General features: G+C 34.2%; 9 protein-coding genes, 1 non-coding gene and 1 pseudogene across 12 annotated transcripts; 8 read left to right on the plus strand and 3 right to left on the minus strand.

The window, feature by feature from the left end:
* Positions 1-2245: 2245 nt before the first annotated feature.
* Positions 2246-3353, minus strand: LOC122313039 (germin-like protein subfamily 1 member 13). The gene is made up of 2 exons (XM_043127743.1): positions 3151-3353; positions 2246-2928 (listed from the first exon to the last, which is right to left on the minus strand). Exons 1-2 carry the CDS (start codon positions 3281-3283, stop codon positions 2375-2377), a joined length of 687 nt encoding a protein of 228 aa, XP_042983677.1. The 5' UTR covers positions 3284-3353; the 3' UTR covers positions 2246-2374.
* Positions 3354-11471: 8118 nt separating this feature from the next.
* On the plus strand, positions 11472-12866 carry LOC122312794 (annotated as a pseudogene).
* Positions 12867-18873: 6007 nt separating this feature from the next.
* Positions 18874-20500, plus strand: LOC122312371 (protein DMR6-LIKE OXYGENASE 2-like). Its single transcript, XM_043126954.1, has 3 exons — positions 18874-19470; positions 19558-19885; positions 20023-20500. The coding sequence occupies exons 1-3, from the start codon at positions 19004-19006 to the stop codon at positions 20284-20286; spliced, it is 1059 nt and encodes a 352-aa protein (XP_042982888.1). The 5' UTR covers positions 18874-19003; the 3' UTR covers positions 20287-20500.
* A 152-nt stretch (positions 20501-20652) lies between these two features.
* On the plus strand, positions 20653-22717 carry LOC122312372 (salicylic acid-binding protein 2-like). The gene is made up of 3 exons (XM_043126955.1): positions 20653-21933; positions 22094-22225; positions 22339-22717. The coding sequence occupies exons 1-3, from the start codon at positions 21475-21477 to the stop codon at positions 22621-22623; spliced, it is 876 nt and encodes a 291-aa protein (XP_042982889.1). The 5' UTR covers positions 20653-21474; the 3' UTR covers positions 22624-22717.
* Positions 22718-25352: 2635 nt separating this feature from the next.
* LOC122313444 (serine/threonine-protein kinase SRK2E-like) lies at positions 25353-31123 on the minus strand. The gene is made up of 9 exons (XM_043128458.1): positions 30491-31123; positions 29000-29074; positions 28816-28917; positions 28682-28735; positions 28502-28594; positions 28090-28182; positions 26869-26973; positions 26689-26787; positions 25353-25963 (listed from the first exon to the last, which is right to left on the minus strand). Exons 1-9 carry the CDS (start codon positions 30665-30667, stop codon positions 25670-25672), a joined length of 1092 nt encoding a protein of 363 aa, XP_042984392.1. The 5' UTR covers positions 30668-31123; the 3' UTR covers positions 25353-25669.
* Positions 31124-32538: 1415 nt separating this feature from the next.
* Positions 32539-36402, minus strand: LOC122312462. The gene is made up of 2 exons (XM_043127071.1): positions 36213-36402; positions 32539-33050 (listed from the first exon to the last, which is right to left on the minus strand). The coding sequence occupies exons 1-2, from the start codon at positions 36391-36393 to the stop codon at positions 32833-32835; spliced, it is 399 nt and encodes a 132-aa protein (XP_042983005.1). The 5' UTR covers positions 36394-36402; the 3' UTR covers positions 32539-32832.
* A 4632-nt stretch (positions 36403-41034) lies between these two features.
* LOC122314356 (transcription factor HHO6-like) lies at positions 41035-43938 on the plus strand. Its single transcript, XM_043129878.1, has 5 exons — positions 41035-41527; positions 41861-42090; positions 42237-42603; positions 43098-43174; positions 43354-43938. Exons 1-5 carry the CDS (start codon positions 41314-41316, stop codon positions 43639-43641), a joined length of 1176 nt encoding a protein of 391 aa, XP_042985812.1. The 5' UTR covers positions 41035-41313; the 3' UTR covers positions 43642-43938.
* A 4175-nt stretch (positions 43939-48113) lies between these two features.
* LOC122314151 (la-related protein 6C-like) lies at positions 48114-55816 on the plus strand. 3 transcript variants are annotated; one of them, XM_043129564.1, is made up of 10 exons: positions 48114-48601; positions 53880-53961; positions 54059-54153; positions 54282-54353; positions 54457-54536; positions 54625-54694; positions 54801-54845; positions 54944-55012; positions 55127-55252; positions 55349-55816. In XM_043129564.1, the coding sequence occupies exons 1-10, from the start codon at positions 48293-48295 to the stop codon at positions 55460-55462; spliced, it is 1062 nt and encodes a 353-aa protein (XP_042985498.1). In that variant the 5' UTR covers positions 48114-48292; the 3' UTR covers positions 55463-55816. The 3 variants fall into 3 exon arrangements, 1 of the variants encoding a protein (XP_042985498.1); XR_006243619.1 differs by lacking the exons at positions 48114-48601; positions 53880-53961; positions 54059-54153; positions 54282-54353; positions 54801-54845 and having other exon boundaries at positions 54482-54694; positions 55122-55816; XR_006243620.1 differs by lacking the exons at positions 48114-48601; positions 53880-53961; positions 54059-54153; positions 54282-54353; positions 54801-54845 and having other exon boundaries at positions 54482-54694; positions 55127-55816.
* Positions 55817-56294: 478 nt separating this feature from the next.
* Positions 56295-56368, plus strand: TRNAI-AAU. Its single transcript has one exon. It is a non-coding gene; the product is annotated as a tRNA-Ile (tRNA).
* Positions 56369-57944: 1576 nt separating this feature from the next.
* Positions 57945-59815, plus strand: LOC122313885 (peroxidase 10-like). Its single transcript, XM_043129181.1, has 4 exons — positions 57945-58255; positions 58448-58639; positions 58740-58905; positions 59286-59815. Exons 1-4 carry the CDS (start codon positions 58022-58024, stop codon positions 59690-59692), a joined length of 999 nt encoding a protein of 332 aa, XP_042985115.1. The 5' UTR covers positions 57945-58021; the 3' UTR covers positions 59693-59815.
* Positions 59816-63490: 3675 nt separating this feature from the next.
* Positions 63491-63889, plus strand: LOC122312795. Its single transcript, XM_043127445.1, has one exon. It carries the CDS (start codon positions 63491-63493, stop codon positions 63887-63889), a length of 399 nt encoding a protein of 132 aa, XP_042983379.1.
* The last annotated feature ends 6566 nt before the right edge of the window (positions 63890-70455 follow it).

The raw sequence follows: 70455 nt of genomic DNA on the forward strand, positions 1-70455 counted from the left end.
TTTGACCATGTAATTAGTTGACCGTGTCTTTTTCTCAGGCATGAAATTCTATGATCATTTTGAGCATTCTAGGAAAATCTAATGTACTTGAAAATCTAGATATATTAACTTTGCTTCACACATATCTGGCCCCTAAATCCAATTATTATATTATTTGTTCTTATCTCATAGAGCTAGCCAGTTTTTTTATTTATTTTTATTTTATTTTTTTATCGTGCTAGCTGATCAAGTGTTTGTTCATCTCATGTATAGAATATTTTTACATAGTAGTAGTTTGAATTCATGATTTCCCAGAACTAGCAACTACGTACCAATTACTAAATATGCCAAGGCATTTGATATATTCTTGTTCGACATATATATGACTTATTCTAACTTTTCTTGATACCTGCCCTCACTTGCTCGCTTCCAGAAAAATCATGAATATATTACCAATTACTAAATAATTAATAAGTAAATGTTCATAATTAAGAAGAAAGGCAAGGTGGCCGGGTTTAAAATGGCGTACGCTAGTTGCAAAAGTCCAGCATCAGTAATGATGATAATCTATATTTTCTTTTCAGAAGTGGCATCTAGTCTCATGTTGATCCATATTCTTCCCTTTACGGCCTATGATCTGCAACATCAAAGATTGAAAATGGTTGTTAGGGTCAAACTGCCTTAGCTTGATTTAAGGCAAAAGCGGTACATGCGCGTTGTGCGAGGTACATATATTATTTGAAAAATGTTAGAGATATTAGTAGAGTTTAATTTGCAACTGCCAAACATACACTGCATTATAATTGAAAAAATAAATAGATAAATATGAAATTCACATAAAAAATTATTTCTTTAACGATTTACTCTATTATTTTTTAAAATGAGTACGTGGCGTTTGCACACTTTATGAGTACATATTACATCTAATATTACTCTTATTATTTTACTCTAGTCAATTAATTAACCCTCTTCTTCCTTCTTGATGCAGGTTTCTTTTTATATAAAAAAATCGTTGCTTTGAACTTCTTATTTCTTACCATAAAGTTGAAAAGAAATAATATTTACAATTATAAAGTCTGTAAGCGTCGAATACTCTTTTTAAAAAAAGTTAGTAAATATAGGATTCATATGATCAAAAAATTAATTTTTAATAATAAACCCTATTCTTTTCAATAAAAGTGATTGACATTTACATAATTCATGACTATATCTAACATTACTCGATCATTTGTTCTACTGGGAATGTGTAAAGTAACCGCATATTATATTGTAGCTTTTGCTTACTCGAGCCATTCCCGTTTTGACAGGGATTTTGTATTGTTTCAGCGGTTGCTCAAAGTTTTGGTCGATAGTTGCACCTAAAAAAATCATGAAAATTATATGCTGAATTTAAAGGAATAGTACTGATTGTGATACTCTGTATATTGGTTGCGAAAGACTAAAAAGATGTTTAATGCACTGAATTCATCGTATTTTAGTTAAAAGAATTAAAAAAGTAGCATTATCAGTCGATTAAGCCAAAGTAACCCTTTAGAGATGGGGCTTGGGACTCGGGAGTACGAGGTTATCCATACATACTAAACGTAAACGTGATAATAGCTGGATCCTGGAGACCTTTGACTAATCCATATATTTTTAAACTCTGATTTAAACGCTTTGATAGAGCCAGAAAATCACTCAGAATGACTGTGCAAGCAAAGTTAAAGAAGTGATTGCCTAATGCCTCTAGCCTGATTGTTATAACCTCCAGCTTCCAAAATAGAAGTCGGGACTTTGAAACTCCCTTCCTCAAATATATCAAAATAGAAAAAAAGTTGAAGAAGCGATGGCCAAAAAAAAAAAAAAACTATACAAGTAAAACAACCCAAAATGCATGTGGGTTTCTCATGGAGTACTACTACTGCTGGTTCCACTACTCCGGTCTCCGGAGTACGACGGCCAAGTAGTTTAGCTAACTCGACGGTGATGACAATATTAATTTTTGTGCACATATATAGGGATATGCGGTCTCAAGGAACATATATGGACGTGTTCAATCCATTCTTTAACCAGTCTTCGAGCTTATAATAATATTCTATTTGAACATATTTTTCTTTGTATATAATTCCTTGAGAAGAATATCGCTATATATATAAGAAGTAAGCATATGGAATCGAGGGATCTGAAAGCGATAATTAAGCAAAATAATCTATATACAGTTTTCGTATGTATATATATATTTATATTTATATGCACTGTTATGAGAGAGAGAGAGAGAGAGAGATGATAGTGCATATATAAGATACTATCTTATTTCATCATAATTTTAATTTTACGACGTTACAACAATCGAAACATAGGAAATCTTAATTTATTCGAACCATGCAGGATCGTCATGGCTTTTACAAACATTTCTCTAATTGTTGTTCCACCAGAACTGCTTCTGAAGGTACTCCACCAACTTCTTGTCCACCTGGAAGGCCTTGGTGAGAACATCGGGATTTATTTTTGGGTCAGATCCAAAGACTACATTTGCAATGGTGATGACCCCTGGATTTTGGCTGCTCAAACCAGCAAAGGCAACTGCGTTGGTCTTTCCCACATTCAACTGGAAGTGAATAAGACCAATTGGGAATACAAAGACATCTCCTGGGTATAGCATTTTGGTGAAGAGGCGGTTACCATCTCCGTTGGACGTGACAAATCCAACGTACAAAGTACCCTCTAAGACGATGATAAATTCAGTGCCACGTGGGTGGGTATGGGGAGGATTCAAACCATATGGAGCAAAGTCAATGCGAGCCAAGGATATGCCTAGGGTGTTGAGTCCTGCTAGATTGTCCACATTCACAGCAGTAACGTTCGACCCAAGAGGATTTGAGGTGTCTCTGGGAACGTTTAGTCCTGGGAAGAAAAAGTCATTGGCTGAGGCAAGTTTTGGGTCCTTGCAGAACTTTCCATTTACAAATACTGTAGAAAAAGAAAAGTAGTATGTCATCATCACAAATGGGACGTACAGACAGTACTTCCCATAACAATGGGAAATAACATAAACATACATATAATGCAAAAATTGGAAGTATAGTTAATTACATTAATCTATGGATTCATAACATGAGATAAACAATCGAAAGGATTCCTATGCAGAACGTAATGATAATAATAGTAGTACTGATCATAATGTTTACATACAAGCAGGAGCGGGATCCTTGACCGCAACACAAAAGTCTTGCAGAGGACTAGGGTCATAGGCAGAGGCAAGGGAGCAAGCCAAAGCCAAAAGGGCCACAGCTGCTACGAGGTACTTAGCTTTCATGATCTGCATGTTTGAGGATGTCTCTAGCACTTGCTTTTGGGTTGTGTATTCTTGCTTGGGTGAGAGGTGAGATGTGTTGCATGGAAACATGTCTATTTATAGACCGACCGAGGGGGAGTCTGCAGTACCGAACCGTTCTATATGTGCATGTTTTTTTCTTGGCACAGATAAGATCAACGAGACTTGGCAAGTCTATTTAATTAACACATTAAATAATGCTGGCAGATATTGAACACGCAACCAAATCGACCAAATCAGTTAGCTAGTGGAATGATTAATTCATTTGATTTAATATTGATTTGGTCCAATCACAAATAAACACTAATTACTTATTCATGGATGTTTAGGATCGATGTTTGAAATTGAAAATATGCAGGCTGATCAGGAAATGAACGCTTGACCGTCATGCATGTCTTTTTCTCGGGCATGAATAATAACTTCTTTGACGATTTTGAGCATTCTAGGAAAATTTTAATTAATTAATGTACTTCAAAATCTAGAAATATATATTAATGTCACACATGATATCCTCCAAATCCAATTAATATTTCATATTCTTACTCATAGAGCTGATATTTTTGTGTATACTATTATATATACACTACAACAAAAGCAGCTTTTTGCCATGGTTGAGAGTTGTTGGAAAAGGTCACCTTTAAGTCGCAATAACATTTATCCCATCAAATTACATTCGTGGGAGGTTGGTGGCATATAATAAGTGGGGAATACTATTTTCTCATGGTAAAAAATTTTCGTGGAAAAAGATTGATATTTCCCACGAAAACATCTAGTGGAAAAATTATTATGGTGTGGTGGCAAACGCTATTTGGATTTATTTACATGTGGTAAGTTAAATTATTTTTCCCACACGTAATGTTGGTCGGGATATGTATGTTCCCCACGAGACCATCCATAGAAAAATATGGTGGCAAAAAGATATATGTAATTATATCTTGTGGTTACAGTTACACATTTGCCACCAACTCCGTTTTGCCTATTATATCACGGATTGGGTTGTAGTTGTGAAATTGCACCTTTTCCCATCACATTGTATGATGGGTAATAGATGTTTAGTGTCGAAACAAGTAGTCCGAAAAAGGTTTTTGCTATGTTTACACAGATCATAATAACCATAACTTATTATGAAAACCCCATTCACAAAATCCTGTTATCCAAGTATATACAAAATCCAAGTATATAAAAAATCCTGTTACCCCATTCATCATATCCCAGTAATATATTTTTCCCATCAAAGAACCACATACAAATGATACACTTATCATTGACTTCCATAATAACCTGTCATGACATTATATATTGCCACTTTTACAAGATATACAAGAAATGCATATCTTGTATAGACACAAGTCAGGCATGCAATCTCCCAACTGAATTGTCATTACCAACTGCATTCATACCTGAAACCTTAATGTTAATTCATCACATATAAAATCAATGCCATGGACAATACAGTTTTCTTTACAATTGATATTCCAAGTACATGAGGGAATTATATCTACTGGCAATAAAATGACTCTTTGAAGGATGGGATGAAGGACATATACACGGATTACAAAGCATTAATGTGATCTGGGTTTCAATTTGTCGTGGAACCAACATGAGTGTTACTGCCTGTTGCTCCATTTAGCTCGGTTTAGGAAGTTTCCTGAAAATGAAATAGATATGCTTTCTACTGTCAAACACTATTATATTGAATGCATTCATATATCATGACATATTTTACACGTTCTACATAAACAAAAGAATCAGTTTCCCATATACATGTTCTTTAGCCTGCATCAATTACTTCGTCTCCCCATTCATACACAGATTATTTTTGTGGATCATCTACCTATAATTAATCATGAATGGTTTGCCAATATTATTAAGTTGATATTCCCATACAACTGCCCACTATATTAGCATTATAATTATGCTAATACTTAATATACTTCAGTTGAATATTTTGCATTCTGTTATGCAACTGCTATAGCTGAAACCATACCAATCTGAAATAGTATGTATATCAGTCATCAGTTTAAAACAACCATTACAAGGCACAGTTTATGAATTAGAGTTATGTACTATGTGCATAAACTGGTCTATAATACCAACACATCTATAGGTATTCCCATCTACCATCTCTCAGATATTAGGATATGCAAGTATATTCTTATTTGTTTTGCTGATCAAACACAATATTATTTGGTCATCCCTAGGTTGCATGAATTTCTCTATCCTCTTCACGGAATTATTGAGTACACTATTTCCCCACAACCCAACTCTGAAATGTAGTGATTTCTCCTCACCCATAGGTTTTGTTCCCAATATGATAATATAAAATGTTGTAAAAAGGATTGAACATGTATCATTACTCTTGATACAAACGTTCAAGAGTCCCGACAACCAAGTAAAATGGTATTCGGATTAGAAACCTTCTCTTCTTGTGTCATTTTCTTTTCCTTCTCAATGAAACTACGTGAATACAAAGCACAATTATTCAGAAATCAAGCAATGAGATCCAAGCTTTAAAGAAAGTCAAGGGCATGATATGAAGAGATGCATGCCTTGGTGCCAATACATCCAAGTGTCAATGGCAACAGTGATAAAAGATGAACATAGTTCCAAATGGACCTCGAGTAAGTCACTAAGAGGTTAGAAAGTGAGTTGAGTTGAAATCATGAGATGATAAAAGAATTAAAAATTGAATAAAATAATATTAAAATATTATTTTTTAATATTATTTTTATTTTGAGATTTATAAAAATCGAATTGTTTATTATATTTTATTTAAAATTTAAAAAAAATTGTAAAAATAGATAAAATGACGAGACATAAATCAATTAATAAAGATAAATAAGAGATTACTATAAAAGAAGGTTGCAACATTATATTGTAGAGACTAGAGAGAGAAATACAGATGAGAATTAAATGTTTTCACGATGGATTTCTGTCTCATTTACTTTTTCTTATTATATATGTCATGGCTACACATTTTCACCAACTGCATCATCTGCAGGACATAGATATATCTAACCATTTATTAACATCAATGGGAAGGATTTAAGTCTTGTGCTTATGTTTGGATTCAAACTTATTACCAGACCCATATATTGTTCCCACATTCCCTACATTATGAGTGGAAGTGGCCCTCCATTTTCCTTTTCCCAACTTAAGGATGAAGCTTGACAATGGGGTCACCTGCCTGTTGCCAATTAAAGTCATTGGCCGATGAAGCTTGACAATGGGGCATATATACAAGCATTTAGAAGGGCTTTTTGCTTAATCAAAGTAGCTACTTTGATTAAGCAAAAAGCCCTACACTCAAGGATAAAGGACATGTTTTTTTTTTTAACGCTAATCAATTTACCCACCAGTAGCTGATTATTTGCAATATATGCATCCTAGTAATTTATCATGTTGGAATTTATAAACACTATCATTCTTCCATCACAGGACAAATTACATTACACAGATTTAAAGCAAATATAAAAATTTACAAAATGCAAGAAACGGTAAGCATGCATATATATATATATAATTTATTTTACACAATCATACCACTTCATAGAGAAAGAAAACGAAGGGAGACTGGAAAAGGCTTACCGTGGCTTTCTTTGGCTCCGTGAGACGCACACACTGCGGCCTGATGAACTGGGTTCTGGAGCCTAGGGCAAACCGTGGGAGAATTTTGTGGAAATGGTTGAGTCAGTGAGCTTTAGGGTGGTTGGGGCTTCCGGGGATCCAATGAGCGGCGAAGAGGGTGAGCTACGACGGTCACGAAAGGAGGCCAAATCGTCTCACATTTGCTTATCGCGAGTTTGGGGGACGGGGGTGGGAAAGGGGGTAAACGGCTGGGTAAGAAATGAAAAAAGTCTGCAAAATAAAACAGAGAGGATCAGAATCGCGCGTGGTTTTATTAATTACTTTTTGCAGCAACATCAACTCGTGGGAAAAGCCTAACACAACTCATGGCAAATAACATGTACTCACGGATTCATGTGCCTATCATCACGTGCAAAATAGCGATGATGTTTATCTAGTGGAAAAACACTAAATTCTAACGTTAAAAGTTTTAAGCCATGAAGAATATTAATTATTAGATTCTTTTTCCCGTTACAAGAAAATGGTGGCATTAAATGATGAAATTCGTGGAAAAAAATATTATTGCCAGTAAAGTATTTGTCACCACTGTGATCTCATGGTAAATGACATGTTTCGCTTCCACGGATTACTCTGGTGACAAAATCACCACTGATTGCCACAATATTGTGTCGTGGAACAAGAACTCGTGGCAATAAGCTGCTTTTCTTGTTGAGTGCCTTCTGTTGACAAAATGACGTACGCTAGTTGCAAGAGTCCATGAACGTACATTATAGTAATCATAATCTATATTTATGTTTTTCTAAAAGTGCATACCATATATGTTGATCATGTTGATCCTAATTTCTTCCCTTTACCTATCTGCAACCTCAGATTCAAAATGGGTTGTTAGGGTCGAAATTAACTATTCAAAAACCAGGCAATGAGTTTAGATGCATTGTATTTACCATTTTTCTTTCCTAGGTGCTGCAGCCCATTTAATTAGATAAATAATATTTATAATCATAAAGTATGTAAGTGCCCGTGCAATTCTATTAAAAAAAGTGAGTAAATATGTTACTTAAAAAAAATTAATAATAAACTCCACTCTTTTTTAAAATGATTGCGCAATGCTAACTTTACAAATTCTACAATTATATCTAGCATTACTCAATTTATTAGCTTTCTTTATCAGTTTACGCTAGACGTACGGGCAATATACTAGCTTGCATGCTCTTGTCACCATGTTCTCTTACACTTCTTTTCTTCAACAAAATATGGATAAGGGAGAGGTTATTTTTCAGAGAAATGTCGGGCGTTTATAGATTGTGTATGATTTGTACATTATGACTTTAAAGAAAGAGATCAAAGACGTACTGAAAGGGGGAGAATGATTGAGGAAGCCCTCTTTTCTTCTCTCCTTTTTTTTTTTTTTTTTCCTCAAAACATGTGATTATATATATATGATATAGATTTTTTTTTTTTTTAATCTCAATAGCAACTATTTATCAGACAGAAAACGTTGCATCTTATGATCATAAAGTAGACTAAAGGTCGCTCCCATGAGATGTTTTCAAAACAGATCGAGAAAAAACCAAATACATGATCCAATCGAAGATCGAGCTTGGGATTTGGGTAGCTCTAACTGCAGCCCCCTAAAAGGAAATTCCAAGCCCCGCCACAGAATTCTTAAATCAGTTCTTACCAAACCTTTACCTGCTTGATTGGGAAGCCTCAACCATCTAGATTCTACTAAACGTCACGACATGACACTTGTTGCATTAATAGGAGTACTCGGTCTAATTAATAGAGATAAGAACGGTCACGCGTTGCCTCTCTTTTTTTTTTTTTTTTACACCATTTGAATATATAAAAAATGCTCTTTAGTTTATTAAATATTACAGTTCAAAATTACCTCTAGAATATTTTAATTTTTTAATTTTTTTAATTTATTCAATGATTAAGTAAGTAATTATTAATAAAAATTATATTTTTTTAATAATTAAATATGTTTAAAAATTTTGCAAAAACATAATTAGAAATACTGCTGGGTGGTCGGCTGGCACCACACTTGAATATATATGTTTTATGAGTAATATTGAATACAAGTTTCAAATAGATAAATTTTATGTAGATTGTTTGTAAAAATATATATATATATATTTCAAAAAAATCGATCCAATTAAAAAAGAATAATTTTTTTACATTTTTGAAAGTGATTCTAGTACTTTTATATAAAAGCTTGTATTAGATAATTTATCTATTTAGAAGTTGTATGTAAAAGTAATTTCTCAATCTTTTTAAATATAATAGGATGTCAGCTTGTCAATTAGTTGCTAACAAGAATCATATATCCACCTCCAAAAGTGAAGTTAGTACGATGAAGATAACTTTGTCTAGACGAGTTAATCCACCACGTACTCTTTCTTCATCACATACATATATTATATAGCATGATTCGTTGAAAGGGTAGAATACCTAATTTAAGTCGGTAAGAACTAACTAGAAGGTCTTGACCAATAATATTCCATAGTACCTCCTCTAAGCCATAAAATCCCACGAAATATAAATAAATAAATTATAAAAAATGAAGTATATACCCTCCAAGGCAGGCATGCATAAACAGATCAGCAGACTTTATCTAGCAAATTAAAATAATAGAATATTTAGTTTAATGACAAAAGATCAGATCGACCATTTGAACATGCATGCCCGGCGGGCCGGCCTCTTGACTCAGGAGGACAGGACGGGGTCAATTGTTTTTCAGGGAAAGGAAAATAGAAACGATTGGGTCAGATTACATGGCCAGAGTTCACACCTATTTCAAGATACTAATTTAGGTAACAATGTGGACTTTATGCGTTTTCTGGATTAATGCATAATGTCTAGATCAGCTAAATCAGAACTGCATGCACCAATCCATAATTATTTGAAGTGGTTGGAGATCAATGGTTGCCTTTTCAAATTCTGATTAGGTAGTGGTTAATTAATAGAAGGAATGGGCCGGGTCTTCCATTATATTAAAACAAAAATAGATAAATAGATGAAAACTTGACGAGTCTTACGTCATACCTTCCATGTATAAAGAAAAGGAAAATAATTTAATTATAAAGAGGTTATATAAAAGTAAATTTATAAATTGATATAACTTTATGTAGTGGTATATCGTATTGTAAAGTAGATCTAACAAGTGTTATGAAATTACATTAATTTGTAAGTTTATTTTGTATATTAATCTATTTGTGAATGTAGTTATTCTCTAAAAAAAAATTTAGACAGACAGCAGTTCAGTGATAATATTTATAAGTAATTTTTTTTAATCTTAAATTTCATCATTAGTAATTATATATTCAATGTAGCATATTTTAAGTTCTTTTTATTGGTTAAATATTAAAATAATAAAATTCATGATAAAAAACAATATTTTTCTAGCTATAGAAGGCAATTAAGATATCTTCAAGTACTATATATAACGGAAGGAGTTCCTAATTCTAGTATGGAGATAGAATATTCGAAGAGAGGGGCTTTTGCTTTCTTGTGAAGCTCAATTGTATAATCATGTTTTATGACATGATGGCCACCAAGCCATACTGCAATACAATATAGTAAAGGCCATTTGTTTAGTGAACTACGCTAACTCATTCCCATCAATTATATAATATCTGAAGTGGTCGACTTTGCTTGCATTTTCAATAATAGTACTGCATGATATATGGTTAAAGAATGGTTCACATACACATTTAAAAGAAGATCTTTAAGAGATCAAATCGTTCAATCTAGAGCATTTGCGTGTGAACTTGCATGCATATTGCGCTCGTACTCATGCCGATGTAGTTACAGTTGAAGGGGTCGCATTTGGTTTTCATTTTCAGTATGTATACATATAGACGAGCAGAAGTGATTAAAGAATGGTTCACATGACCCATTAAAACAATATCTAATAATGTGACACGCGGACAGGAGGAAGAGGAACTCGGGAAGATGAAGACCTAGAGGGATGTCGGCAACTAAAGTCTAACCTAGTTCGACTGAAGTCTAATGGGCTAGATGGGCCTCACCAGTGGTGGGCTGTGAAGAGGCTGGGTTTGAGGCCTGGTTCGAGTACAAGGCAGTAGACCTTTCTGTTGGGCCGGTTGGGCCATTTCTATTATTAGAAGTAGTATTTGTAAGCAACACTAGTTTATCTGTACGAGTCCATGGGCTTAAGGGGTAATTTCGTAGTTTCCCTATTATAGTACAAATAGTTGCCTCAGGGAAGTCGAGAAGCATATAGAACCTTTTGATTGTTACTGTTTCATTAAAATTTGGAGGTTCTCGCCTTGAAGAGAGCTTTTCTTACTTGAATCAATATACATTCCATTACATATTCATATTATTTCCTACTTTCATCATCTGTATACGTTACAAATAATCACTAATTATGACTTAATTGATACGTACCAAATCTTGCTTTATCAGTATAAGGAATAACATTAAAACTATTCAAAACTGATTCCACGACCCTCGATATATGGACATGTATTTCCATGCAACATTTCCCATCCCTAGATCTCCCAAGAGGAACAAAAATACATACAGATCGAATAGTACTACTTGCTAAAGCTAAAAATCAAATATGGCCTCAAATATGATGCAAGTTGTTGCTTCTAATTATCTTGCAACAATGCTTCTGCTGGCTTTGGCATGCTGCAGCCATCTCGCCTCTATCCCTACCTCTAATCCTGGTCCTTTGCAAGACTTTTGCGTTGCAATCAACACTTCTAGTACTTCTACTAGTATGTACAATATTATTACTATAATTATGTTCATTTTTTCTTGTGCACACCTTTTCATTTTCTGCATCATAAGTTATCTATGTACGTACCAATATAATAGAATTACTATTCCTTAATTTGTAAAAATAAGGAAACTCATTTGTTTCTACTATATTTGTAAATGGAAAGTTTTGTATGAACTCAAAGTTTGTTCCAGCCAACGATTTCTTTTTCTCAAAATTACATATTTTCAAAGACACCTCAAATCCACTCAGCTCGAATATCACTGTTGTGAATATAGACCAAATACTGGGCCTCAAAACACTTGGCATATCTTTGGCTCGCATTAACTTCGCTCCATATGGCCTAAATCATCTTTACATCTACCCTCGTGGCACTGAATTTTCGGTAGTTTTAGAGAGTACTTTGAAGTTGGTTTTGTCACTTCCAACGAAAACAATAATCGTCTCATCACCAAAGTTCTAAATAAGGGAGATGTCTTTGTTTTTCCGGTTGGTCTCATTCACTTCTAATTAAATGTGGTAAAGGCCAATGTCATTGCTTTTGCTAGTCTCAACAGCTAAAATCTTGGGATTATCACCATTGCAAAGGCTGTCTTTGAATCTAATCCTCTCATCAATGCCTTTTTAAGTGGATAAGAATGTGATTACTGTTAGTTTTGGTGGGACAACAATTAGAGAAATATGTGTAAAAGTCACCATGAATCATTAGATATTGTTTCGGACAAATTAACTATATATAATTGAATAAAAAAAGATTACTTTTTGCAACTAGCCACGTTGCTAGTTGCAAAAAGTTCGACAGTACCTTATCTTTATTTCCTTCCGGTGCCTGCAACTTGATGCGTTGGTCCTTTCTTTTGATCTTGATCCCTGCAACGTACCGCGTACATGTATTATTGAGAAAAGTAAGATAAGTACTTTAATGAGAAAAGTAATTTTGATCTCCGAAGGAGCCGGCCAACGATGTAGCTAGTTAGAATTTTTTTTTTTTCTTATCACTTTTCTATTTATTTTAATTCACCATTCCTTAGCAAATACACCAACTTTTAACTTAAAACCAATTAAGTAGACCTTTGATATATAATTATCTGGTAGTCCCAACGAGTTCTTTCTCTTTCTCCCGTTCTCTCACTCTAGAGGCATTTTTCCTCTCTGCCAAAAAACCCATGCATCTCTTCGTCTCAACCCAGAGGAGGTGGTGTGACGCCCCCAAATTCCGTTTGGGATCGGACGGACATTTGAAGCGTCGAGACATGCAACACAAGGTTACCTGCCCCCGTTCATGACATATAAGATGCAATAATCCTAACATGCATCTAACATTATGCAATATTCGCAGCGGATAATTTTTTTCTTTAGCAATACTATGCACCAAACTGAAAATATCCCAATACTTAAAGCATACTTCATACATAAAGATCCATTGAATAACTAAGATCACAGCACTATTTCAAAATAGTTATGATCCAATAGTACTGGAGATGCAATTCCATCGTACAAGTAGTAATTTAACTACTATATTAACATTAACGACGCACCGTCGTTCAATCGACTGTATCTAGTTGGTCAGCTCCTGATCCTCCTTCAGGTCCTGTAACAAGATCTACCATTCGGGGGGAATGGTAGTTGGGACTACCACAGTGAGATTTGATTACAAATCTCAGCAAGTTAACAAAAAACTTCCACACGGACTAATGATGCATGGATGACAGTAAAAGCATAAATGCATAATCAAATTCATAAGTAATTAAAGAATAACTTAGCGTACAATATAGCATAATTGTCATAACTTAAATTGAAACATGAACTGGACTTGACTTAGCATGAACTTGCTCTGAAACTTGAATTAACATGAAAAATACATACTCCACAGTTGTTGTGGCCCCATGTATTCTACGTGTAAATACATACTCCACAGTTGTTGTGGCCCCATGTATTCTACACAAACTTGACTTAACATTAAAAATACATACTCCACAGTTGTTGTGGCCCCATGTATTCTACACAAACTTGACTTAACATGAAAAATACATACTCCACAGTTGTTGTGGCCCCATGTATTTTACGCATCACAATTGTAGTTAAATACATACTCCACAGTTGTTGTGGCCCCATGTATTCTATACAAACTTGACTTAACATTAAAAATACATACTCCACAGTTGTTGTGGCCCCATGTATTCTACGTGTAAATACATACTCCACAGTTGTTGTGGCCCCATGTATTCTACACAAACTTGACTTAACATTAAAAATACATACTCCACAGTTGTTGTGGCCCCATGTATTCTACACAAACTTGACTTAACATTAAAAATACATACTCCACAGTTGTTGTGGCCCCATGTATTCTACACAAACTTGACTTAACATGAAAAATACATACTCCACAGTTGTTGTGGCCCCATGTATTTTACGCATCACAATTGTAGTTAAATACATACTCCACAGTTGTTGTGGCCCCATGTATTCTACACAAACTGAATATACTCAAGATGAAACGTGACTGGAATATGAAAGGACTGAAGTCCTGACGTAACATAACGTGACTTGAACATAACTTAGAATACATGCCCAACTTGAGATAGAAACATTTCGTAACATGGCATAACATATAATAGACAACATATTTAACATGACATACTTGTAATGTACAGTAATACATGACAGAATATATTATGTAACAGATAAAAATTGATGACAGAATAAATTCTGTACAATAGACAATTACGTGATAACTTGGCATGACATGACATATATGATAACATACATACATACATTGTAGTTCCTTTACTTAGCACACATACACAGTAGACTGTTAGTAAGTTAAAAGCTAACTTACCTCGATCTCCGCGTTTCTTATAAAACTTCAAGTGCGATCACGAGGAACTGTAATTAGTGATTCTAAAAGTTAGAACTAAATCACTAATAATTTGAAATATGGAAAATACTAACTTAAAGAGTAAAATTTTCATTTTACTCTCTACATGTGGGAAAATGACCGTTTTACCCATAACTTAAGGATTTTGCATACTAACTCCAAAAGTTTCCAAAATTTACATTCCTCATGTAAATCTTGTCCTAAATTTAAATATCAACTCAGAAAAATTTAAAACAAAACACAACTATGAAGAACACACTATGGTCGAAACATCCATAGGTCATTTCCCTTTATTTTTGTTGCAATTCCTTCTAACTTCAAAACTCATGCTTAAACCAAAATTTTGCAACAAACATTTTCCAATCCTAAGTTCAAAACCATACTTAAAACATCCATTTAGAAAAAGCTAATAATCAACACCAAACTTTTTTGTAAAAAGATCCAAGCACTTGAATCACAAGTTTTGACCTTAAATCAAAACATCTTCAAGAATTTCAAAAATCAAATCTTACTTCTAACATATTCATAATATCATCCTAACATCAACCATGCTTTAAATCATCAAACTAAAGTCACCAAAATCACAAAATAATATTTGGAGTTTTTAGTTTTACAATTAGTCCAAAAACATAAACTTTTCCCTCAACTAGTTTTGATAAATCTCTTGATCTATGACTTATAAATATATGATCTTCAAACCAAACCATCACATGGTTTAAAAAGATGTCCTAAAACATATATAAGCTTCTAATTCAAGATCATATGGTTAGAAATTAACCAAAACATAAATTTAGCCAAAAATATCCACACTTTGACTTATTTGAATATCTCTTTGCATAAAATTTCATATCTTTGAAACTAACATCAAATATCTTCAAAATAATAATATAACATGTATATAAGATGTTTAGGATCCTCCAATAAAATTATCAAAGTCATTAGAATAGGTTTAGACCACCAAAGAGTTAAACTTTCTCAAAACAGAAACTGTTTTTCCTCTTCCAGTTTCTAAGTTTCTAAATCTAAGAAAATCTTTCATCAAAACCTTTAATCATGCAAAAATCCTCAACCAATAGTCACATATACATGTTAACAATACTCCATAAAAATTTCGGACCAATATCTATCCATTAGCTTGGTCAAAAACTCCAAATTATAACATATTCTCCAGTTTATCTCCCAGAATGACCTTTTTATAGTTTACACAATATTTGACTGACCAAATGATTTTCAAATGGGGCAAATAAGATATCCATGTAAACTAGACTCAAAAAGGAACAACTTACATGAAAGAGACTTTATGATAAAACACTTACAAGAGCTTCGAAATGGGCATGCAAAAGATCTCCTACAATCTGTCCGAGAGAGAGTGTTTGATAATCTTTCAATGGAAAGCATAAATGAAGTAATTTCGTGGGGAGGGATGGCTGGAGATATTTGTGGATAAGATATGGAAGAGATGAGGCTGGAGTGAGAGTTAAGTGTAGGACTCTCTTACCGGAGTGAGAGTGGAGTGTAGGACTCTCTTACCTAATAATATCTACAAAAATCAACTCAAGATATTTTTACCCAATAATATCCACGAAATTAGTTCAAAATATTTTCTAAATGTGGAGTAGACTTGGAAGAGTAAGGTGGTTAAAATCTTTCCATGTGTATTTTAAATCTATGTTCTTAAGATATTTTCCAAATGTGTATTTTGCTTAGGTGTCATGATCTCACACTTTGATTTCCTTCACAATTCCATCTAATGGTTTCTCTTTGTGCTAAGTATCTAATACTATTCATTATGTGTGGTTAAGATCTTGCCAAGTATCCAAATAAAATTTCGCTAACCTAATTTGGACATTTCACACTGTGATTTTGAAAACACTGCATTTAGTACGTTTACCGAGATTACTATTCACTCCAAAAATAAACGTAATAAACTTAGTACTAAAAAATCCTAAATATTCAATTAAGCCTAGTGGTATAGACTATAATGTATTCTGACACTTCTAACTATCTCAAATAATTAAAATCGCATTTTTGGCACCATAGTGAGTGATAACACTAACTATGTTGACAGGCTAAAACCTATGCGATTAGTCGATTCGTGTAAACTTACGGAATTTTCACGAGGTTCTTAAGGTCAAAAGAAATTCCACAATTGAATTTCTAGCGGGCTGTTACAGGTGGCCTCCTCCCTTCTAGCTTGCCCAAAATTTGTTTTTGTTTTATATTGGTCTTTTTATAGTTTTCAATCAATAGCAAAAAGAAATGTCGATCTACTGCCTTCCGACCCTCAATGACCATCACACACCCAACCATAAGTCTCCCTAGCCGCCGATCTTTCATATAGAAGAAAAAGAATGCCAAACGGAAAGGCACATGAGCTACACAAGTGGCTTAAACCACACAAGAGATCCACATGCCGCCGCACCAAGGGGTGTCTGTTACACCAAGCTCGGCATTTTTAGGACTAACAACCTCAAATCCTTTAGAACTGACCATCATCCACTCTCCTAGTATGGCATGTGGCTCCCACAAGCCACCACTGTCTCAAGCAGTCATATGCTGGTGATTCAGTACATCTCCAATTTACTATCTTTTACTTCTCCTAACCAATGATCGTGGAAAAGAGGTAATAAAAATCTTCGACAATCAGTCCAAACCACCAAAATATAGCACATAATCACTTCATTGCAACTTCTAGTCGCAGTCTTACAATCCATTTTCAACCTGTATCAAAGCCGCTTCAAGCAGCTTCCCTTTGTGGAAAATGGGTGGAGATCAAGTTGTTGGTTCTAGATCTCTCTTTTTTTCTTCTTTTTTTCTTATTTTATATTTGTTGATTTGGGATGAAAGATGTGTAAAACACATCATTTACATCACTTAAATAAACAGTTTTGATTTGTAATATTCAAGTTTTAAAATTTATCTTTCAAATCAAATTATGTCGTCTAAATAGTACTTTAATAAGTATACTCTACACATCAGCTTGAAAACATAATTTTCCTTTCTTAAGAGAAAACCTATTTATAAGTCATACTTTTACACACTCAACACATTGTTGATGTGCTATATATGCTAAAAATCTATTGGTATTTTAGTTTTTTTAAGTTATAATGAATTTCACTATATGTGGCCATGTTAACACACTAACTTATATATAGCAAAACTCAAGAAGTGGATAAATTTGAAATTTACATGAAAAAAAAAAACTAATTTTTAATGATAGATCTCGCTAATGTTAAAAGATAATGCATAAGATTTATACGCTCTAAGATTACATCTAATATTATTCTTCTAAGGAAAGAAAATTGTGCAGTATTTCTAATAGAGCTTTAAGCTCGTTTATTTGCGTAGATTTGGTTCAAGTCATATGACGAATAATTCAGTTGTAGTATGTTGAAGAAGAAAATGACTGCTAATGAGTCCTAACGAGCCGGGATGTGCACCAACCACAATTCTTAACGATCGTGTTGAATCTCTTTAAAGATGGTGGCACTTTTGGACTTTCGTTTCTTTTGTGTTATAATTTTATTTTAATTACTATGAATTCTAACATCACATAATATTGATAAAATTCTTAACCATCATTAAATTTATAATTTTTTGATGTAATATTAAATTATTAAAAAAAGAAAAATAATTTGCTTTTTAGTTCTTAGATAGCATGGCGAAAGAAGGATGATAATAAGATGAAGACCAGCGAACTATCATCTGGCACATAAAACCCCGTGGAAAATTTGTTAGAATGATCTAGATCTATAAAAAGAATCTAAATCATAAAATTAGAGTAATGATTTCTACATGCATGCTTCGAATTTATTAATTTCATGCAGGACCTTTGTAATCTTATGAAAAACAAAATTTAAAAAAAAAAAAAAATACATGATTGCCTATGCAAATAAGTAAAAATGATTGTACCTAACATTTTTGTTTATGTTTTGAGAAATGCTGCTGTGCCGTCTCATGTATACCGCTACAGTATACTGCTGTCTTTTTTTTTTACTTAGAAATTAGGAAAATAATTTTAAATATATTAATGTATTTTTTTATTTAATAATTAAAAAAATGATTAAATTAATATTAAGAAAAAAAAAACATTAAATAGTATGCCAGCGGTACGGTGGAGGCGGCATAGTAGCCGTTCTCTTATGTTTTTACTTTTCTATAATAGTTCGTGCAAGATCCAGATCTGTACGTGCAAGACTTGTACACCTGAAAGTTCTCTGTCAGAATCCTGAAACAAAAAAAAAAAAAAAAGCATTGCAAAATTCATGGCTGTTTAATTTCTTGCGCTCATCTGTTAAATTTGTCAGGAGACCCAAAACACAGGCAGGTTCAATGAATGTAAAATCCGAAAGAACAAAAAGCCAAGTAAACCACGGACGTATCTGCCGTCACATATATAACATCGTTGACTCTAGCATTTTTTTCATAACATATCCTTTTTCTACATTTTCTCACCCTCTTCTTCGAATCTCAGCTGCCAGTACCAGCCATGGGAGAGGTAGACCCTGCGTTCGTCCAAGCCATCGAGCACAGGCCCAGGCTCAAACCCATCGAGGTGGCTGACGATATCCCAGTTATCGATCTCTCCAGCGTCCTCAACCCTCCAGATCACAACACCACCCAACAAATATTCACTCGCATCGGCGCTGCATGCGAGACATGGGGGTTCTTTCAAGTCGTGAACCACGGAGTCCCAGCAGAGCTGCGTAGAAAAGTTGAGGCCGTGGCTAAGAAGTTCTTCGACGGGTCGTCCGAGGAGAAGAGGAAGGTGAAGCGGGACGAGGTGAACCCTATGGGGTACTATGAAAGTGAGCACACTAAAAATGTGAGGGACTGGAAAGAGGTGTTTGATTTTGTGGTTCACGATCCGTCACAGATTCCGGCCTCCCATGAACCTGATGACAAGGAACTGAGGATTTTGACCAATCAGTGGCCCCAATTTCCGGCCGAGTTCCGGTAATTTTTAGTGTTAATTGTACTGATCAAACTCTTGCCTTGGAACTGAATTTGTATTTACGGCGAAACCAAACTCGATTTTTATAGGGAAGCATGTGAGGATTATGCACGTGAAGTGGAGAAACTGGCGTACAAGTTGTTGGAACTTATTTCTATGAGTTTAGGCTTATCTGCTAATCTCCTGAATGGTTATTTCAAAGACCAGACGAGCTTTATCCGGCTCAATCACTATCCTCCGTGCCCTTTCCCCCACCTGGCTCTTGGTGTCGGCCATCACAAGGATGCTGGTGGCTTGACTGTCCTTGCCCAAGATGATGTTGGAGGATTGGAAGTGAGGCGAAAATCAGACAGGGAGTGGATTCCTGTTAAGCCTACCCCGGATGCCTATATCATTAATGTTGGTGATATTATTCAGGTACCATTAATTTCTGAACATTTTGCACGATGTTGTCATCATTTAAAATTGTGTTTATCTCTCTCGGTATTGGACAATCTATTTCATTCAATCCGGGAATTAGAAAGAATATCAATCGGGTATATATATTTATACAGGTTTGGAGCAATGAAAAGTATGAGAGTGTGGAGCACAGGGTGGTGGTGAATTCTACTAAGGAAAGGTTCTCTATTCCATTCTTCTTCAACCCAGCCAACTACACCATGGTGAAACCTCTGGACGAACTGGTAAATGAGAAGAACCCTGCAAAATACAGGGAATACAACTGGGGAAAGTTTCTGGCCACGAGAAGCCGCAGTGATTTCAAGAAGCGGGATGTCGAAAACATCCAAATTTATCATTTTAGAGTATCGGCTAATTGAAATAGGGCGGTAGTTAATGTGTGGAATACACATGATCTAGTAGCAAAGAAGAAACAGCTAGGCTTTTGGAAACATTAGTTGCAGTACTAGATCCTTCTTCATACTGTAATTTCTTGAAGTGCATGCATTTGGATTACTAGCAGTAATAATATTGGAACAAGTACTATTCTTGAAGTACATTATATATATCTATGAACAAATTTCTTTCCTGTTACTCTTGATCCTGTCCAGTAACTCACGTAGCTAGATCCCATATGCATGACTCTAGACAAATCCCAGGAAAACAAAAGTTGGCCAACCCACTATGAACGCATTGTTCGAGAAGATCACCTATTTCTTGAGTGGCTGCTTTCAAAATTAAAGGCGTAAAAGCATAAAATATGGTAAGATCCATGTTCATATTTAGCTGGAGTACTTATATGGGCCAAATTAAATTGGGTCCTACCGCAAAAGCGGTTAATTTCAACCGAGAGAGAGAGAGAGAGAGAGAGAGACCTTTGTGATATACAATATTCAGATAAGTGATCTTGGTATATATTGTTTGGAAATGTAAAGTTATTATTCTTCGTAAAAATTTTAATTAGACTCCAATTATATCATTTAAGTAATCGTTTGGAATTATAGGTCATGAGATAAGTGATGAGGGTAGGTGGCACAAAAGAAGTGATAAGAATAGATAGTGTACTTATGTGATCTCATTGTTTGGGATGAAAAATTCTTACCCTTTATAATGTTTCAATAGGTATAGTTTATGAAAAATGATATTTATAATTGTAAAGCATTCAAACACTACATAATCACTCTTTTTCGAAATGATTACGCGGTACGGTATTTGTGCACTCCAAACTGTAAATAGTATTAAATGTTCAAGTTTTTTATTTTTTTATTTTTAAAAAAAGGCTAGTTAAACTCAATTTGAAGTCTTCCCAAAACCTAAATAAATAAAGGATGGTTCAGTCGCCGCCCTAACCTAAAATACACTCATAATCCCGTGAGCACTTCAACCTGTTTGATACTTGTCACAAGAACAATTTCCAAGTCTCATCTAAAACCTGAAGCTAAATAAAAAATAAAACCGCTGGCCCATTAGAAAAAGAGTCAATCTTCAAAACCTACCACTTACAGGCCATTTATAATAATAAGCCATTGATAATTTGCTTGGTCCACAGGAAGAAGTTGGAACATAATATGGTGCAAATCAGAAAGACTCAAATCAAGTCCCTTATTGTCTTCCTTATCTTCCTCTCATCCACTGCGATTGGTGCAGCTATGGAGCCACCACGACCTAGCATCAGCAAGCACTTTGTGCTGGTTCATGGATCATGCCTTGGAGCCTGGTCCTGGTACAAGCTCCTGCCTCTGCTCAAATCTTCCGGCCACAAAGTCACAGCACTAGACTTAGCCGCTTCTGGTGTCAACCCTGTGCAGCCGAGCGATCTCCGATCCATTTCTGACTTCTTTAGACCCTTGAGGAAGTTCATGGAAACTCTTCCTCCTCATGAAAGAGTCATCCTTGTCGGTCATAGCCTTGATGGGTTGGCAATTTCTCAAGCAATGGAGTCTTTTCCGAGTAAGATTTCTGTTGCTGTTTTTCTCACTGCCTTGATGCCAGGCCCGACACTCAACATTTCCACACTCAATCAAGAGGTACTACAGATTAAATTAAAAGATGGGATCTTTTCAATTTCTCTCAATCAAAATTAATCATGGTCCTTAGGGACACGGCCTCTGACCAGGGTAATGCAAGAACAAGTCTACTATTTGAATTATGAATTCATGTCACTTTTTTCTCCTGCATTTACTACAGTCGTTTAGCAGACAAGATACTCTATTGGACAGTCGTTTTTCGTATGACAAAGGCCCAGACAAGCCTCCAACAAGTTTCATTTTCGGTCCCTTGTACTTAGCATCCAATGTGTTCCAGCTCAGCCCAACTGAGGTAAGAAAAACATATATGTATGGATGTTTTGTTGAAAGTGAGATATCAACCGCCTGATCATCATCAAACTGTTGCTTTTATAACAGTGTGCGTGTATGATAAAATTGCTTTAGGATTTGGCACTGGCTACAATGCTGTTGAGACCATTACCTCTGTTTAGTGATGAAGACCTTTCAATGGAGCTGATGCTTTCCACTGGAAAGTACGGGTCGGTTAATCGGGTTTACATCATGTCCGAAAAAGATAAGGTTGGGAAGAGGGATTTTCAATGGTGGATGATCGAGAGAAATCCACCCAACTCTCTGATGGAGATCACAGGATCCGATCACATGGTCATGATGTCCAAGCCTAAACAGCTTTGGGCTCGTCTCCAAGAAATTGCTGAAAAATATTCCTAAATCGGTTTTTCATGCATGGGACTGTTTACTGTTAACATATTACTGTCAAAAGGTGTATAGTTATCATGTATTATTTGAAACTTTTTCCTCTAAATTTCTTAAATTGTCTGATAATTCTCTAATCATTTTAGAAACAATACATGATAATTCAAACCATTGGTAGATAAATTAAAAATAAATAAATAATTTTCTAAACACTTATTTTTTTAATAGTGAAAAAACAATGAATTTTGTTTCTCTTACCCACTAAGGCTTGGTTTTGTTACAAAACAAAATATCTAATTTCATCTAATCATTACCACTTTCTAAATTTCTAAACAAAATATAATAAATAATTTAACTTTCATTTCATCTCATCTTATCTCATATCTGTATAACCAAACGAGGCCGACATATGTACCAATCCCAAGTTATCCAAAACCGAAACCAACATGCTAAAATGGAAAATATGTGGTCGACATAATCCTTCCTATGCTTAGCTATTGCTAGCAAAGAATGTGCACAGAACAACGAGCAAAACTGCCCATAACTTAACGCCCCCCCCCCCCCCCCCCCCCCCCCCCCCCCCCCCCCCCAAAAAAAAAAAAAATCTTGGTCCCTCACTAATGTACCTAATTTTGTTGTTTTATACGACATGCTCTCCCAGGCATTTTTGTCTAATTGATCAAGAAAGAGACAAACATTGACAAGACAAAACCTTTTGAAAACCAATCACAATACGCCAAGAAAAAGATGAGTGCTCTTCTCCTACATTATTAGCTTGATATGTACAAAGTATCTATCTTTTATGGATATTTTCAACAGAATTATTCTATTTCTAATTGTTTCCCCTGAAATTTGACCTTAAAATCATGTCATTTTAAGGTCATACCATGATATTTTGAAAGAGGAATTAAGCTAACCGGTTTAGATTTTAGACCATCCAAGATTCGAAAAAGGGTTGCGTTGACAGAATTAAGTTGGAATTTTAGAGATCAAATTGACGAGATTCTTCTGAGGATATCAACACATCTCCAGCCACATCGAAAGATATCAAAACGAAAATCAAGCCGCATCGAAGCAATCTAAAGAGCACCAAACTGGTAGTCGACCGCAAGAGAGAATCCATATATATTAGAGGTTACTCACATCAACCAAATCCTCAAAAATGGTTCTCTCTCTGAAACATCAAATTCAGCATGTAACTACACATTTGAAGAAGAAGAAGAAGAAGAAGAAGAAGTGGGAAATAGAACTAATTAAGGAAGAAAGGCAACATAAGGAATATTGGGAGTTCCAAAACCAGTGTAAGTAAGCTGTGGAGCAGAGTTCTGGTGGAGGACGATGCCAACAGCTTCGGCTACAAACATGACGAACTCTATGGCGAATCTTACTAGTTCTATACACATCCCCAGCCTCTGAATCACCATAACTTCAAATTGAAGAAAAGACCCTTTTTGTATGATTGAAGATCTTCTGTCTCTTCTTTGCGTCACTCTTCTTTATCCAAGTTTATTGCCTATATTTACAGCACACTCGTCGGTAACTCTGAAATAGAACTTGTAAAAAGAAGTGGGGTTAGCTTCTCTTATGAGATTTCTCATAAGATGAAAGGGGTTTCGGGTAACAAACACGTGTAGTGTTAATGACTTTTACTTTAAATGATCTATGTATTTGTGTATGCATATATAATCCAACTTTGAAGAAGGAATATGCATAGGGCAATACGGTTGGAGCAAGAGATATTCTTCACGACAGGGGATGGCCATGACTTGTGATAATTAATCAGCAAACAAAACTTAGCCTCATTTATGGGGAAAAGGCAAATATAATTATGCATATGGGGTCCAAAGCCAGCCTACAGCCTCATCAAGACGGTACACCAACGAATATAACTACCAATATGATGGATCAGACTCGTCTCAAAAAAAAAAAAAAAAAAGCGTCTAAAAAAAAAAAATATGATGGATCAGACTCTTAGCCTACATATAAAAAAAGTAAGTATATAAGCTTACGTGGCTACAAGTAATGTATTAAATCTACTTTATATTAAAAATAACTTTACAATCTGACGTACTATATTAAATCACATCAAACTTATAGATTTATTTTTATATAATCATTTTGTAACTAAAGTATTTCTCATATAAATATATATATATAATATTATATATATACTTGCTTAGACATGACTTGACATCAATAAAACTCATATGATAATTTAACATGTCCTACTCATTTTCAGGTTGATTTGCTACCAGCAATCTTCCGTCAAGCTCTTTTTTTTTTTTCCCCAATGCAACAATTTTCAGGAGGAAGAACTCTCTCTCTCTCTCTCTCTCTCTCTCTCTCTGAAGAACTCTCTCTCTCTCTGAAGAACTCTCTCTCTCTCTCTCTCTCTCTCTCTCTCTCTCTCTCTCTCTCTCTCTCTCTCTCTCTCTCTATATATGTTGTTTTTCTAATGCAACAATTGGGTGCCCTTAGCATCAGTTTGTTCTAATGGAAAAAGTTGTGATAATGGCTTTCAACCCTTTGGTCGGACTTTTGACGTTGGGTTTATAGGAAATACGAGAATTGAACCCTCTTCTTGATCCTTTTTTTTTTCTCTGCAGATGAACCAAAACAAACGTAGTGTTAAGAGTTCTGACCAGCAGGTAAAATATAATAAACTAATCTCCCAAACAGAGGATGATAAAAAGCATTTCTCAATAAGAACGGGCATGAGTTGACTCACTGTTACACCTGTCACCAAAAACGAAAAACATGCAATTTGTTATATAACAGTGCTACAAATACATAATTCCACTTGGAAAGTGGCAAAGCGTAAAAATACAGATCAACAGAAGCACAATACCGAAATAGATTATACATAGAGCAACAACAGGAGCGGTATGAACAGATACTCATGGACATGTACAAACTTCACTCCACAGAATCCCACCATTGCAGAAAAAGGGCAAGATCTTCCACAGTTCCAACAAACAAGACCCAGGAGATGATTTTTAAATTCTTTAAAGACATGGGTCCAAGCAAATCCCACACCACGCCTTGCAGGCAATGATCACCATTACATTGCATATACTATCTCTCCGCTGCTATCAATGTCAAGGTCAGGATCAGTTTCCAGGTCCTCATCCATGTCATCGTCAATGTCCAAGCTGCCAGTCAGATACTGGTTCAGACTGTGGCTCCCTGCCGCAGGAATGGTAGCCTCTGAGATTATCCGCATGATATCATCATCGCTTTGCATGGGTTGATCAGGCTCTTCAAACTGAGTGTTATTTGTATTTTCATCCATGAGATCTGCAGGGAGGTTCTTTAGGAACCAATCGTGGTTCCTAATCTCAGGAATCGTTATTCTCTGTTTCCAAGTGAATTAATTGGAACATAAATTAGAAAGTCAATATTTCTTCCCTTAAGCCTCTAACAGAGTAGGGAAATAAAGGTACAGGACAGAAAGCACCAAGAGGAAGTAAGCAGTTAGAAATATCCCCACCATTGTTTGAAACAATTGACCTCAAATTTCCAGTCCTAAAAACAATAATAAGTTGTTTTCTTGAATCATAACCGAGTTTTTCTATAAAACCAAAAACATAGCCAAGTCTATAAATGAAAATATGAGACTATTGGAGTAAAGGCATAAAGGGGAAGGGTCAAAAGTTTAGAGTAGAACTTGACTTCTAAAATACTTAACATGGGAATAACGTTTTCTTTTTTTCTTTTTTTTTTTTTTTTTTTTTTTTTTTTTGGCCTATGGGCTACGCAATTGGAGGTAGCCACTTGCATCTCTTAAATTCTTCAGAGTAAAGGAAGGATCAGATATGAGTTATTGCATTTCAATTCTATCAAAGCTCACCAGTTTGAACCTATTTACTGTTCCTGAAGAACATGCCAAGGCAGTAGGACAATAAGAGTATCAACACTATCAAAAAATAAAATAAGAAAACAACTAAGTCTGAAGTCAAATGACATAAATAAGTAACCATGACATCATGTTTGAAAGGAATGAATAATGGCAATAATATCGTGTAATGGGAGATATTTAATAGAAGCACACAAACTTATGTCCTTAGAAAGTGCACCGACCTTCGCAGGGTCAGCTACAAATATCCTTGAGATCAAATGGCAGCACTCTGGAGATATATGAACATAGTCAGGAATTGAGTACTGGACTTTCAAAATTCGCTGCAAAGACATCATATCATTTTAGCCAAGCATTCAATCTAGCTATAACACATTTACCAATAATAAGGTCCAATAATTTACATGAATAGTCTTGCGGAAGTTTTTAGGCTCCCCAGGATCCTCAAAAGGGTATGCACCCACCAGCATAACATATAAGGTCACCCCGCAAGACCAAACATCTGCAATCTGTATTTATCCCAGCAGTAAACTAGTAAGTATATGGAAATATAATTTTGAATGCAAGAGTGTAAATAGAAAATATACACTTCATCTAATGATTATCATGTACTTATGTGACGTCTAACGGAGTACTTTGTCAGGAAGTCCACCACACAACCATCGCAATATTTTATTAATTTAATACTGAGAAAATATGCCAAGAGGAAAAGTAGGGTTGAAGGTTCTTTGTGAACAGCCCTATTGTTTAAAGTCCCCCCTCACCATACAAAACTTAAATCTTGTCTCTTGCCTGTCCAATATTTGTGTGGCACATTATTTTATCATTTTACTTCAACCACTCCATTAGCCCCAATCCTGTCTTCTGAAGACTGCAGAAACCATACATTGAGAGCGAAATGCAAATCAATCAGAAATGAGGAAAAAATTTCTAGAGCATAATGATTTATTTCTTTGTCAGTTAAAAGATTTTTGTTTGTGTGTGTGAGCGCGCACGCGCACATGTGCGGACCAATATAGAGACCAGCTCTTACAATGAGAGCAAAAATAATGCGGCTTTCCCACCTTGTAGGAGCGTCTGCATTATAAGGTGAAAATTTGTACTTTAGAACAGTGCTTTATTAATTAACAATAAAAAAAATCGGGGAAGAAGAAGAGTTATATGCCAAAACGAAGGCACATATCTGAATAGTGGCTAATATCCAATAAAATTCTTTCCAAAGCAAACCTAGTTGTAACCTCTGGGAATGCAAGTGCAGTCATCATAGATTTCAGGGTAGAAGTTGGATCCAAGATACTAAAATAAGTTAAGAATATAAAATATTAGAATCACCAAAAATACATTTGGTGGATGTTAAGAAAATATCTAATTAAAAAAAGTGGTGCAGTAGCTCAAAACTTTGACTTTATTAATGGTGAAAGCTCAGATACAAACAGGTGAACCTTATGCTATACTTGTAGAATCATGCTAATATATAGGGTTCCAGAAAGGCAGAAACCAACTTAAATCCATAAACTAATATGATAATAACAATTACAATACCTGATAAACAATACAATATAGTTGGAGGGAATTTATTTCCACAGTGTCATTTGACTGATCATATCCATAAGTAGTAATATTACCTTGCCATCATATTCTTTCTTAAGTAACACTTCAGGAGCAATATATGCAGGAGTTCCAACAGTTGATTTTGGTTGTGAATGCAGCACGGACGACTGGGTAAAAAGAGACTAGTCTAAATATGAGGATATTGACAATAAATAATGGAACAAACAAAGACAAAGATACCATAGATAAAACCAACAAATTGCCACATTACTGAACCACATACTGTTAAAGAAGAGGCCAATATATTTTAGTTATATCACTACTCACTGGCAGGAAAATACCACAAGAGATGTCCATCGATGCATGTATAAAAAATCAAATTACAAGCCTATGATGAAGTTCTGAAGTATGTCAGATTTCAAACGCAAAGACCGGAGCTTTCAAAAAGGCAATAATAGGCAAAAAGCCAAAAACAAGAAAACATACCTTGGAGTACCCAAAATCACAAATCTTTAGGCGAGGAGCAGAACTTCCATCCAATAATGTGTTCTCTAATTTCAAGTCACGATGGCATACTTGCTTCATGAGAGATACAGAGAGAAATCAAGCTGAGACATATAGTGGTATCTTCTTAAGATATATATTATCAAAACTTAATTCACGTACCATTGCGTGACAGTAGCTAACTCCTGATATAAGTTGCTGGAAGAAGAAGCGTGCCTGCAACACAAGACAAGAATACAATAAAAAATGAGTACAGGGTTACCGTCATAAACAAAATCAACACAGTGGATAAGAACCTCATCCTCACTGAACCGCCCAGCATTGCAGATCCGATCAAAGAGCTCTCCTCCAGAAGCATATTCCATCACGATAGCTAGATGAGTTGGTGTTAATATGACCTATAGTCACATCTTAATGTTAATGAATTTCAGAACGGTCTCTAGGGAAGAAAATATGATAAAATATTGGGATTGAAGAAACCTCTTTGAATCTGACAATATTGGGATGCCTCAATGATCTGTGGTTTATAATTTCCCTTTGTACATTCTCATCTATCTATTAACACAAAACAAAAGACGGGTAAGATACATTAACAAACAGAAATCCAAAGAAGTTCCAAGACTTTAAGCACAGCACTACACTATATTTGCAAAGCATATTCATGGTCTGTAGCCTGTATCAAAGGGGACTGCACGACAGTTTCAGCCACCACAATCCAACAAAAGGATAGAAATAGGGCTTCAATTGCCATGAAAATATATACAATGAGATCTTGAACAATTACATAGCATGTTCTACTGTTTGCATTATAAATAAGATTAGTTTTACAAGTTTAATACTACTTGAATAAAAATTTGTGATCGAATAAGATGGTTTAAATTTTCAGAACTATTTTATAGAAGAGTATAAATGCGGGGCAGTTAAGGCTCATCAAATGAAATTCTAATTCATTTATATAACTAAACAATATCTGCTTTAAGGCCCTCAGATCTTAATAATTTGGACACGGCCCTTTCAATTAGAAACCCAGTGAACTATACAAAGCCAAATAGCATACAACATGAAGAAGACAGTCCATGCAGATTTGTAAAAGTTGAAACTCAAAAATAAGTTTCTGGAATCTTTAAACTCCTTCTATGTCATAGAAATGAACGTTCTACAATTCAGATATTAGACAAGCTACACATTATAGAAGTTATTCCATCTGGTACATACTCTCTCGGAACAAGCACACACACATATTTAGGAACCCGCTAATCCTCCAAAACCCCCCACAATCTGGTACACCAACATCACAGACACACACCACTAATTAAGAAACCCATTAATCCTCAAAAGCCACCAATTTGATAAAAACAGTCGATCCACTAGAATGCAACTGAAGCCAAATTCAAATAATGTCAAAGGGAATCAATCAATAAGCCATAAAATCAAAGCTGCCAGTCTTAAAGCATGAAGAATCCAATAACGCACATTATTCCCATTTGAAAAAGAAGAAGAAATATAACTCAATATTAACTACCCCGAAACAAAATATATATACCAATTAATGAGCAGGTACTGTATTGAATAACCAATATACCCTCAAGGACCAAAACCCCAATAAAGCACTCAATTCCTTTACAACATAAACACGGACACATCGAAGTAAACAAAATAAAGAAATCTCATTGACCCTCACGCCCCCAAAAGCCCGATAATCCACTCAATTACCACGAGAACTATGGAATTGAGTTCAAATTAAACACTACCAACCAAAGCCAAGTAATAAGCACTATAGGGAAAACCCATTAATCCCCAAGGACCAAACTCCCAATATAACAGTTCCTTTTTTAAAAAATAAAACAGTCAAATCCTAAAATTTTCCATATTAAAAAATAAAAATAAAAATCTCAAATTGAGCTCGAATTTAAACACAAACAAAAAGAGAGAGAGAGAGAGAGAGAGAGAGAGCTGATTTCAGGCACTAACCTTCTCACCTCTCTCGATGTACTTCACGGCGACCAGCTCCTCGCTCTGCTTGTCCCTCATCAGCCTGGCCACCCCGAAATTCCCAGACCCAATATCCTTCACCAGTTCGTACCGATCGCTATCGTGCATGATCGGCAAGTCCATGCTCGGCCCCACCGTGATCGCCGACCGATCCATCTCTGTCTCTCTCGCTCTCTCTCAAAAAGCCAAGCACTAAGGCACAAGCTTTAGCTCTTCTCTCTCACACGCACACACATTATATCATTGTGGCGAGTGGTTAAGTGAGAGGTAGCCAAAACAAAACCTGAATCAAGATCGGGCTGGAAGAGGGGTGGGGACGTGGCCCGAAATGAGCCACTGGATTGAAGAGAAGCTGGTGAGCGGACGAAAGAGACTGGAAAATAGTCTGGAGCCCGTGAAGCTATACCCACTCCCCACACCACAACACAACTGGTTCAGAATTCCGATATTTCTAGAGTTGCAGAGATGTAGAGAGAACCGGTGACGGAGTTAGTGACCTCTCTCTCTCTCTCTCTCTGAGTTCTGTTCTCTCTCTACTCTCTCTCTCTCTTACTGGTTTTTTATCCAATGCCCTCGGGAAGTTGGCAGAGAGTCTGAGAGGGGAGGGTAAAGTGAGATTTTTGCATTTAATATATATTTCTTGGTCTCAAAATGAGGGCAAACATTTCCATAGTGACTGAAATACCCCTAAACTTTCGGTGAAATATAGGAGGTTGTCTAGTCTACTGGTATTTCAGTGTCCGCCCATGTGTGCTCCGACAACACATGTCAAACTCTGACACGTGTCTATTGGTGTTGAAGTACACAGCAAGACACAACTACGAGTGATTCAGGTTATAAATCTAGGACTAAAATGTCAAACAAGTTCAAAGAAAAGTTGGCGATCTTGTTTTTTTTTTTTTTCTTCCAAAGAGTACTTCACTGGAAAGATAATTCAGAGTAACTTTACCAAGATAATTCAGAGGACATACATAAAACATAAAATGAACATAAAACGAAAATAATTACACAGACGGTGGGTCCTTCCCACTATAAAATTCCAACAGACAGACATTGGTGAATCCAGTTGGCGATCTTGTTTGGTTGCATGTCAAAATATCAATCTATATATATGTAAAAGAAAATATATTATTAAGTTAAAAACCGTATCCAGGATAATTTTCTCTATCTTTATCGTTTGTGTGCCGTATTTATGATGCTCGGTGGAGTGTCTGTGAGTAAGAAAAAGTCCATTCTTAATGCTAACATGACAAAGATTATAAGAAAAGTGATGACCATTGCCTCATAGATAGGCCAGGGCACCTACCTTCATTGTCTACTTTGACATATTCAATGTTGGCCTAAACCCACCAAAAACCAAAACCATTGTCATTGTCTTCTTCTCTCTCTGAAAAGGTTTGGCACTGTGGATCATTTAGCTCTAGTTTTTGAGTGGTTAAAAGTCAATTGCTTCGTAGATTGTGGCTTAAACTGAACCATAGAATGACTTGTAATCATTCAATAGCATGGACCAAGCTTTACTGAGATAGATGAGGCCAAAATCTCAAAACACGTTTGAAGTTAAAACCTATTTTCCAGCACATTCCACAGCCTATATTTTGGCCTTGAAAAAGCATTGGAAAATGCTAAATAGATGCATATTTTGCTTTGGATTGAACCTATAACCTTATATGTCGTCTCTAATATTTATTGTTAATGAGGGGAGAAGATGTCATTCATGACCATTGGGGATCATTCATTTTCATTATCTTGTAACCCCCTGGTGAAAAGAAAAAACTGAGCTTTTGAAAGGTTAAAGGGCTTCAAGTACGCAGTCCTGTTGTTTTGCAACCTCGAGTTAGCGATGCTCAAGTTTTTCTTGCATGTTTTTTGTTGCTTGTTAAGTTAAAATATTTGCAACATCAAGGTACGTAAGCTTGGAAAGGCCCCCCTTGACTGTTGGTTGAGACAGACATTTAACCACTCTAGTTTGTGATCTTTGATAAATCAGTACTTCAGAAAGAACAAAATTCAGAAAAGCTGACATGTGATGTAAGGGTGGAAATGAACTCAGATTATGAATGACATGAACATGATTGACAAACGAGGTCCAATTATATATACAGCTAGTAAGATTGGGTACGTATGAGCCTTTTACAAAGCCTCAATCTTTATCATTTTTGTAATATCGGAAGTCATCTTTCTCAGATAATCGTTAACGTGATCTTCATCTTGTGATTATTTTTAAATTTTATGCTAAATTAACCTACTTGTGCAAGGGGTACTATCCTCAGTGCCATATTCTTTTACAACAAGTTGTGAAATTGATGAGCCTGGGCCAGTTAAGTAGCTGGCCGGATAGCCCCAGTCTGTGATCCATTCTTGCTGGCCCAATTGGGTCCAGCCTTGATTGGAGTGTCAACTTTGTGCCCACTGCTAATCATGGATCCAATGACGTTTCTGTTTGTATTCGTACTGCCAATGCTCGGTCCTCGCATGCATTTTCTTTCTGAAATCTTGTTGGCTGCAGGCGTAGCTAGTGCAGGGGGAAGAGAATCACCTAGAATTTTAAAGAGACCATTAGGAAGTGGAAAGCTAAGACATTGCCACTCATGAAAAAGCAATCCCAAGTGCCCTAGCCTGACATCTTTTGGGGACAACAAGGTCAAGGAAACGTTCATTTCCTGTTTGATCCTTCACAACAAAATCCCTTTCTCGAACATGTTGCAGGCAAACAAGATAATAAGATATGTGCATGCTAGTTTACATCATAAGACTATACATGTATTTTATTTTTTTATTCCCAGTCGATCTAAGATTGTAGCTGAAACCAATCTATCGTTAATGGTACTAACAAGACTCTAATTATATCATTAATTAGTCTTTTTAAAATACAAACTCAAATATAGATTAAACTTCCTAAAAAATATTACAAATGATATCAAAGACTAGATGTGGCTTTGTCTCCAAATTTACTTGTAGATCAAATGTTTGGTTTATCATGTGTTTATAAAGTGACCCGGCCCCCAACTGAGTGGGCACTAAGAATTCAACATCAAGCATATGAGAACCAAAGGAGAAAGGTGGGTTTCTCAAGAGCTAAAAGAAAAGTCAATAGAAACATTGCAATTCAAAGGAGTAACGAAGGGTGTAAGATGGTCGCAGTTTTCACGCAAATAGAAGGGTGATGGACTTTGCATTAGTGGCAGAGGGAAAAGGAGCTAGTGACCTTTTTCTTCCTTCGTTGGGAAGGTGTAGTGGAAATATGGAAAACGTGGCCGTGGAAAAAGAGAGAGTAGACAATTGTCGGAGAGAATCCAATACTTTTTAAGGGTGGGATCCACCAATAAATTGTTCAAGCACCGCCTTTCGTACACCATGCGGCGAACCGATTCCCTCACATTACTTTCATTTTTCCTTTCGTTGTTGCATAAATAATTTGGACAGATCGGTCCAAATTATTTTCAACATATTTTTTTTTAGAAAATAATTTTTTAATTACTTAATATTTTCTGAAGCCAAAAAAAATTTTCAAAAAAATTAAAAGAAAAAAAGAATTTTACTATTTTCGAATATGGTATGATCTCGACATATGAGGTGTTTTTAATTTTACTTCACTTATTAATAAATTAATATTTATATGAATAGAATTATCAAAATATCTCATATTTAATATTAAATAGAAAATTCTAATTTTAAAAAAATAGAAAATATGTTATTATCACAAATAACATGCATCCACAAATTCACAACTTTTAAGTATTAGAGAATCTAAACTATACCATCTAATAATAAGCAACCCGATCACCTCTACCCCACGACTGCAAGGTCTAGTGCAGTCGTAGGTACTATATTTATATTAAATAAATTATTAAATTGTGGATCATAAAAAAGAATAAGATTGCGTTTGGTTTGGTTACGTAGATTAAATAAGATAAAATTAAATAAAAATTTAAAATTAAATAAAATATTATCTTTTTAATATTATTTTTATTTTAATATTAGAAAAAGTTAAATATAAGATATTTCCTCTACCAAACTAAACGAAACCTAAAATGATGACACACATATTCATGAATACAAATATGCATTCACATTATTTAAGAAAAATTCTATTCATTATTCTTATACATAACATATATATCATACTTTGTTTTTCTCTCTTATCAAGTATGTGGTATATAGATGATAAGTAGAAGAATTTAATTAGTTTAAAAATAATAAAATCAAAAATAAATTTAAAAAAATAAAAAATAAATAAAAGTATGGTATATGGTGTATAGGGATGATGAATACATAGCAAAGCTTATAATTTAATTAAAGGTGGCAATATGTTACACGACTCATTAACCCAACATAAACACAACACAATAATTGCAGTTAGGATTTAGTCTTAACAGGTTCGAATCAAAACAGACTGACTCATTAAAACACGATTGTTTAACGAGTTGATAAAGGCTCAACTCATTTTGATCCGTTATAACCCGTTATGACACGTTAAGAAAGTTAAAATTATAATTATACTCTTATACTTAAAAATAAAATTGTTAGAACTTCAATTTTGATTTTTTATTGTTTGGATTGTAATTTTAAACTTGTAGTTAGTTTTATAATTTTTTAAATATTGTGATTTTAAAATTTATGTAAAATTATGCTAAATTTAAACAAGTCAAACTGATTAATTTCAGGCCTATTCAACACATTTACATAAATTAATTTGAAACGAGATATATTGTATCGTATTAACCTATTTCGTAATATTTACTAATAAGTCAAAATGGATTGACACGACCTGTAATATTAATGAGTTGTATTAGGATTTAAGATTTTGATACGATAAATTTGACTGGTCAAATTAAGATTAAGTTATATATTATAATATACATATTTTAATACGTCACGAATACTATTAATTAACATGATTTGACACTCGTAAATTTAATGGTGAGATTTTACGTACGTTCAATGCATCTAACAAGTGCATTTATTTTTCAAAGAAAAAGGTATTTTGTTTTCGTTGTTTTGATTCATGAAGCTGTTGAATTTTGGCCATAAAGATCAGAACAACAACTCAATATTGTTGCAGTACCTCTTTCTCCGAAGATGCCTCATTTAATTGGTTAAACGAAAAGTAACTCCTTTACCCTAGAATGATGCTTATCACCATACTGTAGGTGATGATGTGCATGAAATGATCATGAGAGAGGGAATGGCATGCATGCAGCATGTTGATAAATGATTAACAAAAACACATTTTACATGTATGCCAATCCAATTAATTCGTAGAAATTATAGGGATATTTGCAGAACCCAATGAGTGATATATACAGGAGAAATGTTAGATTATACAAAAATTTTATAAAAGTGAATTTACAACTGATCATATAGTTTTATGTGAAACATCAAATTTACTTAACAATTAAAAGAATTTTATAATTTAATATTTTATATCAAATTACTTTAATTTATAAATTTATTTAATAAGATTTTTAAGTCGAGAAGCATTAATTATCTATATTTAGACATGGTAATTATGAACAGGATAACTATGCTTGAATATGGTATATATGGACAATTATACCGATGTCCATGGAATTTCATTAAGGTATAGCACTGATCACCAAAGAATTATAAGATCATGACATCATTATGGTACGTACTTCGTAGTTATGCAGACAACTTGGGCAGACCATTAAGAATGCTTTAGAAGAATATATTTTACCTTTCAACAATCTTCTCTCCAAGAGTACTACTTGAGATTGGATGGGTAATATCAATAAGATGATCAGAATAGTGAGATCATGATCATGATGACGCAGCCGGCCCTGCAATTCTTGGGTGAGGAGAAATAAGTGGAATTCTTGCCTGCAGAAACGAGCAGGGGCAATGATAATAATGGCCATTCAACAACTCCCAAAAGTAGACAAAGACACCCCAAACCCTAAATGACAAGAACAGCCTCATAAAGTTGTCCAAAAGAAGGAAAAAACTGTTAAAAACCCTTTATCTGGCGATCTGCATTTTATTAGACAAGATTCCAGCTTGACAAACCAAAGAAGAAAAAAGAGATGGGGACAAAGGATGCTGTCATACTCAAAGGCCATAAACACGAGCTTGTCATCACGTGAAAGATGCTTTGAGGGTTGATAAGGATAGTGTGTGTCTTTTTCGATAGCCTTTGAAATAATAAGAAAAATATCTTAATTTAACGATCTGTTCCTTCGGATTCGATCTATTGCATGGGTGGTTTGAAACTTTTTCTTGAAAGCGTAGGAGAATTAATGGCTTGTTCAGTGAATCTTGTGAAAACTTCCCACGTAGAACATTGCAAAGTGCGAAGGTATACAGTCTTTAATATTAGTGGGGTAACCACTTTAATTCCCAACTTCGTATATATGTTCTCTTCCACAGTGTTATGTCCTAAGATTCTTGTAAAAGTTGCACGATATATATATATATATATGATAGATATCAACGACCCAGTTCAACATCTTTCTTCCAGAAAACCCACTTATATACGTTAACCCTAAGTGGAGAAGAAGTTGCGAAAATTGTGAGGATATTTCCCATTTTCTGTTCATCTTTTATATTTGCTTGATAATCCAGACGAAAAAAGAAGAAGAAAGAATATTATTCTAATTTGCTGAGTTTGGCTGAACCTGATCGTGAACCTTTTCATGATCTGGTTGAAATGAAAGATCCTCCTGATCATCATGATGAAGTACTGGCTCCAATTCCATGCCATCATGATTACTTTCAACAGATCGAAGCAGGATTAAGGCAGGAATCTATACCCCTACGTACCCACCTTTGACCTTTCATAAACACGAGCATAAACCCCTTACCACGCAAAAGATTGCTACCTTCCAAATACAGAGAGTACGTGCGTCGTGGCTCAATCTCCCTCGTTCTCACCATATTTGGATTTTAGCATTCTTGCATTGAAAGCATTGATCTGAATATATATAACAAATCATGAGCAGCTTGTGCTTTCTATATTATATATATTTTATATATATATATATGTATATGTGTGTGTATGTATATGTATGCATGCATGCATACACATATATATGTATTATATATACATAACTTTGTATGTATACACATGCATAGATGTATGTATTATAATAAATTAGTCATGGTATTGGTAAAATGGAAATCATAATTATAATAACATTAATTAATAAAAAGAAAGAATACTCGGCAATCTTTTCACTTCAAAATGGAATAATAAAAGGGTCAAAAAAACAAATGAAAATTATTCCAAATGAATGGCCATAATTGGAAACCGACGTGTAGATTCTTCAGGGTACAAGCAGCCGACAATACCAACGGAGATGCGAGAAACCGGAGGGGATCCAATCCAAACGCCGCGTTCAAGATATAATAAATAAATATGTGTATATAGTAATGGTATCACCCACTAATAGACAATATATATATATATATATATTAGAGGAAAATAAGAAATGATTTATACAAAAGAAAATTAATATTTTCCTAATAGATCTTAATTTTTTTAAATGAAATATATGAGATTTATACACTCTAAGATTATATCTATATCTAATATTAGTGAAAACATATTTTTTATTTTTTATCTATATATGCACTACTAACATGAATGTGTTTTGTTATTTATCTTGTTGCAACGCTATTTACCTATTTTTAAATTAATTTTATATTTAAAAATAATAAACATTATCTATAAAGATCAGGTATATAGTGTATAATATTTTAATATATCATATCTTAATATTTAAAACCCTATTCGTAATGTCGATCGAAATTGAGACCCCGCAAACGCCCAAAGGATTCTTATCTCTAAGCAGAAGGTGGGGCAGTACACATGAATGAGGCTAGCTAGCTAGCTGCATGGGGATCTAACTCATTATCAACCCCATATCGTCCCTATGCAACCGAGGAAGGTGCCATTAATTATGAGGTCCATATTGTTTTTTAAGATGACTGGACTTTTATGATTCTATCTCCAAGACACTCCCCATGAAACTCGTAAAGAGTATACTACACGCAATTTTGCCTACACGAAAGTTGCACAAACCAACAACCAATATTCAAATCTAGGAAAGTAGTGTTTTTTTATTTCTTATACGTGCAAGTTGGTGTAAAAAATATACATTTTAAATTATTGGTATGACCTATGGTATTACTGATATATAATGTCATATTTTATTTCAATACGACATGTCAATTGTATCTTGATTGGAGTTTTTGATATTTTTTTAAGAGAAATGTTACAGTTATAAATATATTTCATAAAAATAAACTAACAAAATAATATACAGATTACATATAATATTTTAAATCTATCTTACAATTTAACATACTACATTATATTACGTTAGTTTATAAATTTAAATCTCATAACAGTAGTGTGTATAATACAATAATGTACAAATTGGTCGTCCTCTTCCCCATTTCATGGCCTATGGTACTAAGATCAGTTGCAGCCAACGCACAGATCGATGCCGGTTCCCTTATGGACGGTCGAGGGAACACAAGCCAATAAATGGGTTTTTGGAATCAACAAAGCAACCATATGTTGTAATCCAACAATTATGCCAAGTCATGACCCATATCAATTAAGAAAGTGACGATTCCAAAAGCACTGCATCCACCCACAACCAGAACATACATATATACAAGAATCTCATCACCACCTGTCAATAAATGAATTGAGTATTTTATTTATTTATTTGTCTAAAAGATAAGGATAGGTGTTTTAAAATACATACACTACACGTGTTGGAATCTCAATGAACATAGATCGCCTCAATATTCTGGTTTGGTGGTCTTCTTGTTGCCACATGAAGGATATGATTCTTGACCCACCATTGTGGAGATAGATCGAAACAGCTAGCGTTACAAATAATTTAATTATATGATAAACAAGTTTCTCTCTTATTCGAGTATATATGCAAATGCCTTTTTGTCAAAATAAATATAAATATCATTAAATTTGATCTTTTTTATTGATTTAAACTTTTAAAATAAGTAGTAATTTTACGTAATATTAAAAGAAATGCTATGCATACCGCTAGGAGCTGAGAGCCACTGTTGCAAAAAATATATATATTAATTTTATTTTTTTTACTTAGTCATTAAAAAAATATTTTTGAATGATGTTGTGAATTTTTTTTTAAATACATCTAAAAAAATGTAAAAAATAAATAAATAAAAAAACTCATTAACGGTGGCTCCCAATAGGAGCTATGAGCTAGGAGCGATAGCCGTAACATGATCCTAATATTAAAGTACAAGTCCTGAGTTCGAACCCTTGTAACTTAAGTGTTGGAACCTAAGCACTTTGAAATTTTGATGAAACTTCTCTACTTAAAAAATTAGGCACTAGGATCACATGCTACCTCTGCTCACTAGTGAAAGAATGGAGTCTTAAGAGGATATCTACTAAGCGCTGTGATTACACATTAATTAATGTCATGTAATTTTGTCCCCTCATTGATGAATACATTTTTCTAATTATTATTTAATTTGGAGATCCATTTGAACCCAAATCTAGCATGCTCACAACTTGGGGTTCAAAATTATGTGTTTAGGTGCAGCAACATGGGGTTGATATTTTTATTATTATAAGGTTTTCTCTAAATTGGATGATCTATATATTACAGGAAAAAGTGTGCTGATCATAGTATCAAATATTCATATAAAGGTCCAAACTGTCTAAAATTCCTAAATGAACGACATTAAATGTTGTTGTAGTGTTCACGTAATGTATTTTTTTCCTCGAGTTTGGTCATTCAATTTTGACAAAAGTATTTAATTAGAGAGTATCATCACAAGACTCAAAGTAATGCATACCGAAATTACCACAATATTTGGTAATTAGTAAAACAAAATTTTTATATGAAATCACTTTTGCATATTTTTTTTGCGTATTTTATTAATATGATTGGATATTTATTAAAAAGAAGTAATGCAACCAATCACATCGGTAAAGTATATAAAAAATATGTAAAAATAATTATATACAGCATTACTTTTAGTTAAATAAATGGGCAGCATATTAAGTATAATTATAACTCAATGAATAATTATAAACAAATTTTATTGGACTCAAAAATAGATTCCATATCACATTTTGGAATAGAATGAAAAATAAATTATGCTATAATATCACATTTTCATCTTATATGAAAATATCCATAAATTTTTATATCATTTGAAAAAATCTAACTATTGATAGAATTTGCACAATATTTTGTATCATTTAACGTAATATAAAAAATATTTAGTTATAAGTGATTTTACATATCAATATGTTTATAAATTTAACGTGATTGGTCATCTTATTAAAAATTGTGTTACTTTAAATTTTAAATATAAAGATAATAGTAATATTAATATGTATATAAATACACAATTTCGTTTATACATAATAAAACTCTTTTAACGCATTAATAAGAGCTAAAATAAAATGGAACCGGATCGGATGCTGAGTTAACTAGAAAAGTCCCCGAGTCGCGTGGATAAAATACGCGACGACGCGGAAGTGATGAAATATATAACATCGTCGAAACTCGGTGGTGCCTCTTATCTCTCGACCTTCCTCATTCTTCGACCAAAGGGAATCTCCGCGTAAAAATTCCTACTTCAGTTTTATTCCCTTCCATAATTTTCTCGCCCCTCTCCAAACACGACCTCTCTCACACTAGATTATATAATATACACACCTATATATCTACAGATCCTCAGGTCTTTCTTTATATTTTCTGTTTACTTCGTTTTGATAGAATTTATATAGAGAAAGGTAATAAGAGTGTTCGGGTGAAAGATCGGAAATGGGTTCGGTTCCCCCAGAGCTGAGCTTCGATCTCAGGCCAGCCTTTGTGCCCAAAACGATCAGTGATTTCCTCGGAGAAGTTTCGTTGATCGGGAACGTCTCGGAGAGGGCGTCGAAGCTCGAAGACTTCGTGAAGAGATTGGAGGAGGAAATGTGGAAGATCGATGCGTTTAAGCGCGAGCTTCCTCTCTGCATGACTTTATTGAACGATGGTTGGTCTCTTTTTTTTCTTTTCTTATTTCGTGCTATTTTGGAAATAAATTTGGTTTCTAGCAATGGGTTTTCGATCTTACTCCATTCTGATACATGGGCTTTGGTTTTTGTTTATTATGTTAGGTAAATAAATACAATTTTGGAGATGGGTTTTTGGGTTTTGATTACTTTCGTTCAATGGATGTTCCATTCTTCATATATGAACGAACTTCCTAGTCTAGAAATGGGTTTTTGTATTTCGATTATGACATGGGTTTTAATTTTTGAACATGTTGATCAAGAAATTTATGTTATTTTGACATTTTTTCTTTCTTTTGTCCGGGTGCGTTTAGCGATTCGAGCTCTGAAGGAGGAGTCAATACAACGCATTACACCAAAGGAAGTTCAACCCGTGTTGGAAGAGTTCATACCACTGAAGAAAGGGTGTGATCGAAATGTGGAAAACAAAACAGAGAAAGACTGCAGGGACAAAAAGAATTGGATGAGCTCTGTCCAGCTCTGGAATACTGATGATTATCCCTCTACTGATTGCGCCAAACCTAACCCGAAATCAGAAACTAAGGTATAAAGGACAGAGCACAATTTTTTATGAATTCGTAGTCCAAGAAAGTATCTGGGATTTTTTTTTTCAAAATTTAATTGCTAATTATGAGACAACTTGATATAAAATAACCGAGGGAGTTGATGTTATTTATTTGTTTATGGCAGAGAAACGAGGAAGAAAGTAACTTAGGAACTAGGGATTCATTCCAGTCTGATAGAAACAGAGAAGAAACCGTGGGATTTTTGCCATTTAAGAAATATTCGGGTTCTCCCGTAGTGAACAAGGAAGGGAAGGAGGAATTTCCAGTCCATGGGCTTTCGCTTCTCACTCCGGGAATCAAGAATCCGAGGGAGGAATCCATTTCTAATGGTCCGAGAAATGCCTGTAGCAAAACAGTTTCCTCCTCTGATCCTATTACAAATATACGAACGTTGACACAGCAGCAGACTGCTAGAAAGCAGAGGAGGTGCTGGTCACCAGAGTTGCACAGGCGGTTTGTCAATGCGTTGCAGCAACTGGGAGGTTCGCAAGGTTAGAAACTGAAGCCAAAATAAAATTGAGAAAATCTAGAGACCAAAATATGAAAATTGGTATTTTCATTTTCATTTTCACTTTTTTATTGAATGAGTCTAAACTCACAGACTTACTTCAGTTAACATTGGTAACTGATGACATTCATTTTGCTAGATGGTTGTTTGGGCAAAACAATGGAAGAATAGAACTTATACTGTTTAATTTTGTTCTTCTCGATGCCACTTTTATCTAAAAGATTGAGATTTTGGATATAGACAGGGGGTTTTGGTTTGTACTTTTCATCCACATGGTAATATATAAATTATAAGGTAATTGGTTTGGAGGGAAGAGATACAAAATTGGGTATTAGTGTCTGTTGCATAAAATCTGAGCTGCTCAAAGCCTGGTACTGGAATTAATTGATTTCTGTGTGAACATAGCTGTGACAGATTGCATTGCTTTCATTTTTTGATGTAAAGGGGTCTAATTTGAACATTCCGGAATTTTTACAGCAGCCACGCCAAAGCAAATTAGAGAATTGATGCAGGTTGACGGGCTGACCAATGATGAAGTTAAGAGTCATTTACAAGTAGGTTATCGATCATTGTTCCATTCTCCCCTAGAAAGAATGATGGATGAATTAAGTTATCTCCATTTGAGAATCTATTTCCATTACCTATATTGAAGGACATTATTAAAGGTTGTCGCTTTGAATGGAGCTTGAATTTCAATAATGAAAATTGATCGAGGGTTTTCTCGTTCTTGCAGAAATATAGACTTCATACTCGAAGGGTTCCAGCTGCTGCATCGGCTGCCCCGGAAAAGCAATCTGTTGTTGTTTTAGGTGATGTATGGATGCCCCAAGAACAGTACAGTGAGTCTTCAAAGGCTCACAGTTCCGAGTCTGGGTCTCCTCAAGGTCCCCTTCAGTTAACCGGAAACACTGGAGGGACTTCAACCACAGGTGGTGACAGCATGGAAGATGATGAAGAGGCAAAATCTGAGGGCTATAGCTGGAGAAGTCACAATCCGAAACATGGGAAAGTGAATGTATAGAGTTCATCCACCATGATTTTTGGGACAGGAAGTATACATGGGAGGAGATATTTACTATACAAGAACATTACACCATATAATTGAGAAGGATGTTGGCTGAGGCTGTGAAATTTTGCAGGATTAGATTTCCTTCTGTCTCAAGTTTGAGTTGTTATTTTGTTGCGGGACTGGTACCAGGACTGGTACCAGAATTCCACACACATTTATGTGTGCATTGGGAGAAACAAGGCCAAATTTTCCCATATCATAAAAGCCTCTTCCTCTCAGTTACCACAATAATATATTCTTTAATGTCTATCAACAGAATTTCAGTATGCACTTTTCTTTCACCCCCCAACATTTGTGATCTGCAAATGCGTCGTTAATGGAAATAGGTAAAGCTCAATTGTTTCCATTTTAGGGGTATTCATGCATTTTAGGCTGAAGTTAAAACACACTCTTTTCACCCCAGTTTGGTAGGATTTAAAATAATAATAATAATTTAAGACTTCTGAAAGCTCGTGTCTCAAATCTGTACAAGGAATCTTATATGATAAGTTGAGGCTCCATGTGGTTCACAAAAAAAGTGAGGAGAGGAACAGAAAAGTCCACATCGTACCAATGTTATTCAACCAATGGCAATGATAAGTTTTTGTTTTTGTTTTTGTTTTTTTCCAATCATTTTGCCAGATACTGAAATGGCTAAACAGGCATATAATGCGTTTTTTAATTTAATTTTTCTGGAAATTCCAGACCCAAAACAAAGAGTAAATGGGAGAGAAATCCACTGGTCTATCCTGGGCAGTTCTGAATGTCTATCTGGTTTATTCTAGGTTTGGCTTTTGAATTAAAGCTACATTCATTGTCACTTGAACTGATTTAATTTGCTGCATTATCTTTTGAGAATAATTAAGAATTAAATAAATCTTTAATTATAAAAAAATAATATAAAAATAAATTTACATACTAACGTTATGTTAAATTATAAATATTATATTAAACTATAAAATTATTTTTATTATAAAATAAATATAATATGATACCATCAATTTATAATTTATACTTTTTCTGTAATCGCTTTTCCTCGTAATTATTCAGTCCAACATCGTTACTATTGTGTTAACGGAATGATTAGAAACGTGTTCGAGTTAAAAGAATATTTCAATATTCAAACTTTCGATTGGTGGGGGTCCCGACATTGTTTTGGCCGTACAAGAAAACAGTACAATATCCGGACTTATCTTTGTATTAATGCAATGGAATCGGATTTATTCCTTTATATGTTGTGGTTATCCCCACTTTCCTAAGTTAGAAGTTTGACAATTATTCTCCCTATTTTAGCTCAATACAAAATCTCTGCATCAAATACCAGATTTTACAGCGAGATTGATATTTTTTTTAAATATTTATTAAAATATAAATTAAATAATAAAATTTATCTCTTCTCATATTATTGAAATAAGTGATAATTTCATAATCTTTATATAAATAGTATTAAATACTACTAAATTGTTTATCGATTAAACTGTTAATTTGTTATAAATAATTAAAGAGTTGTTTGTGAAACAAGATTTCTCAAACAAAGGGGATCATGATGTGCACATCAATCTCAAATATTCCTTGTTCACTCAATCAAGATGCCATCCCTTCTGCCCATATGAACATCCAAAATGTTCATGCCTACTATTTTGAGAAAATTACCTCATATCATAAACAAAGTACATGGCATGCATATTAAAGGGTTTGGGCAATTTATTACCCCCCATTACAGTGTTTGGTTGTAAATCAGCTTTACCCAATCATGTGGTCTCCAAAAACAGCCTATTAATGAGTCTAATTGCTCAAAATCCCAGAGTTCATCCCTTTTTACCAAACCCAGTCATATCTCAATGGGAAAACACAGAGAGCAATTATTGTTATTTTTGGTGCAGGACAAAACAGTCACTCTCACAAGCAAAATAATAGAGAGAATCTTATAGACAGGTATAATTATTAATGAGGGGAGCCCCCACCCTCATAGGTCCACTTTTCTACGTGGTATTAAATTTTTTTGAAGGGTGAAATAAGTGAGTAAAAATAAATATTTTTATCTTTTTTTTTTATATTTTATTTTGATATAATTGATTATATATTAAAAAATAAAAAATAATATTTACAATCGTGATTATATAAGTATCGTATAATTTATTTGAAAAAAATGATTTAATACGAAATTCACATAAAAAAAATTAACTTCTTAATCGTAAACTTCATTCTTTTTCAAAACGATTGTACGGTGTTTATACACTCTATGACTGTATATAGTATTATTAAAAAAAATTGACATAACTGACTATATAAGTAAAGTATACAAAATATATGTAAAAATAATTATATGTAGTATTACTTGAAAATAAAATATGATAAATATGTTTTTTTGTTACTATTAGGAAATAAAATTTGCCACATTAACATATATCTACAATTGTATTAATATTTTAATTCTTTTTTATAAATATAATAAGTCCTACCATAAATAATGTGTGACACATCAAACTTGAAAATAAACTAACTACTATTAATTTTTCAATATATTAGATTTTGGATGGGATATATAAATCTGTTTATTTTTTTAATGGGCAGATAAAGTTGGAGAGACGGAGAATAGAATATGTTTAAATTAGCAGGTGGAGCAAAATATATATGCAGTTGGCCCCTCATTCCTGTTGAAGATTCCTTGGCTGGAGATGGGGATGCCTCTGTGATTGGTAATTTATAAATTGGAAATATTGAAATGGAAAACAGCATATAAAGGACATCCATCTACAAATCGCTGCAAAAAGATCAAGAAATTGGAGGATAGGCCAATCATGCAACAAGAGTCCCTACTCTTAAAAGATTTATAAATAATAAATAAATCAATGATTTGATTTTTATTTGATTTTTAAGTGTATTTTTAGACAAAATTTTATTCACAAACCAATATAGATAGCATATATAGAAAAACATTTATAAGATATTTGATTTAAAAATTAAATTTTATAAATTAAATATTCTTATACAAATTATATAGATAAAGAGTTTTGTTACGTGCAATCGAACTTCTGTACCAATTTACGTACCAATAGTTTCTTACTCAAAATTCAACTTGATATTATTTTTAATAAAATATACTTTATAATAAATTATATTAAATAAGTACACATATTAATACATAAAATAACTTATTATTAGATTTTTCTATTATATATTTCACATATCGGCTTATAAATAGAAGAACTCATTTTGTAGTATAACGCAAAAATGCATCTACAGAGCTTTAGGACTCGCTCATTCTTTATTGGGTATAGGACTCACTCTCGGCCCAAATGGATACGAGCTAAAAATAACATATACTGGGCCTAAACCATTATATGTTGTCTGAGAGACGAAGTGTATTGGTATTAGTTGGGCTTCTTGGGCCAATCTCAAGTGGGTACAAAACCACCTAATATATTCCACTCCGTAGCGGCCAGCGGGCTTGTATATCCCACAAATCCAAATTGACTCGAAATGAGAATATTATTCTTGTTTAATTAAGTCGTCCAATTTTGCTTTAAATGATCACGAATTTTAAAAACTTTGTATTAAGAGTAAAATTTTATTTTATTTTTTAATATTTAGATTATTACTAAAAATAATCGATAATTGTTACCAACTAAAAACTCTACAATGAAGTTATATATAAAATTAAAATTAATAAAACTTTTGACATACTTGAATAATCATATTTTCAAGATTGTTCATATTTTTTATACCGTTATCTCTCTTATCTTCACATTAAATGATTGGCAACATAAAAAAGGCTGTTGAACCAATAAAAGTAACGGATTAAATTTTTTTATTTTTTTACTTAATGGTTAAGAAAATAAATATTAATGAATTTTTATTTTTTTTAAATGTTTAAAGATGTTTAAAAAATAATTAAAGAAAAAAAAGTGCATTTGCATTTATCGTTCAAGTTCTTCGGTTAAATTCCCGGTCCTTATAGCACAGTCCTTGACAACATATAGTGTGTTAAGATATAAATAAAGAGTAATACTAGTTATCATCACTTTTATCATTATTCTCTCATCATTTCAAAATATGATATTAAATAATTTGAGACTATTTATTATATTTTAATTATGAGCTTATCATTTAATGTCACATCAATAAATATTGTGAAGATGATGATAAAAATAATAATAAATAGATTTTTTTATATATAAATATAAACAAGTGGTGATTTTATCAATGAGTTTGAACCCCATTTCATCTATTTAATTGAATATTTTAAGTATTAAACCACGTAATAAATTGTAGTCTAATCCATAAGTTAGAAAAGTGTTAAAAGATGTTAATATAAATAATAAAATTTATATGTTTCCATGGAGAGATGCTGAAAAGGGTGGCTACACCTTGGGCAAAGTTTGATGACCTTAAAAAACCAGTCAAAAGCACGAGCAACGGTTGTGCGTAAGAAATCAGTCATCCCGTTGAAACATACGTAGATGCCCGTATTTTGGGCGCGAAGCGTGGACTCAACGTGAACAAATATAGACAGTTACTAAACCTGAGGTGGGAGAAACGGAGATAGAAAGAAACAAACCAAGATTCGAAGACAAAATCTGAAGTAGATAGAGAACTGAAAGAAAAGAACAAGAAGAGAACAATGGGACAAGCACAAAAAACACCAGAGAGAGAGAAGTGCACGAAAAAAACATACGACGATATGTCTTTCAAGTTCAATGCACGGGCACGTGAATTTGTCCCAAGATCATATACCCAGATGCCCGCCTCTGCTTATTTCTATCCAGGCTTCAACTTTCTGGGTAGGAGTATTGGTGGTGGGTCTGATTGGCTGTTTGTTGGGTACCAAGAGCCACCTGCATATTTGATCTCTAACCCTGATGTTGTCGCCCCACACTATCGCACCAAGACCGTTCTCACTGATGACCTTAAGCAAAAGATCATCAAACAGGTGATTGGTTGCGATCATGATGATCTTGGCTTTCTTGTGTTTGTAGATTCCCTTTTTCGGGTGGTTAAACAATACACTCTTTACTCTCAGAGTCTCCGATTATCAAATACCACTATCTGTTTCCTCTTTTTGTACTAATCAATTGTTGGTTTGCCAAGAGAAGCCGATGCTTTCTTATTGAATTGTATCTGAATCTTTTAATAAATATGGGCGTTGGGGTCGCCCAGCATTTACTGACATCACAATGTGGGTTCTGATATTCTATACCGATGCCTAACAGTTCACATTGGCATCAGGCTTCTTTTGGTTTGCTGAACCATACTGCTATGCATATTTTCTTTTTAGTAGTGCCTACTGCAGTCACGAAAAGAGTTCACAAAAATAAATTGAGAGACTAACATTATTTTATATCATTCGTTTAGATCTACTTTATAATCTAACCTATTAAGTCAAGTTATATCAATTTATGAGTTTAATTTTATGAAATCTGTATATAAAACATTTATCTTTTCTTTTCCCTTATGGATTCTCCCTTTCCAGCTCTGGAATGTTGATTGCTACATTTCGTGTCATTGAGCCATTAAAGATTCTTTTGGCATAATTACTCATTTTCTACTTCCATGTCACAGTTCTTTTCAAACAAGGATGTATTTTTTAGTGCATGCCCCTGTTCCATTTTTTACATTTTTTGAATTTCAATATTGTTAAGAATATAATACAAAAAATTAAATCTATTTCTTCCTATAAGTTAAGCTTTTAGCTAGAACAAATGGTAATTTTGTTGACTTATTACTCCTTTTTAGTCCCGCATTGATGGAATTAAAATAAAGGGCATATGCCCTGAGTTATAAATAAAAGACTTAACCTTTTAGTTTAAATATACCAGTTAAAAACTTATCTAGTAATTTTTTACTTTAATTAAATTTCTTTGTTGGCCTTTTTGTAAAAGAGAAAGATGTGTAAAGCTCAAATTTTGCTAGTAGGGTAGCTTTGTGAATGTGTTTGGAGTGAGGAAAAAAATTGTGTAATTGTAACAATTTTTTACAAAGTGAATTTTCTTCTCTGGGTTTAGTAGTTTTTTCTCCTATTTTAGAGTTTTCACGTAAATTTCTTGTGTTGTTATTATTTCTCTATTTTTCTTGTTATTCCTGCAAAGGGTAGATCCTATGGGGTTGAATTTGTGAAATCCAAATTTTCAACAATTGATATCAGAACCACTAAGTTTTTTTTTTTTTTTAGGGTGGAGCTAGGGGTGGCAATATGTGACACAACCCGTTAACCCAACACGAACACGACACGATAAAAGCGGGTTAGGATTTCGCCTTAACGGGTTCGGGTCAAACGGGTTGACCCATTAAGACACGATTGCTTAACGGGTCACTAACGGGTCAACCCGTTATGACCCATTAAAGAAATAAAATTTACGATTATACCCTCAAGACCTAAAGACTAAAACTGAAAATAAAAAAGTTAAAAGTTAAAAACCCTAAATCTAATAACCCATCCGCCCCCCCCCCCCTCTCCCGGTCCCCCTTTCCAGTTTCAACATTAAGTTTTGAGTTTTGAATCTTTGATTCTCCTTCCCCGAGTCATCGGCGCCCCCCCTCTAGGCCGCCGCTCCAGCTAGCTCCACGGTGCCGTCGCATGCCATCAGAGCTTCCTCTAGTCGTCAAACGGTGGATGAAGGATTCCCGAGTCCCCTGCTGTACGCCTCCCGAGTCCCCTGTTGCTGCTGCTAACAGCTAACCGGCTAACCCTCTCATCTCCAAACCGGAAAAAGTTGAAAAACCCATCACTCCAAGCCTTAAACGGAGCAACCGCGCCGGCCTTAGACTCTGAAATCTGCTCTGTCGCGGAGTCACCCAGACCAACGCCTCATCGCACACGGCCCGACACCCATCAGCCGTCGCCCACTGTAAGTGAATTTCTGTCTGTCCCAAATGTGAAAACCAAAAGTGCCTGGGTTGATTTGAGAGTGTAGTGGTTTTTGTGTTGCATTGGATTAGAATATAATGAATATTACATGAATGTCTCGGTCTGGACATCATGTGTTTGTTATAATGCCGCAATGCCAATATTTGTTGCTAGCTACACATTCAAAGCAAGTTAATGTACCTTTTACATCTGAAAACCATGCAGCGATCTTGAGCTAGCTAGCTACTCTTTGATCTCACATATTATATAACAATAGTAGTACTAGCTGCTTTTGGTTCCAAGGCATTACAAAAACAAACCCTGTACGTGTAGGAGATCAGGAACTTGGATTTATTTTCTTCATTCTTTTTCAATCATTTGATTTGATGACCACTAAGGAGTACTTACTACTAAAATACTTAAGTCGATCGGTTTTCATTTTCTGTTAAATAATCCAATTAGCCGGATTTTTATAAGTCTTCCGATCAGCAGTAGTAAAAGAAATATTGTACTTATGATCGTTTATGTGATGATATTGGGCATATATGCATGACAGCATGATCGAGCTAATTATTCAATGAATTTGGTGGTGATCTTGTAATATTAGTCTACAATATTATATAATATTATTCAATGAATTGGGCATATATGCATGACAGCATGATCGAGCTAAAGAAGATCACCAAGCCCACGTTCTTGGTAATTAGATGCATGCAGATTAATTGTTTCTCTTTTAAATACAAAAAAAAATCAAACAAGTATGATCTAATCATCATAACAATATTTAGTGAACATGCATGCATGTGAATTAATTCTCAACTCCCTTAATTATAAGAGTACTCCCAATGGATGTTTCAAAATATAGTTTTTTCAAAATATGGTCTAAAAAATGGCAGAGGGGTCATTAGACAAGAATTTTACTGATATCTTTTTTTTAATAGAAACACAAGAAGTTAAATTGGACGAGTTAATCGAAGATGTAATGGAGTTGGAGAAAAACAAGGACAAGGAGGACGCTCCACCTCATTTTTGAAGCTCTAAATTTGTTTAGATCTGTGTTTTTATTGTACTTGGGATTGTAAAATTAATATATTTTCTGTATGTTTTGTTTATTATTTTGGGATGTAATATTAATATATTAGTACAATGTGTGTGGAATGGATCTATTTGAATTATAATTCTAAACTTGTGGTTAATTTTTAATTTTTTAATTTTTATAAATTATATGGCATATTTAAATATTTATATAAAATTTCAATCAGGTCAAACGGGTCGTGTCGTGTCGTGTCTGTTCAACTCATTAACGTAAACGGGTTGAAACAGATCGGGTCGTGTCGTATCGTTTCGTGTCATAATATTTTTTATTCATTAATGGGTCATAACGGGTCGTGTCGTGTCAACCCGTTATCTTACCGTGTCGTGTTCGTGTCTACAATTTTGACACGAAATCCTTAACGGGTCGTGTTCGTGTTGACCCATTATGCGTAATGTATACACCTTGACACGACACGAACATGACCCGTTAACACGATTTGACACCCCTAGGTGGAGATTTAGTATGGTAGTGTGAATACGTACAGTCTAAGGAAATTCTGTCTAAGACATTGAAAATTTTAAGCATATCTATTGTGACCCTCCAATCTTTCCTGAGAACTTACTTAGTGAGGTACTATTCATTTTTACAGTAAATTCATCAAAGCAATATCAGAAAGTAGAGTTTCAAATCTTGTCAGATTTAATGTAAAAAAATTTGATGAGAGAATCAATTTTAGCTTGTAGCAAGTACAAGTAAAGGATGTCTTAATTCAATCAGGGTTATACAACGCATTATAGGGCAAACCAACACCTGAAGTTAACACTGGTACTAGTGTGACTAGTGAAAGAAGCAGATCTAAAATAAGCGATGAAGATTAAGAGGATCTGGATTTGAGAACAACAAATACGATAGGTCTGTACCTAGCCAAAAATGTTCTTGCAAATGTGTATGGAATATCTACGGTAAAAGAATTCTAAGAAAAACTTGAAAAGTTGTATCAGACGAATGACGTCTCAAATTATGCATACCTGAAGAAGCAGTTTCATATACTGCAGATGAGTGAAGGTATAACTATTTCAGATCATTTAAGCATTTTCAATAGCATTATAGCTAAGTTAAAAGCTATTGGAATTAAAATCGGTGATGAAGATCAAACTGTGAGACTCATCTGATCTCTTCCACCTTCCTATGAGCACATGAAGCCTATTTTGATACACGAGAAGGAGAAAATAATTTTTTCATAAGTTACTAGTAAAATCTTTTATGAAAAGAGAAGACTAAGTATGTAAGTAATGTTCCACTTGAGAACTCAGTAATTGTAGCAGCTGGAAATGAGAAGATGAAGAACTCCATGAAGAAGAAAGCAGTCTGTCGGGAGTGTGGACAATCTGGGTACGTCAAAAATAATTGTTCAAGAGCTGGAGCAGGTTCAATAAGTAGCTCCAAGTCAGTAAATGGAGATATTGAAAATTATGTTAATGTTGTGTCTCTCTCTGGAAGATTTTAATATTTGAAAAAAGACATGTATATCCTCATGACAAGCCGCTAATTTCCAAAGTTGCCATGATAGAAGATGTGTTAATATTAGCGAGTTCACAAATTTGCACACAGGCATTAGTTTGGCATTGATGTAAAGTGTGTAGTGAAAATTCATTTCGATGGCTGATGAACTTCCAGAAGAGCCAAACATGAAAGTTACACCATAATTTTCAATAAAATTGTTTTTCGACATGGGCTGAAGTGAAATGTTTGGAATTGGTTTATTTTGAATGGATATGCTTTTATGGTGAAACATAATAGCGAAAGTTATGAAAATCTTCATTGAGGTGGAGTTTGACTATAGGACTAGTCAAAATCGTAAAGTGGAAATTGTTGACTTATTGCTCTTTTTTAGTCCCAAATCGATGGGATTAAAATAAAGGGCATATGCCCTGAGTTATATATAAGAGGCTTAAACTCTTAGTTTAAGTACACCAATTGAAAGTTTATATAGTAACTTTTGACTTTAATTAAATTTCTCTGTTGACCTTTCTGTAAAAGGAGAAGAGGTGTAAAATTAAAGTTTTGCTAATGGGAAAGTTTTATGTGTGTGTTTGGGGTGAAGAGAAAATTGTGTTATTATAATAATTTTTCATATAGTGAATTTTTTCTTTAGGTCTCGAAGTTTTTCTCATGTTTTGGAGTTTTCACGTAAATTTCTTGTATTGTTATAATTTCTCTATTTTTCTTATTATTCCTGCAAAGGATAGATCCAATGGGGGTTAAATTTGGGAGGTCCAAATTTTCCAATAAATTTCACATTCAGGATGGTTTCTGTACATATGATAGGTGGAATATCAATTCAGCAACATGAATCTGCTTGCAAATGAATCTTTTGTGAAACACATGACTGAAGATCCCAATGGTTATGGTAAGGTCACCGGAAGAGTGCTCTTTGCAGTCAATATTTCTATCATATATTCAATTTAAAACAAGAATGTCATTCTTGCATGTTGTCTTTGTAACAGTTCCAATATCTGCTATTGCTTCAGTTAAAAAGATCAAGTCTCTTGTTAGTAATAACCCTATGCTTGCCCAAGCACTGCGGTCCTCTTCAAGGCTTGTTTGCCATTTGATCAACTTCAGCATTTCCAACTCTTTTTCTTATTTTGAAAGTAGTTCACATAAAACCTTACAAATAGTTTCTTCGATTTTGTAACTATATTCGTCCTATTTTATGCTATTGTGAAGGTTGTAAGTGATGACGGCAAGAAGGTTAGGCGTAAAGACCCTTTTACTGAGAAAGAGAAAGAGGAGTTGCAGGTAAGAACTGTGAGATCACTTCCTAGTAGTTATTACGTCAGATAGATATAGCGAGAACTAAATGTTAGAATGTCATTCTTGAAATGATTCTTTTGTCCTGTAGTCTCGTATTGTTGTGGCATATAACTTGCCTGAAGATCATCCTCATCAAAACCTCGAGAAGATATTTGGTGTGGTTGGGAGGTTGGATTTTTTAACTCTGCAAACTGTTCCTCTTCTGGTTTTCTTACACGTTTGTTGCTTATTATTTATGCTTTCTGTAACTGAGCAGTGTGAAAGCAATTCAAATATGCCACCCCCATGAATCCATTTCATCTTGCTCCATTTCAGTCAGTAACAAGGTAGTAGAAAGAATGAAATAAGCAGTTCTGTTTTTAAACCCGAGATAAATATTCTCCAAGGCTGTCTCTTTCATTATTTATATCTTCGAATTCCTTTTCTCTTTAGCTTCATGCACTTGTGGAATATGAGACCACGGATATAGCTCAAAAAGTAGAAAACATGCAGATTTTCTTAGCTCTTCAATTCCTTTTTTGTTTTGTTATTTTTTACCTTGCAAGGGCATTAATAGCTTGTATCAACTTCGCCAGGTTCAGAAATTCAACGATAAAAGGAAGTGGAGCAAGGGACTACGAGTAAGGTTGCTGCTTAGACGCTCGGTATGTCGAGTTTAAAATCAAAGCTAGTTTTCCTTGAAGCTTTTGGCTTGTTCTATGACTACATATGCTTCTCTCTCGAACTTATTCTTACATCTCTATCGCAATGAAGGCCAGCCAAAATCTGTTGTAAAGAACAGAAAGTCCAAGTTTGATGGCCTTTTAGAGGAGGAAGAGGCACCATCTCCTCAAGCCACTGGAGATTCCCGTCAACCAAACAACAGAGAGTCAGTAGACTGCAACGTACGTGTTCTTATATCAGAGAATCATTGCAGAAATTTCATTGGTACAGGGTGATTATTTTGAGTAAATATAAAGAAAGAAATACTTCATTGGTAGGTTGAAGCGAATTCAGTGGGATCAAAGAAAGGATGTGGGGCGTGGAAAATCCAAGAGGACGAGGTCAAAGCCATGGTGGGCACGAATTGCAGCTTGCCCCAAGTCCCCATTTGAGCACCAGTACTATTCAGGTTGAAAAATCTGCCACATAGGTTTCCAATTCCATGGCCATGGACCCATAATGCCGGACGGGACAAGGGGTTTCGCCGAGGGATGAGGCAAGCCATTGAGTACCCCTGCTCTAGCTAGTGCGGCTAAGGGGTGATGGGTGTGGATTTATGTTTTTTCGTCTACTATAGATTAGTTACTATAATAATATATGTGGCTCTGCATATACAATGCCGCATGGCAACTTTCTCTATGTAGACAAAATCTGTAGCATTAATGTATATTTTGGGTTAGGATCCGATTCTGTCTGTAATTGTTTAAGTTGTTGAAGTAACGCAATTTAGGGGCACATTGCATATTCTCTCTCTCTCTCTCTCTCTCTCTCTCTCTCTCTCTCTCTCTCTCTCTCTCTCTCTCTCTCTCTCTCTCACTCATGTCATTTCATGTATGAAATTAAAGAATGCTATAATGAAATGACGTCATTGTTTCAATGGACAGAAGCACTGAGATTGAATCAATCAAATCATTGACAACTAACCAAAAGTTGGGCTAAATTCCTCCCCCCACTTCCTGGCTGGCTGGCCCTCACACCCTGCCAACATTTTTCTCCTCTGCGTCATTGCTAATACATGAATGGCTGGCAAAATCGCAGTGTTTGAACGGGGAAAAAAATTGAGACCAAAACAGGTAAATACTTTCTTCAATTTTCATTAGCAAGGGTGCAAGGGTGAAGAAAGTGTATATCCAAGCAAAGTACCCTTCACTCGATGATTTATAGATACAACTTCCTCATGAAGTATTTATTTCTGTTGGGAATCTCTGTTTTGTAAAAGCGAAAGGCCTATTAGCTCAGTTGGTTAGAGCGTCGTGCTAATAACGCGAAGGTCGCAGGTTCGAGACCTGCATGGGCCATGTTATGATACTTCTTCAAATTTTCTTTTCTTAAGGCCTGAAAGAGGACCTTAAAATTGGGGGAAAGGGTAGAGTGAGTCCAATATTGGCACATATGCAACGGTTGCAACCTCTCGTCTCCCCTTAATTTTGTTCTGTCTTCACCAACTCATTCTCTGCTAAGCTTGTCAGGCTCACTAGGTCGATGCACGCAGGTGCAACCCATCCATTATCCAATCACCTCCTCCATGTAAGATGCCATTGACAGGAAAGATAAAGGTTTTCTTTCGGTTTTAGTTTTTGTCTCTTACCATTAATTAAAGCCCAAAATGTGTGTCGCGCTGAAGTAGTGCACTGCATTATTATTTTGTTTCTTGTTCTGAATAAACTACACAGAATTAAGGTTCAATTGCATTTGCAGTCATGTGCAAAGTGGCGGTGGTGGAGATTCTTATGTCAGCCTTACTTTCAGAGCACTTGTAGTTCCACTGGCATGGCTTGATAAAGATTACAATCAATCTACTGTTTTTTTATCTATAAAGCTCGAGTGGCGTTGAATTTTTTGGTTAGCACCATATGTTTGTGAGTTGATCATGTCCTAGTCACAGTTATTAGCATATGCGTTTGGAACTTTTATTATATATTTCATCGAGTGAAGTGTATGAGTTCTTCTAGTGCATATATCTATTAAAATAAATATTTTAGTCATAAAAAAATTACATAAAAGAAAATTCATAAACGGATATAGCTTGATGTGATACGTAATACTGTTAAATTATATTATTATAAAGTAAATCTAACAGATCACATAAAAGTTTAAAACCACGTCAATTTTTTAAGTTTACTTTTGTAAGATCTTTTTGTGTTTATAGTTCTTCGTTTGTTTTCACATATGAGATGAGTTGAAATAAAAGTTGAAAGTTGAATAAAATATTATTAGAATATATTTTTTAAATATTATTTTTGTTTTTGAATTCAAAAAAGTGAAATTATTTATTTTATTTTGTACAGAAATTTAGAAAAATTATAATGATTAAATTAGATGAGATGAGATAAGAATAGTTGTGAAAATAAAAGACTACGAGTCAACGGTTTTGGGGCCCCCCTTGTTGCTTATCTTAACATTCCACTTCTGATCAATGCAGCAATTAATTAATTAATTATCAGGGTAAATAGAGAGCAATAGAAATAATGGATGCTTTTATTTTTTATTTTTTTGAAATCTTATCATCCCTAAATTACTACGTTATTTTATAGGGGTTTTGTTAGATACAGTCAAGAAATGCAGTCGGCGTGCAGTCGGTTGTACGGAATGAATAAAAAAAAATTATAAAAAAATTATTTTATATTCAGGGAGACCTACATGAATAAAAAAAATTATAAAAATAATTTTTTTTTCATGTAGGTCTCGTATTAATTCACTTTTTTCTTCACAACTGCACGCCGAGTGCATTTCCCGACTGTAAAAAATATTTCTCATTTTATAGTTGCAGAGATGGAGACTAGGTTTTGACAACTCTAGTGGCATAGCCACTTCCTGAGTATGACCAATCAAAACCCTTCAATGTTCCATTGTTTTGCATATAAATCACCACACCACTAAGCCCCCATCACTTGTAATCAGAATTAGCATCTTACGTACACTGATCAGCAACTAGTTCGTGCTCACAAGCTATGGCTCAAAAACTCTTCCCCTGCTTCACTTTTACCCTGTTTTTACTTGGCCCCTTATCTCCCTTCATTTACAAGTATCCCCTTGTTTATGGCCAACTTGATTACAATTTCTATGCTCAATCATGCCCCTACTTGCTGAACATTGTTAGATATAATGTTTTCTCAGCCATCAGAAATGACACCAGGATGCCTGCATCCCTCCTTCGGCTGCATTTTCACGATTGCATCGTAGATGTAATTGTTCTTCTCTAAACCCTCTTATCTGTACCGGCCTTCTGACATCCTCGCATTTCCTGTTTGTGGTGCAATCTCTTGGAACACACGCACACAAAACATCCATATACGTAGGCAGAAAGACAAGTTTCTTTGATGTTTTATATATGACTTTTATGGTTGCTAATGTAAGTGTGTGATTGCTTGGGATAGGGATGTGATGCGTCAGTACTTCTTGATGACACAAAAGATCTGACGGGCGAAAAGAATGCTCCTCCCAATAACAAATCCCTTAGAGGTTTTGAAGTAATCGACAACATAAAGGCAGTTGTTGAAAGATTTTGCCCTTCAACTGTTTCTTGTGCCGATATATTGACTCTGGCAGCGAGAGATGCCATTAGTTTGGTACTTGATACGCTTCTATATTTAATTGTTACATATTTCTGCAATCAACTACCTGTTTTATTTTACTCTCTCTTTTTCGATCTTTCAACTTCTGAATTAGGTTGGAGGGACTTATTGGCCAGTTCCATTAGGCAGACGAGATGCAACAACAGCAAGTCTGACTGCAGTTCTTCAACAAATACCATCACCTTTCGAGACTCTACAGAATATCACTGCCAAGTTCACATCAAAGGGTCTTGACTTCAAGGATGTTGTAGTCCTCTCAGGTTCTTGATTATGTTCTTACCTCATCTTGATTTTAACCAACAACTTTGCATGGACTCGAAAGGAAGAAGTAGTAGTTTAAAATTAACCACCAAAGCACCATGCTTGACCAAAATCTCCATTGACATTTATAAACGACAAGCCATACTCGAGCCAGGTAGAGCCATCAGAAAAGATGGAACTCTCACCATAATAGCAAACTTTATTGAAGAAATCACAGTACTACCCCCTTCGAAATGGTTGGGTTATTCTCAGATGCCATGAAAAAAGAAAGTGGACTGACTAAAATGTCACGCATGACATATTATATATTCGAAGCAAACCCTAGGGCAAGTGCTTAATGTCTTTTGACATATAGGGCTTTACTATTCCTCTTTTACAGGAGGACACACCATAGGATATGCCCAGTGCTTCGCCTTCAAGCGGCGGCTCTTTAACTTCCAAGGCTCCGGCAAGCCTGATCCTACACTAGACTCTTCGCTCCTCTCCAACTTGAGAAGCATGTGCCCAGACGGAGACGCACCAAACAGCAACGTTGCTCCCTTCGACACAAGTCCTACCATGTTTGACAATGCTTATTACACAAATCTCAGAAGCAACGCAGGGCTTCTTGAATCTGATCAAGCATTAATGGGGGATCCACAAGCTGCTGCAATGGTTTACAGTTACAGCATGAACCCTCGTCTTTTCTCTTCTGATTTCGCAGCGTCGATGTCAAAGCTCGGTAATGTCGGAGTGCTCACAGGAAAAAATGGGGAGATTAGAAAGAAATGTGGATCTGTGAATTAATTAAGATGGACCCATTAATTATAAATGTTAGTTAATGCACTGTACTGCATGGAACTTCGATCTCTATTATAATTAATGTTGGAAAAAGGGCTATCTTCTAATAAAATATAGTACTCACTGCAATCTTCTTTTTTCTCCTGATCAGTGCTAATATAAATCGTAATGACTCGCCATTTTCCTGTTCGGTTAATAAAATAAATGGGATCCTGATCTCTATCCAGAGATCTTATACTCATTATAATTTTTATAAATTTTTACATAAAATACACAATTTTATTTAACTCAAATATCAAAATAATAATATAAAAAAAAATATTCTACCACTATTTTATTCAATTTCTAACTTCTATATAAACTCGTCTCATTTCACCTCGATTGACCGACTAAACCTAACCTTAATGTGAATATAGATGTTCTCAGCAACCTGTTTGTGAAACAAATTATCAAGCTTCCACAAGTATGGAAAGATTCTTATACTGATCTCAAGTGCTGTGACGTTGATTATGGAACAATCAGCGATTAAGATACCATCTCACGTGAATGTCTGGTTATCTGCTAATCTGCACCATCTTAGGCTTTTTTATCCGATTACAGTTTCAAAAGCGTTAAAAAAAAAATATTCCATTTTCATCCTTTGTTGAACTCACAGCTGGGAAACAGTGCTCATCCAGTGGACTTTTTGCTTGACGGCTGATATTTTATAGATCGAAGAGAGCCTGTGATGAAGTGTGACCACCATTCAGCTTAGCCCAAACCCTGAAACCCTTCAAATCCTTACAAGTTTTACAATTATTTATGAGGTAAAAGACAAAGTTTCCCAGACTTGGTACGTCTGTAATTCTGAAAACTCAAGCAATTACGCATTCCTGTCTTTTTTTTTTTTTTAATAATCAAGCATTATGGTATTCGGGCTATCTAAATCATGCTCATATATATATGTGCAGTAAAAGTATTTGCCTTGTTTTATGCAAGCTAGCTAGCCATGGCGATGCCCCACTCAGACCAAACCTGCTGTTATTATCAGGTATTGAAAAATTCTGAACACCTCCGGGCCTTTGCTTCAAACGTATTTTACACTTACTTTTCTATTGGGCTGAAGAGGAGAAAGTTTCTTTTCTTTTCACAGGGAAGAGGGGAAAGTTTCTATTTGCAAGATAACAGTAGAACAGTGAACAGGCTCAAATGCACGTATATTCAAAAAATAGAAGCCGACAAGGAGTGCCTAGAATCAAAAAAAGCATTTGAAGAAAAAGCTGGCAGATGCCTGCCTAAACTTTGTTCAGCCACATTGAGAATTCTGTCCTTGTCTCCTAAGACACCTATCTCTCTCTCTCTCTCTCTCTCTCTCTCTCTCTAAATATATATATATTAAAAAAAATATAGTTCTATATCATGAACATATTCTCTGCTCCCAGGTCAGATTCTCTATTCTGACCCCTGACCTCTATATGGTGTTGTATGATTGACACCTTAAAGGATTTGAATGATGCTTTATTCGATTCTCTCTTGAGTATTGAAATTGAAACTTTTGGTTCGCCAAGGTAAATCTTTTCAAATATACTACTTGTACTGGTGACCAGCTAGAGCTATAAGGAGAAGCACTCATTTGTTTTCCAAAGCCTATAATGTCTTCATGTTTACTGAGTACCATTATATAATCAATTACCATAAAAACTGATTTTGTGAGAATTGACTTTTCTAGTCTTTCCATCGATCGATGCATTGCCTGGCCTTATTGATACTTGCAAGGAAGGCCAGGCAATGCATCGATCGATCATAGCTTGAATCTTAAATTTGGCCAAATTCATCAGCAGTACTTCATGATTCGGAAAAAAGTAAAATCTTTTTCTACCTCAACTTAGCATAGAACGATATGGCCGGGAACGAGAAATATAGACTTCAGAGATCCTAAAAGTTGTTGAGGTGAGGTGGCCGGGAAAAGATCAGATAAGAGGATGAGATTCATGCTGAGACGTGGTCCAATTACCTTAAAGTTTTACGATCATGATTTTTAACTTTGTGATATTAGAAAAAAGGAAAATAAAAATAATGTTCAACTTTTTGACCTTGAAATAAAAAGCAAACCTATCAGGGCGGTACCCAAAAAGGCCGCCTAACTTAGAATGAGAACTGATTATTTGCCCCACAACGTGACATGCAGCTGGATGCATTGAAAGTCGTCTCCATGAAATATAGAAAAATTAAAGAGAATAACCAAAAAGAAAAACCCAAATTACTGAAGGCTACGTTATGTTTTTAAGAGAGTTCGTCCAGTGGTAAAACTCAGAAAGAAGAATACGTCTATGGCTTGGGAGAGGGTGACTATTTATTTTGGATAAGTATTAATACTGACACAAAAGATTTTATAAAAGCAAGTCTACAAATTAACATAACCTTATATAAGATGTTATGTATACTTTATAATAAAATAATTTTACAATTTAACGTACCACATCTAGTTACGTTAATTTGTAAATTTACTTTTGTAAGATGTTTTTATAAATAAAACATTTCTTTTTATTTTGACATTCTTTAGTTTGTATAGTAAAATTATATGGAAAACTCTACAATACTATATTTTTATTTTAATTAAGTGACAGTACCATCATATAATGACACGAAATCTGTATATTTAGAACTTATAAAAGTCATTACTCGTTATCATATTAGTTGGTTTTTATATTATTATTATGAGATGAAATGGAATCATCATAATATTTTTTTATTTATTTTTTATTTTTTATTTTTTTTTTGGATGGTTGGATGGTTGGATTGCTGGCTCAAAGTGGAATTAAAGTGAACAGATACTAATCATTTTCTCAAGTGCATGCCCTGACACCGTACGTAAATGAACCATAAAAAAGAAGCCAAGTAGAAGCATCATACACAATTAGACAGCCTCGTTGCTTCTAAAGCTCAATTTATCAAAAGATGATGATCAAGGAAAAAGCATTCCTTAAATTTGCACTCAGATTCCAACCTCTCACTCTCTCTCTCTCTCAATTACAAGGTTTCCAAAAGAGAAGACTTTGGGACATCATGTCCTTCTAGGCCTCTGGCATTGTCGTTTTTTTTTTAATGAGAAATAATTTATATAAATTCTAAATAAATAAGTTTTATGTAAGCTATTGTAAAAAGGTATTCTTTATTAATGAAATTTATTATTTTATTTTTTTACAAAATACTTATATGAAACTTATTTTATAAGCCTTGTCAAAGTGGTTTCTCTGTCTCATAATGCATCGCAGCACTTGAAAAAGGGATCGAGGAAAATCTCGTTACTCTCCAGGCCACCATTTGAAAAAGGCATTTTCTTGGGCTTTGCTCCTCATAACATTCCCATTCTCCACTTCCTCCCCCATCCTTTCCTCTGCTCTCAACTAAACCCTTCCTCTCCAGGAAAACTCGAGTCTTGGGGTTTTAAAAAAAAATAACACTCAAACTGATCTAGATCATATGTCTGGTGTTCTTTTAAAGCTTTTGAACGCCGAACACAAACTTCCTCCTATTTTCTCTCTTTCCACAAACTAACCCTATGTATTTTCTGTCTCTGATAAACACACATGCAAAACCTTGAAATAGTTTCCTTCTTCAGAATGAAAATAATCCTCGTGGATTAACTCATTATTTCCAAGTAAACCCGCTTCTAGTTTTCTTTTTCAACCCTTTTGTCCTTTGTTTTTGTTCCTTGCGAAAATAAAAAGATCCTCGACAAACACTCATCCCTTAAACCTCTCAAAAACCCAAAAAGAGATTCATAGTACTATACCAGCTCAGAGCTTTCAAAGTCACACTCACATGTCTACTCCGATAGACCAATTACAGCCACCACCCGGCCTGGAGGCCACCCAAGAAGCCTACACCGCCCACTCGGGCCACGGCTCGGTGGGGCCGGTTATCGCCGTTCTTGCAGTGATCACTATTCTTGGAGTCATAGCAGGCATGATTGGCCGGCTTTGTTCGGGTGGGCGGATCATGGGTTATGGACAGGGACAGTACGACTTCGAGAGGTGGGCCGAGACGAAATGTTCGTCCTGCCTCGACGGCAGACTCGGCCCTCCGCCGCCTCGGTACCCAATCGAAACCGCCCCCGAAGAACCTATACCAGTGGTGGAGCCGGTGGAGACCCCACAAGATCAGATCAAGGAAGAAGAGGCTCATCAACATACACATGGACACGGACATGGCGAATCTTAGACTCACTCTCTCTCAATGTGAAATGGGTTCCTTTTTTCTTTCAGTTTTATCCTTGTTTTAGCGTTTGAGGTAGTTTCATCATCGTCATTTTGGGTTTCTTGTTTTCTTTCGGTAACTTTAATGGGGCATGTAACGTCGATCATACGATGTATATCATGATCAGCACGAGAAATTATGAGATTGGTATTTTTTTTTTCTTCGTGAATATTAGGTTTTTCTTCCTTTCACATTTGAGATTCTTGTCAACATGATGATCTATGGGGGATAGTAATAACTTAAAACGAAAATAAAATTAAGATTCATATTCTCCTGCCCTGGATTGACTATGTTATTGGTTTACTGCCATTGATGTTCGGTTTTCGTATGTTTCTACTTTCTAGGCCTGTTTGAGGTCTTTCGCTTTTGTGTTTCTGTCTTGGCTACTCATCATGCTCAGTAAATAAAATAATAATAATAACCGCTTTGTCAGAAAATATTGTCCATTATTGATTTCCATTAACTATTTTCTTTGGATTCTCTTCGCGTCATTAATGTATATTAAATTATGCAACATTCCTTCTTAGGCACAAGAGACAAACGGGTTTTGAAGTTTAATGCGTTTGGGTAGCAGACTCTCCTTAAAGAAATACAGACCCAGTGAACGACGACTGGAAATTAGTGATGTTGCATGCCGATGCTGTTTCATGTCTGTAAACTGCGTTTGAAGCTTGTATTTTTTCTTGGTCCTTGAACGTGCTCGTGAAGATCATGTGATATGTTACTAGCTAGCTAGCAATGTGCAGAGGAAAATCGTGTATCAAGCCAGAACGACTCGTATCGGGAAGCCATGGAATTTAAGGAATTTTTATCGGAAAATCATGGATCAGAAACTCTTACCTTACATTCTTTTTGGATATGTTGTTCCAGCTTTAGGTCCAGATTTGAAGAGATCTAGAGTTAAGAGTGTTTGAATCTGCAACTACTGTATATATTAAACATTTAATGCCGTGCATATGATGAAATCATATAGATAGGAACACATTTATATATAAAATCTACACTATATTTCTATCTGATCTCGAATCTTAATCACTCAAACATATAGATCTAGAACCCGGAAAACCTATGTGGAATGGTTGTTGTTCGCGCCCAAAAAGGGTGAAAAAAATATTCGATCTTCAAAAAGTTAATGACGAAGGTCCACTCTCATAATTGATGGTTATGAGCTGCTACAACAAAAAATTGATTTTGGGACGATTTTAGTTTGGGACGAAATGAAAATCGTCCCAAAAAGTTAGATTTTGGAACGTTCCTAAAAAATGATGGATTGTCCAGACCGTTCGAATGTGAAATATTTTGTCTCAAATTAGTTAAACGTTTAAACACTAAATATATTCCATTCGAACGTATAAATTTTACCGTTCGAACTTCTAGAATAGTAATCGAACGTTAAAAATGTACCTTTCAACGTGAAAAACAACGTTTGAATGTTTAACATTTACCGTTCGAACACTCAACATAGAGGTCGAACGGTCTATCTAATGTTTGAACGTCTAAATGAATGATCGAACGGGTTACTATTTGGCCCAAACGTTTGAACATCTCAAACAATGTTCAAACATTCGAATACCGTTCGAACTGTTTGGATTAACGGTCGAACGGTTGGGATGAACGTTTGAATGCCCAACCAAACGTTCAACCGGTTAGTGAATATCGTTTGAACGCTTTCTATAGCATTCGAACAATATTCGAATCGATTTGACTTCCAGACCGAGTCGACTCAACCATTGAAATATATGGAATCCTTCGATTCCATGGATTTTTCACCCAAATAAATCAAATGTAAAGCTAAATAAACATTCATACAAAGGATTAAAGCAAATCTACGGTGAGTATTGATGGAAAAATGAGTTTATCCTAATTCAAACAAATAATCCATCAAAACCTAAATCTAAACAGTAAAATGTTTTGAAAAAGAAGAATGCCGGTATCTAGATCAATTCGCTTCAAGTGGGTACTGTTTACGTCGGAGAAGATGGCGTTGAATTACGTATATGAATTTAGTTTAATTGTCAAATAATTAAGAGTTTATAATTGAAGATATACTTAAAATTTAAATTAATCAACTGAATTTAAAAACAATACAAATAATTAAGATTTTTTTTTTTTTTTGATATTCAAACTTCATTATACAAATAATTAAGATTTAATATTACTTAAATACTTAATATTCTCCATTAATGACCCCAAGGTTAATTAAAATACAAATAGTTAAGAATTAATAATACTTAAATACAAATATTCTAGATTTAATAATACTTAAATACTTTAAATTTAAATTAATAAATTTAAAGTTTGGAATTAAAATACAAATAGTTAATTCCAATAATATTTAAATAGTGACTATTTAAATTAATAAAATTAAAGTCATGAATTAAAATACAAATAGTTAAGATTTAATAATATTTAAATAGTAACTATTTAAATTAATAAAATTAAAGTTTGGAATTACAATACAAATAGTTAAGATATAATAATATTTAAATAGTAACTATTTAAATTAATAAAATTAAAGTTTGGAATTACAATACAAATATTCTAGATTTAATAATACTTAAATATTAACTATTTAAATTAATAAATTTAAAGTTTGGAATTAAAATACAAGTAGTTAAGATTTAATAATATTTGTTTACTAACTATTTAATTTAACCAATTGACTTTTAATTAGCATATCTTGTATTGTTTATAGGATATATATTAGCATATCTTGCATGAGTTAGAGGCTCAATTGGCGAAATAAGGAGAGATGGAGACGCACCTCAAACAACATGAAGAACAACAAGAATAGTTCAGGAGAGAAATGCAACTCCAAATGCAGCAGCTTATGCAACAGTACAGACCTCCAAGCAACTAATGGTTTTTTACATATAGATTATGACATTATCTAATTATGTATGAACAATGTTAGTCTCGTGATTATTTATTAGTTCGCACTTATTATAAAACTTTCGTGAGTACTAAATTGTTTCTAATGTATGTTTTTCAAATCTTATGAATATCAAATTGATTTTTTATTATTATTGGATTTTAATAAATAGTTTTCGTTCGAACGACCATGTAACGTTCGAACATTATTGATATAGCCGTTCGAACGAAACCAGATTGGTCAAAAAAAGTTCGAAGGCAATTCATTTGCATACCGTTCGAACATAACTCAACACCGTTCGATCCATTTACCGTTCGATCTCTTCTTTTAACGTTCGAACAGAAATCTCTTTTGTACCGTTCGAACGTTATCAAAATTTGAGATCGTTTGAACGTGTTTTCATAACCGTTCAACCAATATAATTTCATTCGAACGCCCAATGTATTGCCATTCGAACGTCATTCAGGAATGAAAATGAACCATGACAAATAACTAGCTTGTTCGAACTGTATCGAACGGTCAATTTCAAAATCATCCCTAAAGATATTTTTTGGGATGAAATGATAATTTTCGTCCCAAAATACCTTCTGGGACAGTGATGTTGGGACGACCTTGGGACGATTTTTTTTTGTCTCAAAATATTTTTTGGGACAAAAAACCTACAATTTGCGACAAAATTTTTCATTCCAAAAAAACGTTTCTGTTGTAGTGGAGCTTGTTTTCACATTAGAGTTGAGTTAGCTAAAATTTGAAAATAAAATAAAATATAATTAGAACATATATTTTTAATATTATTTTATTTTGAGATTCAAAAAAATTAAATTATTTATATTAGTTTGTGTTGAATTTAAAAAAGTTGTAATAATTAGATGAGATCATGAGATAAGAATGGTTGTGAAAACAAACAAGGTTCTTCCTAATGCCCCATTTGGATAGTAAAAACTGTAAAATGTTTTTTCTCATCTCATCTTATCTAATCATTACAACTCTTCTAAATTTATATACAAAATATAATAAAAATTCAAATTTTTTAAATTTTAAAATAATAATAATAATATTAAAAATTAATATTATAACAATATTTTATTCAACTTTCAACTTTTATTTAAAATCATATCATCTTATCTCATTACGGAAGGAGGCTGTGTGGGCCCTTGTATCCTGGGCTCGAGTAGAGGTTGTGTGGGCCCCCGACTGATCTGATGCGGCTGTACGAAATCCATGCGTATGTCCATGGTGGTGAACAGTAGATAAATGTAGGAGAAATAGAGATAAATAAACACACAGATTTACGTGGTTCGACACTTGGCCTACCTCCATGGGGCTTAAGGAGGGAATAATCTACTATAACAAGCTTGATTTACAGTCTCTCAGAATCTCCTATCCTCACTGTATAGTAGGTTTCACATATCTCTCTTCCTGGTATCGACTCCATAGCTAGAACCTGTGTTTGGAGATTGAAGAAATCTTCCCTAGAAGCCTAGCAAAAAGTCTACCAAAAAGGTCCCCTTGAGTCGTCCGTCCCTCTCTTTTTATTTCTTCCATTCTCTTCTTTTATGTCACATCACATTCTCTCACGTCTTTTTCCCTCTTTTCCTCCGGCCATCCTGACATTTCTTTCATCACCTTCATTTTACCGTCTTCCCACATTTTTCCCCTATTTTGTTCTCTAGTGAAGCCCCCATTTGACGGGCTAGGTTTTGAGGGCCCCTTTGGGCCTTATGACAAAAATCCCACAACAAAAAAGATTATCTCAACTAATCTAATCATTATAACTTTTTCAAATTTTAAAATAAAATACAATAAATAATTTAATTTTTTTAAATTTTAAAACAAAAATTATATTAAAAAATTATATTTTAACAATATTTTATTTAACTCTTATATCATCTCATGCATCTTATTTATGTAAAGAAATGAAACCACAAATAAATAAATAAATCACAAAAAAAGAGCAGAAATAACATAACCTCAAGGCTACGTTTGGGTGTTGATATAATCTTAAATTATTTATAAATAATAATAAAATAATAATGAACAATAAAAAATAGTGAATAATATAATAATAATGAATAGTAATGAGCTAATATGGTACAGATTTCCTAACCAAACACACCACATCATATACAGACTTCGATCTTCTCCAAATTGGCAAGCCTCATAGATTAATACAGATCATTGTATATGTTGCAGCAAGTTTCATTCACTTTCTTAATTCTTGTGTCTAAACATCCCGGGCTTTGGTCTCTCTTAATCAGTGCATACTTATAATTTTATTAATAAATAACAATATAATATAAGAGAGATATTGTATGAATTATTTATATATCTATGGACCATGGTAGTGGGAAAACGTTTTCATTTGAATCTAGGAAAATGTCTAAAATCTGGTCGACCTGCACTGTTTGACCAAATTTATTTATAGACTGATGCTCCTGGTGGTACTCTAGTGCCAACGTACGAGGAAAGTTACATCTTAATTATTTCATTATAATTTGGAGCAGGTACAGATTACACAGTACTTCTTTTGGAGTAAATGTTACCGCTGTGTTTTCAGTCATTTAGGGGAGCTTTTAAAAGGCGTGGAGTTGATAGTTAAGATAAAAAGAGATGGGATTGGAATTAAAAATTAAATAAAATATTATTAAAATAATTTTTTTAATATTATTTTTATTTTAATATTTAAAAATTTTGAATAATTTATTATATTTTATTTTTATAAAAATTATAATAATTAAATAAGATGATATGAGTATTAAAAATCCCTCAATTCAAACAATCTCATTAATTATTTGACCAGTCATACGAAACATATATAATTTCGGCCCTTAAAATCGATGGAAATTACTACTTTATGGCCCTACTGTAAATTCATCCACGAGATCGTGTACGTATAGCATCTCAAGAAAATGTGGCCAAAAATAAACACCAAGCTAATAATTTACACCAACATGCATGTCACTTTCATTATTGGCTTGTTGTATTTACGTGTGATTATCTAATAATCATATCATTTATCACTTTAAAATAAGAATTGATTTAATGATTAAGAATTTTCCTACGTATAATTACAGTCACATACTAAACTGTGTATCATTATTAATTTCTTTATATTTAAAATTTAAATTAGTATTGTTTTTAATAAAATTTATTTTTTGATCAATTACATTAGATTGATATACATATTAGTACGCAATTGCGCTCGTAACTAGATTTTTCTTTTTTGAAATTATTCATGACATTATTTTGTGCATTTTAAAGCTTATTTTATATAAATAAAAACCAATCTATTATGATCGGTTAAAAAGTAGATTTTATTAAAAATAGTATTAATTTAAATTTTAAGTATGAAGGAATTAGTATTGATACGTAGATTAGTACGTGACTTTACTTATATATAACAAAACTCTTAAATGGCTATAAAAATACAGTAGTCATAATATAGAAACGCCTTTCTTGAGTTTTGAGAAAATTAAAAGTATTGCCTTTATTAAATATTCTAACCTAAAAAAGATGAATTTTCATCTCTCACTATCAGCTTATTAATTTAATGAGATCAAAATTTAAAAGGTATGTTCATCACATCCCTTGATCTGAATGACCAATATTCAATAATAATTTAATTGTTATTTATTTTTTCTATCAATTGGATTATTTC

The sequence above is a fragment of the Carya illinoinensis genome, chromosome 6 (assembly GCF_018687715.1).
Source record: "Carya illinoinensis cultivar Pawnee chromosome 6, C.illinoinensisPawnee_v1, whole genome shotgun sequence".
Lineage (NCBI taxonomy): Eukaryota > Viridiplantae > Streptophyta > Magnoliopsida > Fagales > Juglandaceae > Carya > Carya illinoinensis.

What these genes read in the sequence shown, in the direction of transcription:
- LOC122313039 (XM_043127743.1), bottom strand. Translation starts at nt 3,283, where the DNA reads ATGCAGATCATGAAAGCTAAGTACCTCGTAGCAGCTGTGGCCCTTTTG. An exon ending in CAAGGATCCCGCTCCTGCTT is followed by an intron (nt 2,929 to 3,150) that starts GTATGTAAACAT and finishes CTTTTTCTACAG; the next exon opens with TATTTGTAAATGGAAAGTTC.
- LOC122312371 (XM_043126954.1), top strand. Translation starts at nt 19,004, where the DNA reads ATGGGAGAGGTAGACCCTGCGTTCGTCCAAGCCATCGAGCACAGGCCC. An exon ending in CAATTTCCGGCCGAGTTCCG is followed by an intron (nt 19,471 to 19,557) that starts GTAATTTTTAGT and finishes CGATTTTTATAG; the next exon opens with GGAAGCATGTGAGGATTATG. An exon ending in ATGTTGGTGATATTATTCAG is followed by an intron (nt 19,886 to 20,022) that starts GTACCATTAATT and finishes ATATTTATACAG; the next exon opens with GTTTGGAGCAATGAAAAGTA.
- LOC122312372 (XM_043126955.1), top strand. Translation starts at nt 21,475, where the DNA reads ATGGTGCAAATCAGAAAGACTCAAATCAAGTCCCTTATTGTCTTCCTT. An exon ending in TTTCCACACTCAATCAAGAG is followed by an intron (nt 21,934 to 22,093) that starts GTACTACAGATT and finishes CATTTACTACAG; the next exon opens with TCGTTTAGCAGACAAGATAC. An exon ending in TCCAGCTCAGCCCAACTGAG is followed by an intron (nt 22,226 to 22,338) that starts GTAAGAAAAACA and finishes AAATTGCTTTAG; the next exon opens with GATTTGGCACTGGCTACAAT.
- LOC122313444 (XM_043128458.1), bottom strand. Translation starts at nt 30,667, where the DNA reads ATGGATCGGTCGGCGATCACGGTGGGGCCGAGCATGGACTTGCCGATC. An exon ending in TTAGCTACTGTCACGCAATG is followed by an intron (nt 28,595 to 28,681) that starts GTACGTGAATTA and finishes TCTCTCATGAAG; the next exon opens with CAAGTATGCCATCGTGACTT. An exon ending in TTGTAGCTGACCCTGCGAAG is followed by an intron (nt 25,964 to 26,688) that starts GTCGGTGCACTT and finishes ACTTGGAAACAG; the next exon opens with AGAATAACGATTCCTGAGAT.
- LOC122312462 (XM_043127071.1), bottom strand. Translation starts at nt 36,393, where the DNA reads ATGGCCATTATTATCATTGCCCCTGCTCGTTTCTGCAGGCAAGAATTC. An exon ending in GGAGAGAAGATTGTTGAAAG is followed by an intron (nt 33,051 to 36,212) that starts GTAAAATATATT and finishes TTAAAATTCTAG; the next exon opens with GTGATTCTCTTCCCCCTGCA.
- LOC122314356 (XM_043129878.1), top strand. Translation starts at nt 41,314, where the DNA reads ATGGGTTCGGTTCCCCCAGAGCTGAGCTTCGATCTCAGGCCAGCCTTT. An exon ending in ACCCGAAATCAGAAACTAAG is followed by an intron (nt 42,091 to 42,236) that starts GTATAAAGGACA and finishes TGTTTATGGCAG; the next exon opens with AGAAACGAGGAAGAAAGTAA. An exon ending in GCAACTGGGAGGTTCGCAAG is followed by an intron (nt 42,604 to 43,097) that starts GTTAGAAACTGA and finishes GAATTTTTACAG; the next exon opens with CAGCCACGCCAAAGCAAATT.
- LOC122314151 (XM_043129564.1), top strand. Translation starts at nt 48,293, where the DNA reads ATGGGACAAGCACAAAAAACACCAGAGAGAGAGAAGTGCACGAAAAAA. An exon ending in AAGAGAAAGAGGAGTTGCAG is followed by an intron (nt 54,354 to 54,456) that starts GTAAGAACTGTG and finishes TTTGTCCTGTAG; the next exon opens with TCTCGTATTGTTGTGGCATA. An exon ending in ATATTTGGTGTGGTTGGGAG is followed by an intron (nt 54,537 to 54,624) that starts GTTGGATTTTTT and finishes GTAACTGAGCAG; the next exon opens with TGTGAAAGCAATTCAAATAT.
- LOC122313885 (XM_043129181.1), top strand. Translation starts at nt 58,022, where the DNA reads ATGGCTCAAAAACTCTTCCCCTGCTTCACTTTTACCCTGTTTTTACTT. An exon ending in TTCACGATTGCATCGTAGAT is followed by an intron (nt 58,256 to 58,447) that starts GTAATTGTTCTT and finishes TGCTTGGGATAG; the next exon opens with GGATGTGATGCGTCAGTACT. An exon ending in GGATGTTGTAGTCCTCTCAG is followed by an intron (nt 58,906 to 59,285) that starts GTTCTTGATTAT and finishes CCTCTTTTACAG; the next exon opens with GAGGACACACCATAGGATAT.
- LOC122312795 (XM_043127445.1), top strand. Translation starts at nt 63,491, where the DNA reads ATGTCTACTCCGATAGACCAATTACAGCCACCACCCGGCCTGGAGGCC.